At 45.9% G+C, this 72,089-nt stretch overlaps 1 protein-coding gene across 1 annotated transcript; it reads right to left on the bottom strand.

Annotated features, from left to right (window-relative positions):
• Positions 1-35,410: 35,410 nt before the first annotated feature.
• Positions 35,411-60,513, bottom strand: LOC144753120 (somatostatin-2-like). Its single transcript, XM_078640904.1, has 2 exons — positions 60,412-60,513; positions 35,411-35,808 (listed from the first exon to the last, which is right to left on the bottom strand). The coding sequence occupies exons 1-2, from the start codon at positions 60,511-60,513 to the stop codon at positions 35,584-35,586; spliced, it is 327 nt and encodes a 108-aa protein (XP_078497030.1). The 3' UTR covers positions 35,411-35,583.
• Between the last annotated feature and the right edge of the window lie 11,576 nt (positions 60,514-72,089).

Raw genomic sequence — 72,089 nt, 5'->3', positions numbered from 1 at the left:
TGTTACATGTATTTTTTCCTCCTCTCGGTTCACATTTACACCTTTCCTCTAATGATACTGTAGAGCACACATTTAGTGAACTACCCCCTCACGAGTTATCCTATCGACTTGCAATGCGCAACAATACTTTTATTCGTATGTTACACTATTCGCATCAGACCAGCAATGCCACTAATTGCTGGGTATGTGGCCGACTCCCCCCTTACCAGACAATGAAGGGAGCTCTGCCACTCTTTCCCTATCCGTTTTCACACAATGGTTCGTGTGGAGCATGGTTTACATTGACGTCATCTTTAGACGATAAGTCCACAGTTTCCCTTCTGAATACAGTTATGAATAAAACCTGTTTCCCAGACAAGGACGGTCTTCCCCAAAGGACAGGGATAGATCTAGAAAATGAAGTATATGATCTAGGTAATTTTTCCTTTAACCTCATGGTTTTGAATGTTCAGTCCGAGACTAATTCAGACTTGCCTTCTATAACAGTTCTACCAGTGAAAGGTGAATTATGTGTTAGAAAGAATGGTTCAGTACACCTAGGACACAGTGATTGTACTACTGTGGTCGAATACAGTGACAAAGGGAAGTCTACTTTCAAAGCTTCACGTCATTCCTATTTTATATGTGGTCAGACCGCTTATGTACGTTTGCCCCTAGATTGGGATGGAACATGTTACATTGCATTCCTACTGCCACCAGTTTTCCTAGCCCCATCCGATTATTACCGAAATACCCATCTAGTACACGTCAGACATAGGAGGGAGATTGAGTCCCCAATTACCGATCAGACTGAAACTACATTGGAACAGTATACGGATTTCAATAAAGGTTTCTTTTTCTTCATAGGTCCCGTCCAGAATAGTAAATTAATACGCAGGTTAACCAGAACCCTTGAAGCAGTAGTGAATGAGACTACTTCCGCCCTAGGTAACTTAACAGAAGAGCAGTCTGCTATGAGTTGTTGTCTCTGTTTACAATGTGGCCCAGCGATTTGCGGCTGTATTCCACGTCCACAATCCCATATCCAAATGAAAAAAGACGAGCAAATGATGCTGTATGAACAGATAGATGGCCTCATGAATATTAATGTTTCCTGAAGGGAACGTAGGGAACAAGGAGGGAATGAGGAAAATTGAATTTTGCCCTGCTATGTGTCCCCTACGTGTTCCCCATCATGTAGTATATGTGCATGATCTCCATGCATTTTCCCTCCATGGCCAAAAATAAAGACGCATTTGCAGTTGCGTCCAACGTTAGTATGTCAGTTATCCAGTCCTCCGTGAAAGCAACGTGAATTAGGCTTTTAGGCCTATGTTGCCAACGTCTTTACATGGTGCACGTTAAATCATCGAGATGCACCCGTTTCTAAGGCTCCACAGGGCCCGGACACCAGATCCAGGCCTCAAGCCTCCTGAAACGTTCCGAGAGATGCAGCCCCGCCTGCATCCCTGACCCTTCCCTTACTTCCTGCCAAACAACGCGGTGCCCGGCTCGGCCTGGCCTGCTTGCCAAGAATATATTATGCCCACAGTTATCTGTTCAGCTCCCCGGATTCACATTCCTAGCTAACGAACAGGATAAACATATCCGTCTACAGTCCAGTCTTTCTGTCTCCATGCAAGTAATTTACTGAATTAGTATCCATAGAAGATCCATAGCCCACGCAATACATAAAGAAATATATGCATACACTAGCCTTTAGTGACAAGCAGCTTTTGCCCTGATGGCTTTTAGAATCAAGCAACATGTACTCCAAACACAAGATATCAGATACGCTATAGGTACAGGTCGTTCTGACATCCCAGACTTCAGTCTCCTCTACTAGTGCTAGAAGTCAGCGCCCCCCAGCCCTCCCCAGTTACACGTCATGACTCGTTTTGCGCGCACCAGTAGGTTAAAGGTTCCAGCTGCCCATGAAACCCCCTCCATGTGTCCACCCACCTATGACACTTCTGTGACGTCTACATCACACACCTCCGTGCACGCCCTGTGCACGCCTTCTTTTACGCCCATATGTTCTTATCTTTCTTTTTTTTTCACTTGTTACGCCTACTGTATTAAATGCAACTGTACAGTTCTACTATATATATTGTATGATGTTGATGAAATGTTGAATATCCCTTCCTGAACCTTAGTAGGTGATGGAACACGATGTCCATTGGCTCGAGCCACTTAATTAAAGCCCGTATGACTCAGATACCACGGACTCTGCCTCTCATTTATTGAGCTGTTCTTATAATCATTTAATGCATAGAAAAATAGTCCCGGTAATTATTATTTACCACACAGCCAAGCCGAGGCCAGACATATTCTAAAGACGACCATAGAAATAAATATGAGTCCTTGCATCCCCTTCGGTCGAATGTCTCCATCTACTCCTAACATTATTTCTCCCGTTGAGATTTCAATTCTTGCTTTAAGAATTTCAGATAGGAAGGTGGAGATTTCCCTACGAATAGGACTTAGGGGGTCATTACGATGTCGGGCGGATTTCCTCCGCCAGGCTGGCGGTGGCCACCGCCACCCCGGCGGAGGAAATCCGCCCGACATCCACTGCCCAATTCCTCCCCGCCATATTTGGATGGCGGGGGGACCGCGGCGGTGTCAAACACAGCCCGCCTGTTTCCCGCCCCGGTCGCCTTGCGGCCGGGGCGGAAAATGAGTAACATGGTGGCGGTGTCTGTTAGACACCACCCGCCATATTACTATGGGCATTTACAAATGCTTTTCCGTGCCGCCACGGAAAGGCATGCGGAGACTCCCTGCGGGAGCCCCTTGCGGGCCCCCTGGGAGTCCGGGGCTTGGGGGGTGCACATGGGGGGTACCTATGGTACCCCCCCGCATTTCAAAGTGCAACATGGCAGGCACCGCGCTGTGCCTGTCATATTGTGCTTTGAAATGCATAACTTGCATTTTTAACATTGCGGCGGGTGGAGATTTCAGCTCCGCCCGCCGCAATGGTAAATATACAGGATGCGCCCGCCTGTGTGGCGGGCGCATCCTAATGCCAAAATCGGGACCCCCACCCTGTAGGCGGGCGGTCCACATTTCCGAAAGGGTGGCGGGCAGGCAAAGCCCGCCCGCCATCCTAATAAACCCCTAAGTGTGTCACAAGTAGCGAATATATGTACGATGTCGGCTTAATACAGCGAGCATCGCGGGCATTACGTGCCTTTGCCAGTGCCCAATTTAGCGATCTTATTTGGTGCATAATAAAGCTGGAAGTATGTTTTATAATATTGGGCTTGAAATCTAGCTGGCATTAGCAGTGATTGGGATAGTTCGTAAGATCTCTGGCTTGTCCCCTCGGTTATCTCTAGTTTGTCCTGCCTTTTTAAAATAAATGTATCCATGTCATCCGGGAGTGCGGAGGTCAGATCATCATAGATATCCCCAATCTTAACTGTCATGTTTTTATTAACTAGTTCAATTGTCTGAATTCTCTGAAATTTGGATCGTCCGCCCCCTTTTTTCATAAAAAAATCTCTAACTTGTAAGTACTTAAAAAAATCTTTATGGTCTTGCACAAATTCGTTTTTCAACTCTTCAAATGATTTGAACCCTGTTGAGGAGTAGAAGCAACCACATCATGTAATCCCCACCCTTAGCCATTTTTTCATGCATGTGTGGTTAAAAATCCCTGTGAGGTTATTATTTCTGGATAAAACAGTATAATAGGAGAACCTCCCAATACCCAGGAGTTTCCGCACATGATTCCATGCTATATAAATGCCCGCTAATGTTTTAAAGCGCACTTTTTTAAAGTAGCAGTTGTATGTGAGTCGCCAAAGATGTTCGCTAGCCTCATTACCCAGGATGAGTTCTTGCGGTGTTGGAACCACCCCCTCTTGTCTATTATTCTCATTTGGGCCAAGTAGTACATTACTATATTTCAATATCGTAGCCCACCAATAAACTTTAAGATTAGGCAGGGCAAGACCGCCTCTATCTTTTGAGAGAAAAATATATCTGAGTGCTCTGCGCGGTCATCTATATCCCCAGATGAATCGGGAAAATATAATGTCTATATCTTTAAATATCTGTAGGGTACAGTCTAGACATATGGTTCTAAAAAAATATAAAAATTTGTGGAAAAATAACATTTTTATAGCATTGCATCTACCCACTATGGTTAGATGCAGATTGTGAAGTCTATTGAGGCTCTTTTCCGTTTGTTTAATGAGTGGATCCATGTTGATCTTTACTAGTTTGTCTAGATTAGAGGTTATGTTAACTCCCAGATACATGGTGCTTTCCACTATCCGATCGTCCCTATAGGTGATTTTATTGTTGATGACTATCTGAGTTTTATCCTGATTTAGCTTATACCCGGAGATCTCCCCAAACTGTTTAGCCTCTTCTTCCATTGCTTTTACTGCTTCCCCGGGATAATTTGTGACTAGAGCGATGTCATCCGCGTTAGCTAAAGTCTTGGTGTCGCCATTAGGGGTTTTAATTGGTGGAATGGCCAGATTGTTTTCTAGTCTACGAGTAAAAGGGTCAAAAAAATTGCAAATAGTAGGGGAGAACAGGGGCACCCCTGTCTTGTCCCTCTAGTTACGCTGATTTTCCCTGACATTTCCCGTTTATCATGACAACCGCTTCAGGATTCGTATATAACATATGGGTGGCATTTATGAACTGCTTCCCGATTCCACTCTTTGAAATTGCCGTCCATAGATACTGCCCGGAGACCCTATCGAAGGCTTTCTCTGAGTCTAATAATATAAGTTCCATAGGGTCTCCTGCTACCTTCGCTATGTCAAAGAGTGTAATCACCCACTGAACATGATCAGTGGTGGATCTTCCCGGGATGAATCCATGTTGGCGAGTTGATACAATTTTATGTGTGATTGGTGCAAGACGGCTAGCTAATAATTTTGAGTACATTTTAGATTCACAGTTTATTAATGTGATCGGGCGGTAGGATTCCAATTCTGATGGATCTTTGTTTTTCTTTGGAAATACGACGATTTAGCATGAGACCACGATCCCAGTGGTTGCCCTCCTTGGAAGACATGAATTATTAAATCAGTTAAAATTCCTTTCAATGTTTTGTGGAATTTGGCATAGAACTCTACAGGTATTCCATCCACCCTGGCTGCCTTCCCGGAGGCTAAGCTGTTTATTGATAATAATACTTCTACCCACTGAGGTATTTCTCCTAAACTATCTTGATCTTCCTGTGGAAGCTGGGGTGCTATGGTCCGGTCTAGATATTCCTCGATCTCATCTTGTTTTTTATTAGTCTCTTTATATAGCTCTTGATAATAATTTTTAAATGCTACTCTTATCTAAGCATGGGCGTAAAATCCATTCCGCTTGCGGATTTTGCGGATTTTCGGTAAATTCGCAATCCGCGAACTCTCGCGAACTTACCGAAAATTCGTAAATCCGTGCGAAGCGGATTTTTTGCTTGATCGCACTTGCCAACTAGAATACTATACAATTTTGCGGGAGTAAACACTTGCGAACACGTAGATGCGGCGGGCAGCGACAATCTCGCAATTGCGAGATTGCAAAATTTGCAATTTCGCACAAGAAATGCACCAGCAGGCAGCATACACCTTGAAAATTATGATTTTTATCAGAATAACTCCTCAGGTTGACATTTGCCTGCTCTTTTTCTTTGCAAGGAGTCCATTTTGGGGGGGGGTGGGAGGAAGGAAGTGCCCCACAGTCTCCAACTTCCTGTTCCTGTCCAGCAGGCTCCTCCCAGTGCTTTCTTCATGTGCTGGTCACTTTGATTTGGATCTTGACCTGGAAGGATTACTTTTTGTGGATGCTGCTGGATATTTGGATTTTTGCAAAACTGAAAGCACTCAGCAAGTGCAAAAGTTCAATCTTATCATTAGTAACCATTCCCTGTAGTGCTTCCTGAGGGGCCACTTCAGAGTTCATTTGCCTACTTGCAACTATTCTATGACCCTGCTCTGACCCTCACAGCAGGCTCAGTGAATAGCTACAAGTATACAACAAAGGTCCTGTTAAAAAAATTACACTGCAACAGAAAGCAATTACAGACAAAACTGAAAGCACTCAACAGGTGCAAAAGTTCAATCTTATCATTAGTAACCATTCCCTGTAGTGCTTCCTGAGGGGCCCCTTCAGAGTTCAGTTGCCTACTTGCAACTATTCTATGACCCTGCTCTGACCCTCACAGCAGGCTCAGAGAATAGCTACAAGTAGGCCACAAAGGTCCTGTGAAAAAAAATTGCACTGCAACAGAAAGCAAATTACAGATAAGGAAGCAGGTGCCAGCCAGACTGGAAGTTTAAATTCAGTGACACATTAATCAACCCCAAATTAATTCATGTCAGTTGAAGCAGGGCAGGTGTGCTTGCTTTTTTTCACCCCCATAATCTACAGTGATAAACCAACCAGAGGGTGGCAGTGATGTTCCAGAGGGTGGCATGAGTGTACCAGAGGGTGGCAGTGGTGAAACAGAGGGTGCTGTGAACCTGTGATGATGAACCAGATGTAGAAACAACATAGTCGCGGCCGTTGCGAGCCGACAAGTAAGTTCGCAATTGCGAACTGGTACACAACCCTCGCGAACTGGCAGAAACCCTTGCTAACACAAAAAAAAAAATTGCAAGAGTTTGCGGATTTTGCGGATTGCGAATCCGTAAATACGCAAGTTCGCGGATTGCCAATTCGCAAAATCCGCCCATGCTTACTCTTATCTCTTTGGGATCTTATTTAACACATTGCATGCTCATGACGAGCTCAGCTAAGTTTCCTTTTAGCCTTTTAATTTAATTTAATAATGTGGGCAGGAGGCGGGAGGCGGGCGGCAGGCGGGAGGCAGGCGGATGGGAAGCGGGAGGCGGGCGGCCTCGCGAAACGGAAAAATCGCTGAGAGGCACAGAGATTGCTTCAATCTCCGTGCCTCTCCGCGATAGTCCTTTCCGTGACTTCCGCCCACCCCAAGACCGTTGCGCCGCACCCACGCGAGGATAATTCCCCTGCTGTGCTGGGCATTTTATTGGAACGGCGTGGTCATGAGCTGAGCTCGTCATGAGCACAGCGCCACTGTGCTGCATGACGAGCTGAGCTCGTCATGAGCACCGCGTCGCTGCGCGCCCCCCCCCGGGCCCCTGAGCACAGCAGGGGAATTAGCCCTGCAGGGAAGGGGTTGAGGCCATTTTTAGGATCTTTGATCTCTTTGATCATGTTCTCCATATTTTGTTGTCTCGTGGGAACTGCAAGATGATGCCCCACTTGCTCACTCAGTTCATACGTTTTCTCCCTGTTCGTTGTGGCCTTGCATATTGCTTTTTCTGTGAAGATGTCTGCAACTCTGTTTCTTGCGACAGCCACCACTCCTAGCGCCCCTTCAACATTCTGCCCACTGTGTACTGCCCTTAAAATTCCTTCCTCTGCTTCCGCCGTGTAGCATTTATATTTTCAGTTTTGCCTTTCGATTAGATTATAGCAAAAATCGGACGGTTTCTCCCCTAATTCCTGCCTAAAGGATGTCCCATACTGTTTCTATCGGTGCGCTGCCCAAGTAATCCTCCAGGAACTCGGGTATCCATTTATTTATAAGTTGGCAATGTTCTTCATTTAGGAGTAAGGCCCTCTCGAATGTCCAACTGTTGTGATCATGTTGTATCCCATCACTATCGATGCTTAAAATTAAGGGATTATGGTCTGATAGGACCCGAGGTAATCTATCTATTAAGCACTTTGATATCATAGTACAAGAGATAAACACATAATCTAGCCTGGCGAGTTTGGTGTGTGGGTTGGAAAAACACATAAATCCTGGGTTGTTAGGGTGTTTTGACTGCCAGCAGTCCCACAGCCCATGTGCGGTGCATAATTCTTGGAGCGCTCTGAATACCTTCGGTTTCTTTCATTTATATATAAAATCGGACTCCAATGACCAATCAGACGGTAAATTCAGGTTAAAATTGTCACAAACAATCAAAGGGAGTGACCAGTGTGCTAATTCGTTCGTAATAAATCCCAGTAAGTCTGGATCGTCTGTGATACTCCCATATATGGAGCAGATAGTTCGCTTTTTCCCATTACTATATTGACACTCCGTTATTGCCCACCGCCCCAACTTGTCGGCTGCTGATCTAGTGAATTGGAGCCTCCCTCCTGTTTTCAGAATGCCCACCCCCGTGTCTTAGTTGCCTGAGTTGTGGCTACAATCAATCTGTATCCTAGGGTTTTCAAAAGTTGTCTTTGGGACCCCTCCACGTGTGTCTCTTGGAGGCATATAATATTAGCCCCCGTTGATCTAAGACCTACTGCCACTCTCTGTCTTTTTTTCGGGTCGTTGAGGCCACAAATATTGATAGATAAAACTCTTAGCTTAGCCATTCAGAATTTTGGATCTGACCCATCCTTAATCTTGTCATCTTCCCATACCATTTGTCCTCTCCTAAATAGGTGAGCCACTTGCTGTGCCATCTTTGCTTTGACCTGACTATGGGTTCTTTCCCGACAGTATGCCTTTGTGCTCGCACCTCCCTCCACCCTACCCCCTTCTTGCGGCAGTCAGGCTCAATCCTGAGCCTGTGTGATAGCGTCTGGATTGTCCACTCTCCCTCCCCCTCCCCCCTCTGCGACCCGTCCTCCCATCCTGTGATCACCTCTCAAACTGTGGATCTCATATAAAACAATAACATGTGTTAAAGGAAATACAAGGCTAACATCCTTAAACACATTGAACATTCACATCCTCTTGTTACCTGTCAACATTTTAGCATCAATCATTAGTTATTAATCATTATTTAGTCACTTCAATCCCCAGCATACTTCCTGCCCCCAGATTTCTACTCTCTGAGTTGTTTGATTTGACTAGCCTAGATAGGTCTCTTCCCCCCAGCTATAATCTCATCAAGTAGTTTCTGGGCTTGTATTTCAGAGGTAAAATAAGAGTTCTGCCCCTTGATGGATGATTTTCAATTTTGCTGGATTTTGTTGGAAAGCTGAGGCCCCGGCCTTTTGAAAGGGGGTTATGAGCTGTCTGAGTCTCCATCTTCTTTCTACTGTGGCGTGTGCGAAGTCTGGTTTGGCAAAGTACATACAATTTTCCCCTGTCCTTTTCATATTCGGTCTAGCCAGATCGTAGACTGCCTGCCGGAGTAAAAAGTTCCCAAAATATATTAGGATCACCCGTGGGTACCCTTGTGCATTTGCTTGTCTTTTGGGCATCGACAGGGGGAAATCTATGTACCCGCTGAACTTGTTTGTCCCAATCCCAATGTGCCAACTCCGGTAGAGAATTTTTCAAGAGATTTATAGTGAATTCCCTTACATCGCTTCCTTCAGCATTTTCGGGGATTCCCAGCAGTCTTAGGTTATTCCTGCGTTGCCGATTTTCGGCCTCTTCCAGTTTCCACATGACATCCTTTAGCATGCAGTCTTGGGAGGATGCCTGCTCTTTTAATGTATCCACTGTGTTTTCTAAGTCCTCCGTGCGGTTTTCCCCCATGCCCAATCTATCTGCGATTTCTGTACATGTTTTTCCAATTTTGCGCATGGTGCCTTGAAGTTTTTTTGAAGCTAGTCGCGCCTGGCGGTTCTCACCCTTGATTTCATCCTGGAAGGTTCTTAAGGTTTGAAAAATCATTGATAGAGATGGCTCTGGGGTCTCGTCATGAAGTTTTTTTGACTCTCCCTGGCCTGGTTGATGACCTTTGGGTGTTCTTCCTTCCGTGTCTGGACTGCCGGGACCTATTAGCTGTGTAGTCGAGTAATCCCAACCCAGCTCATCTTCCTCATCTACATTTCTCTTAGATTTGCTTTTCTTCAAATCTGACCCCCGTTTCATTCTTTTCTGGGCTCTCTTTTCCTCCGATTGGCTGCAGTTACTTGCGGAGGTATCTCCGCCCTCCGTCTCTTTGCTGCTGCTAGAAAGCCCGGACACTGACTCAGATGATTGCTGAATTCAGTGAGTAGAAATTTCCCGTGGAGTCGGGGAGAGATACCCTGTATCGTGAGTTTTCTTTTTTTGGGGGGATTGCACCTTTGGCTCCTCTGCCTGACTGTGTGATTACACCCTTCTCTTTACCAAGTGTTTCAGAGGTTGCGGAGTTACTCTCTTCTAGCTTATTGTCCAAGTTGGCATATGCCTCATTTTGAGGGTCGGTAAGGGGTACCTCAGGGCTCCCAATCATGGTTCTCTCGGTACATGAACCCCGGAGGGCCTGCCTTCCACCATATGTTCTAGGGAGTGATCCAGGGGGGAGCTTTGGGGGCTCTCTGTAGAAGCGATCTCGTGATTGGCCTCAAATTCTTCCAGACGTTAGGCCCCCGGGGTCCCGAGTTCCTTGTTGCCCTCCATAGGGGAAAACATACTTGTTATTGCCACTTGTTTTTTTTTCTCCCCTTGTCCTCCGATCTGCCCTGCAACATACCTTTTAGTTTGTTTTTTTTGTTGCTTTTGGGGGGGTCCGGTTTCTCTCTTCCCTTCTCTACTTTGGCCCCTTTGCCAGCGCGACTATCCGTTTTCCTGGCTTCTGCCTTGGCCTCCGGATCCATCTTAGGGTCACTCTCCTTATGAGACCCACAGAGTGTGTTTGGCTGCGTTCTGCCGCAACCTCCTTGTGCAGCCATAATCTCCATTTGCTTTGCTCTCTGGATTTCCTTCTCTCTCGGAGTTGCTAGGCAACCCCAGCCTGCAGCCCGAGTGGATCCTTCTCCCAGCGGCTGCTAGCCGAAGGCGAGTGATGGATTGCCAGCGCATGAGGCTGGCTGTCCTGTATCAATCTCCGCGGACGCTGCTCAGTCTGTAAAGCTGCCAGATTCAGGAAAGGATTGCCGATTCTCTCATTTCTCTTGGTGGATTTCAATTGCTCCTTCCCGGTTCTTTCATGTTCGTCGGGCTGCTACGAAGATCTTGCCTCCGGATTTGCCGCACGGGTCTTCGTGGTACTGCCAGTCATCTCATCACTCCTCCGAGGATTCCCCCGAACAACCGTGATCCTTGTTCAAGATGGGTGCAGTGAGACGCGGTGTGGTGTGGAGGTGAGTGATTGTGGCTCTCACTCAGGGTTGTATGGCATTACAACGCGGGCTTTTACCGCACATGCCATTACAACGCGGGGATTACAACGACTTTCGCTGGAGGGTGCTGGATAGTGGAATAGTTTAATTTTCTATTCCAACTCCAGCCCACGTTGACAGTGGGGAAGGTTTGGATAGAAAATTAAACTATTCCCTATCCAACAGCGCCCTCCAGCGAAAGTCGTCGTTGTAATCCCCGCGTTGTAATGGCAGTGAGGGGTTATCCCCGCGTTGTCATGGCTGTTCCCCCTCACTCAGCTGCCATCTTGCCCGGCATTTGAGCCCTATTCTTTGTCTCAATGTACTAAAAAAAACTATAAATGTATAACGCTCTCCTACCTGGGTTTTTTCCTACTGACCCGGCTCATGGAGAAAAGCCTTCTGGCACATCAATATGTATAATATTGGCTATACAACCTTTGGTAACAACTATGCTCCTGTTTGAGCTTTATGACCTAGAAGACAAATTTGGCCATTTTACTTTTTAGATCACACTGAATGAAGTCAACTAGCATAAGATAGGAGGGGAGTCAACTAAACATAGAAAGACCCCCAAAAGAAGGTCTGTGTACTTTCTTGAAGCTTCTTTTTCCTTATCCTTGTTCATTTATATAATATTCTCGGGCCTCGTCTACAGGCTATTGTAGAGTGACGGGTGTTAAACATTGATTTTTTCCAGGCTTAATGGCTGGGTTTAACTGAAAGCTGTACAGGGAATGCTGTGCTCATGCTGGGTATATGAGTGTGCTGCACTAGCTGATTATCTTTGTATTCTGTGAGGCAATTTTCCGGCATTCACTGGTTTGATACATTTTACACCATTTTCTGCAGAAAGAACAAGGACAGTAAATCCAGCACAGTGGTATGTAGGTAACTTTAAGCTGAATCGAGGTGAGGTGAACGATGCTCTCAAAAATGTCAGGAGTAACGCAAAGTAGCTCTTTGTCCTACTTTGCGTCAAGGTGGCAAAACAAGGGGCATATTATCAACACGTAGCGATAATTATCGCTAAATGCGCTTAGCACACTTTTTGCTATCGCTGGATTTTATCGCCATGACAGCTCTGTATTAACAACACTTTGCGCATTGGCAATTTAAAATCCAGCGATAGCGGCAAAATGATTGAATATCGCTGGAAATCCAGCGATATAACCTCACCAATGGCGCAATCCTTGTTGATACTAGTGCAGCTTTTGTGATCGCCTGACCCGCCTCTAAAATAGGGCGATGTTGTGTTGTTGATGGAATCCATGCGGATTGGGTTTGGAACGCCTACTTTGCATGTCATTAGCAATGTATATCGATGACATGCAAAGTAGGGTTAAAAAGGCACTTGACTCAAGGAAACTCGCACAAAGCGTGATCGCGAGTCCTTGTAAATTGTGAGTTGTAAAAATTGCCACGGCGATTTTGCTCATGATAATATGCCCCCATGAGTGGTACATAGGCATTCCTATGTAACCACCCATCGTTTTTAACACATACCCTATCTTCTTATATTTTAGACATCCAAAAGAACAATATTTATACTTCTTCAAGGCAGGCGCAAGATTGAAGAAAAGTTGCACTTTCCAGCACACATACAAAATGGGATACGTTTTAACCTATGTCTTAGAATTGTATTTTGTTCTGTATGAGTATACTTACAGTACGAACCTTATGCTAAACATCAAGTAAACACCATTGCATGTGAGTGGCTCCAGGCAGAAAGAGAGTTCACTCGCACATGGGATGACGGCAGCAGTGCCATATTTTAGTAGATAAGGGACTGTCCTACTCTCACCCTTTAGCACAACTCAGCACAGCAACTTTGGCTCCACTGTATTGCAAGAGAAAATTGTACATTTGGCCCTACATGTGATCAGTTTACATTGCAGGAGATGCATTAATAATACTGTTAAAAAAGCATAAATAATCCGTTCTACTCACTATACCTTCTTTGACAACAGATCATGTTTCCTAGTTATAGTTTTAAAAAAATGTATCTATTGAAGCACTTCTAACAATATTAAGTGCAAAGTAGATCCCAGAGTGATCATTGAAAACACTTCTCCCCATGAATGAGACAGTTCCCTGCATCCTTATATTTGGGGCACGAATATCGTTTTTTAACTGCTGTGCTTCCCATCAGCAATCGCAGGTCTTATGTTAAGTTTTTAATTATGTTGTGGGATCTGTTTCTGGAGGTAAAGCAGAGCTGGGCTTACGAATGATTTGTAGTCAATGGAAAGGTGTTTAAAGTGTCTGTCTGGGGTCCAGGACTCGTCAGTAATGAACTTTAAAGTCACTTTCGCCGGGTACCATTTTGCTATGGGGCAGGCAGGTTTGCCGCTTTGTTGTTTACCAAAGTAACTTTATTTGTAGTTTCTGGTGGACTCCTAAAAGGACATGACAGCTGTGCAATCTGTGGATCAAGAGGAACCTACCGAGGAACAACTTGTGCTTAGATGAGGCCAAAAGAGTAAGAATGTCTTAACTTGAAGCAGATGGAACTGTGATGGTAGATTGAAATATAAAGCTGACACATGCGTTGCGCAATCGATATTTGTTTGGAGATTATTGTTTTTATAAGAAGAATCTCTCTTCGCTCTGCTTTGTTACATGGAGCCTTCTTAACCCCGAACTGTATGCGTGAGAAGAGGCCCTCTGAGATTTCTCATGGTCCATGCTTTTCACTGCTTTCCGATGTCCTTCATGTAGTTTGTCTGAGACTGTTTCCATGGGTTGGTATTGGTACACGTGTGTGTAGTGAAAATGTATTGCTAGTTAATTAAATTAAAACCATATAAATACATAGAAAAGAATAGGTGAAAATGGATAAAAGTGACACATCTGCCTTAGCACACATAGGATTTGACATTATTTCTCGTGCAAATAATTAATATCGGTACATTAAAACTTTCATAATTGTTTGAAAGCCCCCTTTTTAGTTGGCGGTCTGAGCTGATTAAACAATAATTAATTGTTCCCTTGGAATTATATATCCCTAACGGGCGAAGAAGATTATTATTGGTATTTCTGTGGCTGAGCACTTCTGTAGCTAGATAGAGCCAGACTGCTATGTCTCCTTTTCTCAAATTAGGCCATAAGATTTGCGTTTAAAACCGATCTAATATGTTTTTTAAACCCTGAGGGTCAAACCTTGCTCCCAGGCTGTCTTCAAGTTAAGCTGGGACAGAGATGAGTCGATGGTCAAATGCCTAGGCATTGAGCTTGCGTGTGAAGCAAATTCATGAGCATATATATATGTGCATGTTTTTTGTATTGGTTGCATTTTAGGTGCACGTGTATAGGTTAGAACTTAAGGATGTTAATGGTTTGTGCATGTTTATGTTTGTATACGTATGTGTGAGGGAGGTTTGGTATTTCGATTTTCTGGGATATTTACAAGAATTGTATCAGCTATAGATTGAATACAATTGCCTATTGCCCAAATCCATCCTGCATAGGGTAATATTCCTGTCTCTGAGATTTCTTTCACTAATTCAACATGTCAATTATCTACTCCAAGATTGAGAACGGCTTTCTTCGGTCCCTCAAATATGTTATTTGTCTTTGGCATCAACCACGGCTTACCCTTCTTTACTGTTTTTAAATGGATTCTATTTGTTTATGTATAAATTATTATTTGTCTTCCTTTCCGATTTCCGCTTCGCAATTTCCATGGGGTCCCACAATGTCAAGGGAAGTCCCAGCATTGCTGGTGAGGGCCCATTATCAGGTCTCCATGGCTCTTGTTTTAACAATCAAGCAGTGTTGCATGATTTGTACCTACTAGCGATCTTACCCAGGCCAGCCTCTAAGTCTGCCGAGCTGCGTGCACTGTGCCCTTCATGCAGCTGTGCCACCCCATTAGTAATTATACAGGCAGTGCTCGACCACTGTACTTGACAGCTGAGGACCACAGGCCCTAATATACGTAACTTCGTATTTCAGTGCGGTGATGCGGACGACCACACTGAAATGTGTTAGTCTAACGCCTGATGTGTGGTATTTAGCAGGGCTGCAGGAGGTCACCAGCTCTGGGAAATAAAACATTGACACTGAGACAGGCTTACACTAATACTGTGACAAGGACAAACTAACATTGAATCAAAGTCATAGACATAGACACTTGTCAGAAACACTGTGCCTCTGGGACAGGGCACACTGCTATTAGACTAAGGACATGATAACTACATGATAATGACAGAGACAGTATTGTGACTTTAAGATTGCTCTGTTTTCTCTGTGGTGACATTCATGGACTGGTAGTTAGATCTAAGCTAGCCCCCTGGACACACCACAGGGTTTACATTTGAATAAATCACCCAGCGGCATCACCCTGGCTGATATGTAAATCATTCTACAACAATTTGGTGACAAGAATTGGAAGAATTGATTGAGGCATTTGAAAACTATCTAGAAGCACTTGGTAGCATTAACTTTCCACCTGTCTGGAAGAAGTCATTGTTACTTAGCGCTTTTGGCAGTAATGGTCAACACATCTTCAAGTACTTGCCAATAGTTCTGGGAGGTCAATGTGTGGTTTTTGCTGATGTCTATAAGGAAGACAAGATGAGGCTAAATATAAGATATGCAAAATCAGTTAACTTTGCAATGACAAACTACACTTCCCCAAAAAGACAGAGGGAAAGTAATGATGTATTTGAAGCCAGACTATGAGAGTTAGTGATAAAATGTAAATTTGGTCCTATGGACAACGATTTGATTAACAATCAGTTAAACTTCCAATGTGCTAGCAAAAAGGGTGAAAGAATGTCCACGGGTTGCACATTATCACACCTTAAAGGAAGCTACTGCAATTGCCTAGATTGTAGAGGAATTGGAAACATGAAAGAAGGAGATGTGGTGGATGGAAGGGCACATAAAATTGGGATGTAAACATGATCAAGAAGAAAACACTTCCTCAGAGTAGAAATTCTACCATAAAAAGCAGAGAAGGAAGACCTCACTCCAGTATTATCACACACATCGGGAAGAAAAATTGTCCCAGGTGTGCAGCTTCTACCATGGTCCTGAATGAAAGAATGTTTTCCCCTTTAGCAAGGAGTGCGGTAGGGTGGGGAAAAGGGCAATTTGACCATGTCTGTCATGACAGTTACAAAGGAAAAGATGCCATGTTCAAGGGAGACGAAGAACTCTCACAAATGATCTTGAGTGTAAAAAGTGCTGAGGATGATTTGGACATGAAGAGCTCTCATGGTGGACTCCGGTTCATTGCACACTATAATTCCCAAAGACATATTTGATGTTACTTGACCTGCTGTTATATTGTAACCCAGAGGTAATAACCCAAAAGTATAGCACGCAGCAGCATAGATGTGAGAGGTTTTTTTGGACAGACGTCAAGTTCTTGAATCAAGTCATCAAGGGAAAAGTCTATATGGCCAAGTCTGCCCTGCCTATCTTAGGTTGGAGGCATCAATATGATCACATATATATACTTTTTAATCTGAAAGGAGTTGACTAAGTCATGGTAATCAGTGACACAAGTGTGGAGGAAATTGTGTCTGAAACTCAAGGAGTGTTTGTATCCAAGTTGGAAACAGTTGAAGTTACATGCACAAGATTATTCTTAAGAAAGATGCTACTCATGTTAGACATAAAAAAGGTGCATTTGATGGTGAGACAGGAGGTAAAAACAATGCTCAAATAAATGTTATCTTAATTGGTGAATTAACTGGTTTAAGCACTGCAGTGGTTGTCTCCTGTTGTGATTACTAATAAGGCTGATGAAGGATTATGGTTTTGTGTATACCTACGGTGGCTAACCCCAAATATTGTGATACTTTATTTTCCCTTTCCAAACATCAATGAGATGATGTTATTACTCAAGGATAGCTAGTACTTCTGAACGCTAGAATATAGAAATGTTTACCATCAGATCCATATTCATCCTGATTCCAAAGAATTCATAGCATTTATCACCTCACAAAGGGTATTTCAATTTGCTTGTTTGCCGTTTGGGCTGGCCTCTATTGCTAGTGTCTTCCAGTGTATAATGACATGGGTGCTGGGTGAGCAGGAGAAGTTGCCTTTTTCCAATAAGACATATATGTTTGCTGCATGATTGATTAACATAATATGCTGTTGAAGAGGGTTTCAAACAAACATTGGCTAGTGTGGGAATGATGTAATGCAGAGATAAGTGCTGGGTTTTAGAAGAAGGGGTGGAATATTTAGAATATTATATCTCCGCAGCAGAGGTGAGGCCTACGGTAGATTTAGTCAGTGCCATGGTCAATGGCAACCGCTGTTGACAAGAATCATCTCAGGTCCTTCATGGAATTGATCAAATACAACACAAAGTTTGTAGAAGACTTTGCATAGTAAACTGAAGATTTGTGTGTGTTGCTTAGAAAGAGTGTTCCATTCTCATGGGAAGTAGTAAGCAAAAATCTTTTGACACTAACAAAGGGAAGGAGACAGTGGCAGTGTCTCCGACCCGCTTTGCATTCTGACTTGTCCTGGGCAGTAAGTGCTTGCTAGCGCTTAGTAATTTACTGTTGTAGCATTTTAAAACGTGTAAACTGTGTTTTTTAAAAATTCACTTCCCCCTTGCACCACACGCCACTATTGATTACCGAAGCCGCCTCCCTGACACTCCTTGCAGGGATCTGCAGGCACTTCCGGTCGGACGGCACGAAGAGCGGGTAGCGCTCTAGTGTTTGACTTCCTGGGGGCTATTTAGGCGGAGCAGGAGCGCATTTCGCTGTGGGAAGGAGACAGTGGCAGTGTCTCCGACCCGCTTTGCATTCTGACTTGTCCTGGGCAGTAAGTGCTTGCTAGCGCTTAGTAATTTACTGTTGTAGCATTTTAAAACGTGTAAACTGTGTTTTTTAAAAATTCACTTCCCCCTTGCACCACACGCCACTATTGATTACCGAAGCCGCCTCCCTGACACTCCTTGCAGGGATCTGCAGGCACTTCCGGTCGGACGGCACGAAGAGCGGATAGCGCTCTAGTGTTTGACTTCCAGGGGGCTATTTAGGCGGAGCAGGAGCGCATTTCGCTGTGGGAAGGAGACAGTGGCAGTGTCTCCGACCCGCTTTGCATTCTGACTTGTCCTGGGCAGTAAGTGCTTGCTAGCGCTTAGTAATTTACTGTTGTAGCATTTTAAAACGTGTAAACTGTGTTTTTTAAAAATTCACTTCCCCCTTGCACCACACGCCACTATTGATTACCGAAGCCGTCTCCCTGACACTCCTTGCAGGGATCTGCAGGCACTTCCGGTCGGACGGCACGAAGAGCGGGTAGCGCTCTAGTGTTTGACTTCCTGGGGGCTATTTAGGCGGAGCAGGAGCACATTTCGCTGTGGGAAGGAGACAGTGGCAGTGTCTCCGACCCGCTTTGCATTCTGACTTGTCCTGGGCAGTAAGTGCTTGCTAGCGCTTAGTAATTTACTGTTGTAGCATTTTAAAACGTGTAAACTGTGTTTTTTAAAAATTCACTTCCCCCTTGCACCACACGCCACTATTGATTACCGAAGCCGCCTCCCTGACACTCCTTGCAGGGATCTGCAGGCACTTCCGGTCGGACGGCACGAAGAGGGGGTAGCGCTCTAGTGTTTGACTTCCTGGGGGCTATTTAGGCGGAGCAGGAGCGCATTTCGCTGTGGGAAGGAGACAGTGGCAGTGTCTCCGACCCGCTTTGCATTCTGACTTGTCCTGGGCAGTAAGTGCTTGCTAGCGCTTAGTAATTTACTGTTGTAGCATTTTAAAACGTGTAAACTGTGTTTTTTAAAAATTCACTTCCCCCTTGCACCACACGCCACTATTGATTACCGAAGCCGCCTCCCTGACACTCCTTGCAGGGATCTGCAGGCACTTCCGGTCGGACGGCACGAAGAGCGGGTAGCGCTCTAGTGTTTGACTTCCTGGGGGCTATTTAGGCGGAGCAGGAGCGCATTTCGCTGTGGGAAGGAGACAGTGGCAGTGTCTCCGACCCGCTTTGCATTCTGACTTGTCCTGGGCAGTAAGTGCTTGCTAGCGCTTAGTAATTTACTGTTGTAGCATTTTAAAACGTGTAAACTGTGTTTTTTAAAAATTCACTTCCCCCTTGCACCACACGCCACTATTGATTACCGAAGCCGCCTCCCTGACACTCCTTGCAGGGATCTGCAGGCACTTCCGGTCGGACGGCACGAAGAGCGGGTAGCGCTCTAGTGTTTGACTTCCTGGGGGCTATTTAGCCCTCGCAGGTTTACGAGCGCGCAGCGATCGCGCGCAGCCCCGCCGAAGACCCGCCAAAGAGCTGCCCGTCTGCGCCCGTCCGCGACAGGACGCGGCGTAGGGGCTAGGGTTCTTCGTGTTATGGATCCTGATACTGCAGGTACTCGATTTATTTCGTATTCTGCTACTTTCCTGCGCCAGCTCCAACCCACGCGCACCTGCGCGACACGATTACCCGGCGAGATACTTGAAGGTGGCTTTTTTTGTTGACAATGTCACTATCATTCTATGGTGCCAATTGACTGTTCCCATGCCAATGCGTCCATATCTGCTTCCCCCATAGAACTTAAGTGTCTTCTCCTTAATGTACGATCCCTTCCAAAACACCAACTCCAGATTTGGGATCTGATTTCTGCTCAGCAACCTGATATATGTTTCATCACTGAAACGTGGACGAAACCCCATACCACTACTGCTATTACACTAGGGGTCCCAGTGGGTTATAAAATTATACATGTGGATAGGCCTATCAAAACTGGTGGAGGATTAGCCATCATTTTTAAAGACTCCTTTAAAATAGTAATGATAGAACAGAGTATTACCCCCCTCCTGGAAATCATGATTTTCAAAATTACCCTGACTAGTAATATCTCATGGAAGGGCGCATTAATATATCGCCCACCGGGACAGAATCCAGATTTTCCTTTATCTCTTCTGGAACTACTGGCCCCCCATGTCAGAGCTAAGGAGAATTTTATTCTCCTTGGGGACTTTAATATACATATGGATAACCCCGAAGATCATGAAGCTATACAATTAACAGAAGATCTGTCCAATCTTGGATTAGAAATAAGAAACAGAGGGGCTACTCACACAGCTGGACATACCCTTGACTCTATTTTTACTAACTGTTCCAAAATAAGGTGCCTTCCAGCTACAGAAATCCATTGGACCGATCATTTTTTGATTGAATTCTATTTGGTAGGACCCACCAAACAATTACCCAGAACACCATCTCCTCCTATTTTCCGTCGCCAATGGCACAAAATATCAGTTGAGAATCTGAGTGAACACTGGCAACAACCCCAAATCACCGAAGGAGACTCAGCTGAAGAGGCACTGGAAAAATACAATAAGTCTCTTAAATCAGCTATTGATTCTCTTGCTCCATTAAAACTTCACAAACAGTACCCTCCTACTAAACAAGAGAAGTGGTACACTTTGGATCTTAGGAAGGAAAAACAGAAATGCAGGAGATTAGAAAAAACATGGAGGAAATCAAAAAATGAGCAAGAAAGGAAAATGTTTTTAGAAGCTCAGTCAAAATATTATAAAAACATAAAACTCGCAAGGAAAAATGATTTATCTTTACAACTAGAAGAGGCGGGTAACTGTCCGAGGGAATTATTTAAAATCTTGCTAAGTTTTGTTAAGCCATCAGCTAGTGAGAGCCCTGACGATGCCTCACAGACGCTGTGTGACGAAATCTCCATGTTCTTTGAGGACAAAATAAATCTGATTTATAATAAAATCTTGGCTTCACAAGGCGCAGTAACACGGCCCTCCCCTCCATGCGCACTTCCTGCACAGATTAAAAACACCTTTCTTACCATTCCTCCAGTTAGTGATTTAGATCTCCCACTCCTCATCAACCATATGAAAACTGGCTCCCCGAGCGATCACCTTCCTGCAAAAATGGTGGCCCCGTTAATTTCCATCTTGGGGCCCTCCATCCAGTCAGTTATGAACATCTCTCTGACGAAAGGACAAGTCCCGAGAGAATGGAAGATAGCGGTGGTAAACCCTATTAGGAAGAAGGCGGCTCTCCCCTGGACAGATTTGTCCAACCTTCGGCCCATTTCCCTCCTGCCCTACATCGGTAAGATGACGGAGAAGCACGTTAACACCCACCTATCGAATCACCTTGAAGCAGCAGAAGGCCTGGACCCCTCTCAATCTGGGTTCAGGCCAAACCACAGTACCGAATCGGCCCTACTGGAAGTGACCAATAACATCAGGTTGACACTTGATAGTGGGGGGTCTATGATTCTGGTGCTGCTGGATTTGTCTGCTGCTTTCGATACGGTGTCTCATGAAGTGCTTCTCGGTCGTCTGAGGGGTGTAGGGTTGGGAGGAACGGCCCTGTCTTGGGTAGAAAGCTTCCTTTCCTGCCGCTCTCAAGAAGTCAGGCTGGGCTCCCATAAATCCATCTCTAGGGAGCTCACCAGGGGTGTGCCACAAGGCTCATGTCTTAGCCCCACATTATTCAATGTGTATGTGGCCCCCCTGGCCGACTTAGTGAGGCCATTTGGGTTTACCCCGATATCCTACGCTGATGACACCCAGCTGCTGTTCCCCTTTAAAATCTTCTCACCTGCTCTGCAAAAATCTTTTGCAGAAGGCATGAGGGCTGTGTCATGTTGGATGGCTGAGAATTGCCTACAATGCAATGTGGGCAAAACAGAGGTTTTATTGTTCGGGGAGGCAGCAACACTATGGTCTGGGGAGTGGTGGCCCACAGAATTAGGACCAGTTCCTGTCCCAAAGCAGACTGTCAAAAACTTGGGGGTGCTATTCGATCAAGCCCTGACTTTTAAACATCATGTCAACCAAGTTGCAGGCACCTGCTTCAGAGCCATCGGACTTTTGAAAAGGGTGTTCCCCTATATACCCGATGGACACAGGAAAACTTTAGTCCAGGCACTAGTGATCAGTAGATTGGACTACTGTAATGGCCTTCTTTTGTCAACTAATGAAGGCCAATTAAACAAACTACAACTAGTCCAAAATACGGCGGCGAGGTTAGTTCTCAATGTACCATCTAGAACTTCCTCCCGCCCCCTACTAGCTAAACTTCACTGGTTACCAGTGCGGCAACGCACAAAGTTTAAAATTCTGTGTACTATCCATAGGTGTCTGATAGGAAAGGGCCCCAAATATTTGACTAAAGCTTTTTTACCCTATGTACCAGGCCGATCACTTCGATCAAGTAATCTTCATCTTTTACAGGTCCCAAAAATAAAAAAATCTCGCCAGGGAGGCCGTGCTTTGGCACATACAGGACCTGTCCTTTGGAACTCCCTTCCCATTCAACTGAAACTCATTACCAATCATTTATCCTTTCGCAAAAACCTTAAGACTCACCTTTTCTCTTTCAGCTAATCAGTTTATGATTTACTATTTCTGTTTATGATCAGGCGCAGGTCAAATGTAATTGTTCCATCATAAGCGCAGAGATATCCTTTCGGGGATCTAGTCAGGCGCTATATAAGCACATAAAATAAATAAACAAAAGAGCAATAGATGAAGCTAGGATTTTAACTACTTTTGACATCAGTAAGAAGACCGTAAGAGCAAGGGTCCCTAAGCATACCTAAAGGAGATTAATACTCTATGTACACAATAAAATGCCCAGGGAGAATTCAATCAATTTGTTAACCAGTGATTTTTTTGTATAGAAATTAAAATTGTTTAAAATGTGACTCTTCATTTCAATTTTTTCCCTTGTCAAGGTGTCACATTTACAAACAGCAGGCACACAGTGTCATATTAATAACTGAAAAATACAGTAATTTTCCTTTAAATGGGAGAAATTTAAAGTGAAGATTTTTTTTATATGAAACATAGTCTTAATATTTCTCTACTTTAAATTAAGCCAATTAAGTCCTAATGTTTATGAAGCAAGTTTCTTCACTTTAAATTCCTCACATTTAAACAAATTGCTTTATTTTCCTGTTATAAATATGGCACCATGGTTACAGGCTACTGGAAGTGTTATGGATTCTGTTTATAAATACACTTTGACATGAGAAAAATGTAAACTGATGAGTTTTATGTAATGCATATAAACATAAAGTTAACTCTTCAGTTGTATTTTCTCTCAGTTCACACTGTCGAATTTACACACAGCAGGCATCTTGCTCCCATTGGCTCGTAGACACACTGCCATATTTATAACTGAAAACTACAAAAAAATTCTAATAGGAGAATTTTAAAGTGCACAAAAATGTTCTATCAAGTGCAGAAAAATGTTCTTTATTATGAACATTTCTGCAAATTGTTCTGCATTTTTAATTTCTCACATTTAAAGAAAATGGTTGTATGTTTGTGTTGTACATGTAATAGTGCCACATATGGTGAAAGGTATGTCCTGTGCCACAAGTACATACTACAAAGGCTCTCAGTCACCCATACACATATGTCCCATACATCCCCACAGACCATGCACTCACTGAGGTACACAGCAGGAGAAACTGAAAGCCCACATACCTAACATTAATAATGCAGGTAGCAGCGAATTTACGCTTACAAGGAAGCCGGGACAAGGCCCAATATGCAACCTTCTTAATCCAAGTGCTCAATGACCTTGAGAGATGCCCAGTAATACCCAGCCCCTCACTCATCTCTTTTCCATCACTCATCTAGAGAAAATACCTCAGCTCCACCCCTCAGGTAGTTGTAGCCCACACCTCAGTGTGAGGAGGAATCCCATATGATGAAGCATGTCACCTAACGGTGAGTAAGGGTTCTCATCCTGAAAGGATTTCTCCCTCCAGCTTTCTCTGACATTACATCACTTTCTTTTCTCTTTCTCTTCCTCCTCCCTTTCCTTCCGCATTCAGCCTGGCTTACTTTAATGTGTTATTGACTTAAAGAAAGCTGCCATGGCGAGGGGTGGGGCATTGGGTTTTTTTATTTTTAGAAAAAACACTTTGAGATTTTCCTTTTGAAAATATATATTTTTTTACTTTGCTCTACGGCTCCTTCGTATTTGACGGAGCCATCCAGCAAAGTTACAATGCATTCACAGGAATCACCTTGACTGCAGTTAACGTCAATCCTTGAAATGTCTGCCGGGCCGACAGATACTTAAAAATTTGCTGGTCGGCACCTCCACCAGGATAACAGAGTAATTCACTCCATTGCCCTGGTGGAGGACAAGCCGACCTCTCAAATCTATATCGACCCCTAAGTCAGAAGGCAATGTTTTTGACCACGATGAACCTGGTTGGTATATCGGATCCGTGCTCCATCACGGAAAGCCTTAAATTGCACCTAGTCAGACCCTCCAGGATTTCGCGATTTCGTGGTTTGCTGCGAAATCGCCACTTTTGTAAAAATGCCGCAATTTTTACAAAAGTGCCTGCGAAATCGGCACTTTGTTCACTCGCAAAGGGCATGATTCTGGTGTGAATCACCCTAGGTTCTCAGAAGCAAACTGAGCTTGCGCTGGAGGCGCGCGCCGGTATTTACCAGTCACGGAGGGGGCGCACACTCCAATGATGCGATCTTCAGGGACCTAATGAGTGTTTGTCAAAAAGCTGAACAGCATAGGAAAGATTTGAACGCACATATTTAATTCTATAAAAAACTACAAGTTGGACATATGCTATCTTTCAACACTTTGCGTTTTTAAAGTCAAACGCACAGGTGCTGGCAAATAACAGCCACAATGGCGTCATCACTTCCCGCAGTGTGATTTGGAGGATGTGTCGGATGAGGATTCAAGCTCCCAGGTGCGGCGGAGCTGCTGGGCTGCAGTCCCAGCGCCTTGCAGAGCTGCTACTTGCTGCGAGGGGCACGTGCACAGCAGGGGCCAGCTAAACCCGGGTTAGAATACCACAGATGAGCCGAGTCCTGATGCAGGAACTCGCGCAGTGTGTCGAAAGATGTTTTGTTTGAGAGGACAAAGTGTAAAGTGTAGACTTGTTTAGCAGGTTTGGGGGTCGCGCATGTTCTTTGTAACATTTTGGGCCATATGTAGATAGCTAAATACCGGTCGGTAACGGCCTAAAAATCAGTAATTATCTTGTTACCGACCGGTATTTAACCTTTTCTAATGTAGGAGGCAGGTTTTAAGGATTCGGTAATTTACCAATTCCTTATTTTAAGGAATCGGTAAAATACCGAATCCTTATTTTAAGGAATCGGTAAATTACCGAATCCTTAAAAGCTATGTAGGTGACACTCAAGTGAGTGCATTTTTGCTATTAGGATTTGTTATTTACCACCAACTACAAGTTGGTGGTAAATAACGAATACCTTAAATAAAGCAATTTTTTGCTTTTTTCTCAGTGCCATGTGGCAGACATTCATGCCCTTAGGGCATGTATGTGCGCCACATGTGCACACATGCACGAATCGGTGGTGCAACAGGGTGTCAATGTGAGACCCTGCCACCCTTGAATATGCTCCCCCCTATTAACGATTCAGTATTTACCGAATCGGTAACAGTAAATGGCTTCCCATTCATTCCTATGGGCCTCCAGGCCCATAGGAATGAATGGGAAGGGGATTCCTTATTACCGAATCGGTATTACCGATTCGGTAATAACGAATATTACCGATTCAGTATTTTTTACCGAATTTTTAGCTACATATGAAATACCGATTCCTAAATACCGAATCGGTAAAATTCGGTATTTAGAAATCGGTATTTCATATTTACCTACATCGGGCCCTTTATTTCTTACTCTGTGAGTTGGGTCTGTGGCACTCGCTGATCCACGGGCCATGAGTGCTGGAGGGTTTTCACGGTCTGTATTTGCATGAGGACGAACTGCCGGGGCTAGTGAGGGTGGACTGGAGCACTCAAAAGTCAAAAGCACAGTTGCTGGCAATACCGGCTTTCTAGTCAAGGGTGTGTATCCAGTCCAGTATTTTGGGTCTGTCAGCTTGAGCTGTATCAGCAGCCTCCTGTATTATTTTTTCAGAGCATAATACAAATTCACAGATGTGCGCACAGGACTTCCAGTCTGTCCTCTCCATCAAGGGCTGATTAAGAGTTGGGCGGTTAATTCCTACCCGTGCAAACACGGAATTATGAGTTCTTGGGTACTTAACGCATCCGATGAACATCTGATGCAATAAATAACTAAAACTTAACTTGCGGCAGGAAACCCAGACCGTATTTGTCCACGCGTAACAAACCCAGCTCAATCCCCGTCTGGTTGATTCTGTAAAACTGCTGACAGCGTCAATTGGCAATTGTAAAGCATGACTACTTTGCCGTTAGGGTCTCAAGTTGCTGATTGGGTGGAGTGGATCTGCGGTTCAGTCGAAGAGCAAGGTCTTGAGATCCTTCCTAAATTGAGGCAGAGACGGTGATTGGCTGGGATGTAGAGTCAGGGAGTTCCAAGCCCTCGCAGCAAGGTAGCAGAAGGAGCTTCCTCCAGCTGTGGTATTGTGGACCCGTGGGGTGGGGGCCAGGGCCAGTTGGGTAGAGTGGAAATGCCTGGTGGGTGTGTGGAAAGGGAAATAGTGGTTAAGGAGCCTTCACCTGTGGACTGCTTCCTCTGTTCCATATCCCAGGTTGCTTATTCAAAGTGGAATACTCTGCTAAAACAGTTTCCATTGATTTAAGGCTGAAAATGAATGATTATGAGTAAAGTAAAGGGCTGCAAAAATGCCACTAAATTTCCATATTTGTGCCGCTAAATTTCCATATTTGTGCCGCTAAATTTGCTAATCCATGCCGCTATATCCTGAGGGGTCTGGCTAGTTCCTGGTATACTGCGAGTATTGATTACCATTGGCACTTTGTGCTTCTTGGCACTACTCCTACTTAAAACTTAAAATATTCATATCTCCAGTTCCCTTAATTGGATTTTTATCATTTCGGTGTCTTTTTGTTTCTTAGATTTTACTCTAGTTTTGTAATTAAGTTTAAGATTTCTATAGTTTTTTTATTACTGCTTTGGTACTACATAAATGCTTTGCACGTTGCCCTAGGCTAAGCATACTCTCCATAACCACGGATAGCACCATCAAGACTCTTAAATATATATTTTGTAGATTGTACATTGTTACTGATTCTGGCAGTCAACTTGTCTCAAGAGAAATGATAGAGTTTTCAGAGGGGTGTGCTGTCAAGCATGTTAGGACTTCTGGCTATAATATCAAAGCTAATGGTTAAGTGGAGCAGGCAACCAGAATGGTTAAAGGAGCAATGGAAGTGGCTTTGTGTAGTTGGCTGGCTATGGAGAGCGCACTAAGAGATTTAGCCTGAGACTATCACACTACCTTTAATCAACAAACTCAGTATACGGTTTTGTCACTTAACTTACTGCGGCACAACTGGTGTGGGCTCCGTGGGCTTTGCTGCAGCCCCCCTTATCTCGTGGGTTTCCCTCAGCCTTTCTGCTACTTCTTGTACACAGCCTCTTTTTCCTGGCGCCATCTTACCTCCTTCGCGGATCTCAACACTATCGAGCCCACAATATGCATTGTGGGACGACTTCCTTCCCACATGTTGGGCCCAGTAATGCTGTATGTGGGAAGGGTTATTTAAACCAGGGTATTTTATATTCAGCATTCCGCCACAATATATATATATATATTGTGTTTCATACCTATTGTGTCAAAGAATTACCCAATGTAATGTCATATCTGTGTTTATTTTGAATATTAATATATTTTCTTTTGCCAACCTGAGATGCCAGTGCTTCTCTTTTGAAAAAAGACATGTACTTTATTTTACCAACAAGCTCAATGCTACAATTAGATACTCGATGCTCGGGTGCGAGTACTATATGCTTCAAGGTCGGACTCTCCTAGGCTGTCTACTCCTCCTTTATGCCTCTCTCCACTCTAGGGCTCAGAGTTCCTATTGAGTAGTCTCTAGATGAGGTGCAGCACTTCCCCCTTCTCTTAGCAAACAGTCTCTTCTTGGGTCTAGGGAGCTCATATAGTTGCTCACCTATTCCTTTTCTGGTGGCGGCGGACCTCAGTACTGCTTCTTGGGGTGAACTGATCGGTTTTGCGTAGGGCCAAACATATGGTACATTGCAGTCCCACTTTAGTAGGGTGGCTGCAGGTCATGTATTGGCTCTTCGGAGGGCAGTAGTGGCTTCTGGCGGTAGCCCTCATGGGGCTACAGTGGTTTCCCAGCACAGATGGACCTTGCGTGCTCAGTTGGCTTGAATCCTCAGGTAAGTGCACAGTCACAATGGGGCCTTCCTGGATGAAGGTGGCTTGACAGTCCTTTTCACCAGAATCAGGGCTTCGGCAACGACAGAGTCCTAATGATGGAGTACTTCTAGGCACTGTTTGGGCTGCGATGGCAGCAGTACCATCTGGTTCTAGGATCTTCAATGTCTCAGTTGCCAGGTGCTAATTCAACAAGTAGTGCCTCGAGGCAATGACCTCATTCTTCAGAGCAGCATAGTGCACTCTGCAGCCTTGGGGTCAGTGCAGGGCTAGCACTAACCGTGTGGTACCCTGGGCACAGGTTTTGTAGTCTTCCCTTTCTGGGCTGCTAGGACCACAAGGCAAAGAGTCAGCAGTGCTGCGGTCACGCTGTTCAGGGTTCCAGGCATGCAGCAGGTGCAATGGGGCAGATGCTGATCCCAGGTTCAGTCGAGCCAAATGACCAGGTACACTTACTCAAGTGCAACGGTGATGCAGAGGCCGCCGGAGTATGCCTCAAAACTGCTGTGGTTACTCCGAGTATCTCTTGGACTGGTCTACAACTTCAATTATGCCAGTAACAAGCATTGAAGTTCTCTGATGGATGGACCCCTGCATCAGGGGCGACTGCTTCTGGCCTTATGGCTCTCCTTCTAGAGGGTTGGCTCACTCATGCAAGACTCCTTTAGTTCCCAGGACAAGTCAGGCAATTCTTCCTCTAGATCCAACTCGAGGTGATGTCTCCTCACCTCTGGGAAACTGGCTGTCAGGCAGACAACAGTCCTGGTTGCGAAGTAGTCCTCTGGTCCCTCTGTATAGCATGCCCTTCTTAGTCAGAGAGAATTTGGAACTGGGAGAAGAACTAGTCAGCAGCTCCCTCTTTTATATAGGGTTGGCTAACAGGGGGTATGAATTCGCTATCTGTCTTTGCGGAACCTGTTTGCATCTGTTCTGATTACATGTACAGTTCTCAGGCTGTCTTCCAGCCTCCAGCTTTGTCTAGATTGATGTTCTTCTCAACAGGGAAATCTCCAGGTCAGAGCACCCACAACAGAGGTACACACAGGTGTGAGCCGCCTTCACCTCACTATCACCAGCAACACATGATACTGATCCGGAGGAGAGACAAAGTGTTGATGCCCTTCCGGTGTCATATGACACCGGTAAAAAGGCCTATATTCACTACAAAACATGGTACGCTGCTACCGCCACTCTACAAATGTGAGCTCCTGAAAAGGTGCAGTATAACTCTTGTCACAACAGAGGGACTGCTTGGTGCGTCCCTCAAGTTCAACGATAGGTTCAAGACCAGTTGTAAGTGCATTGTTGACCTAGGGCTTCCCACGGATGCTCGATTAGAGTGAGACTGGGGCTAAAACTTGAAAACCAGGATCCCAGATACTCGCAGTCGGGCACACAGGGCACAAACATTACTTCCAGTGTCTACTTAGTTAAAAGAAAAAGTCCAGGGGCACAATATTTTGCTTGGGTGCCAAACACCTCCTGCACTGCCACATGACCGGGTTAGGGAACATCCTGAACAACGGCTCTGGAACGACGAGTTAAGGAGTCACACAAGCCGAATAATGACTTACACCGCTTAGCCTAATCCACGCGTGTGCGTGTTTCAGGCGAAGACGGTCTAGTGTTCGGGATGGGCAGTTCTGAAGACCGTCGGAGGAACAGCAGAGGTAAGAGGGGTTATGGGTTGGGGAGGGGGAGTTGGGTGTTAGTTTTTAGGGGGTGGGAGGGGTTCAGGGTATAATTTAAGGGGTGGGGGATTCGTGCTAGTTTTTAGGGGTTGGGGGTTTGTATTAGTTTTTAGGGGTTGGGGGAGTTTGTGATCGTTTTTAGGGGTGGGAGGGATTAGTGTAAGTTTTTAAGGGGTGATAGGTGGGGGGGTACGGGTAGATTTTAGGGAGAGGGAGGGGCTAGATATAGATTTTAGGGGGTGGTTTACCATGCCTTGCTTTATCACGAAAATTTGTGTTAAAAGAATGCATGGTAAAAAAGTTGTTGAGACGCGGTCGTAGTACAGACCGAGTGGTTTATGGATTCGTTGTTGAGGAACTTGTTGTTCCAACATACAACCATCAGGGTTGCTGAATGTCAAGGCTGACTAGTTTTAATTCCATCAATGTGTTTTTCCTTCCACCACCGTACACTTCCTGTCTCTTTATCTCACTCTTGTCAGGTTCTATTCTTTCCCAGCTTTCTCTATTCACCATATTGTTTCTTTTTCTTGCTCCTACCGGCACCCTTAGCAGCCTTTCTCTCTCCTGCTCTAGGTCAAAGTCTGATGATGACAAATAAATCTTGGTCCCCAAAAATGAATGGCAGTGCGCATCACCTGAAACCACCGGCACAAATGAAGCACCGCCTTCTCGCACTCAAATGTATAACTGCAAAATAGGCAATCCACTGCTTTCACTTCCACAGCCCCATAGGGAATCCAGCAGCTAGCAGCTGTTACTCTGATAGGTGGAGAAGGCTGAGAGCTCCAAGCGGCCCTGTAAATGAAAGACATTGACTTATCCAAGAGCCGCATAACATAGCTATATTCGTAAAATATTAAGTGCTCTGATTGAATAGCTGTGACTGGCAGATATTGGGAAACAACGGTTGCCATGGCTACCAGCCTCGGTACCCAAATGATTTGGAGTTAGGACATTTCATTTCTGAGAGCTCGGAATGGCTGGAGGTGTGAAGTGGGAATCAGACACTTCAGAGGGGTGTAAAGACATGCAGTTAGGGAACTGTCACTCTCCATCAGTTCAGCCCTGTGGTGATGCCCAGTCAAGCATATGAGGCACCAGCTGCGCTTGATCTGCAGACAGGTTTGTAGGACCAGGAACGGAGAGACTTACCAGTTTCAGCTGTCGACACATAGGGACCTCTAGTGAGTGACCTTTGAGAGGGGAAGGAAATGGAAGTGGATGGTGCACCACCGTGTGCCAAGTTGAGCCTCCTGGCCAATTACTTCCGGAATTTTAAACATAGGAACTAATTTACAGTTTGCTTCGGGCCTGTCAATCTCGTGGTGTCCCACCCTATTTAGGGTATGGTGACTGTCAACAGATACCCATGCCCAGAGTCAGAGTAGTGGGCAGGGATACCAAACACTACTTAGGGAGTTTGGTTCAGTAAAATAAAAAGTTTGCCTAACCGGTCAAAAAACTTGGCAAAAGACTTGGCAAACTTCTCTACTTTCAGTGTATACGCAACTCGTTCACTGGAGGCACAGAGGTCCCTCTTTCCCAGGCCGGGGGTGGTAATCTCTAAACAAAACATGGCAGACACTCCTGGGCATGGGAGTCACGCGCCAAAGTTTAACTGAACTCGTTAGTTACTGATGGACAAGGACCAGTTGGTACCCATTCAATGATTTGCCAGCACGTGGCACATGGTATTGCGAGTTGCAATGAAAAGGGGACCATCCCATTTGCCTTGTGATTTGTTCGGATTTGCAAATATGGGCCCTGCGAGTTGAAATGACAATTGTACCCTGCAATTCGCTTCGCCCCTTTGCATTTTCAATTTCGCCGTAGAAAAGCCCGCCACTTTGCCCTAGAAGACGCCAGTGCTGCATAGAAACAATTTGATCATGCCCCAGGTTACCTTCCAGGAGGGTAGGTAGCCGGTCCTTGGACCTGGGTTTCACAGAGTGGATCCTTCCTAATTCCTGCACGATGTCCTGCTTGGGTCTGGAGATATGAGTACCTTGAAGCTGAAGAGATACAGGTCTGAAAGCTGGCGCATGAGAGATACAGATGTGAGTGTAGAAATCCCTTAATCCATGGTATATCCAGGGGCCTAACTTTAAGGGGGTGTTTGGGGTGTTACAACCCCCCCCATAAATATATGTTCTGATAAAAAAATTGGGTACAGGTGCTTTCAGTAGGGTATTGTGAGAGGTCAGTCGGATTTTACCAGGAATTTGTACATACACACAGACAGAAAAGCACACACGCCCACTCCCTCTTTGTTTTGAAAGTCCTAAAAAAATATTAGTCAACTTACAAACTATTGTGTTTTCTCTCTTGGTACTCCTACCAATGTGCATCTCTCTCCCTTCCTACTGCCCCATGGGCCCTTAGGCCCCTCTCATTCACCCTGTCTTGTCATATAAAATATTTAAACATTATGGGGGAGATTTACTAAGATTTTGTACTGTGTTTGTGTCACAAAAGTGCCACAAATCAGCGCATAATCTTTTTTTCCCAATTTACTTTCCAGTGCTAACTTGTTTAGTCCTGAAAATAACAGAAAAGTAACGCATAGCAGCGCGTAGATCTGCTTTGCATTACTTAGTGCCATGGGGCGTACCAAGGGTGGAGCATGTGTGTTCCCATGCAACCACCCAAGGTTTCTCACGCTAAACCCAATTTACTAAATAAAGCAGATTGGGTTTAGCGTGAAAACGACGCCCTTTTCAAGTAGGCGCAAGTAAGGAGACTTCCTTTTCCGACTTGGCACTGTGCAGCACACATGCAAAGTGGCAAAATGATTAAAGTGAGTCTGTTCAAAGTATTTTGTACTGGAAGGGTTCCTTCCAGTACAAAACCTATGCTAGACTCACGGAGACGCCCTTGCACCATGGCGCAAAGGTGTCTCTGTGACGCACAGCAGCTGATTTTAGTGCTGGCGCTAGTGAGAGGGGATGAGAGTGCCTTATTTTAGTAAATAGACCGCTCTCATCCCCTCTCCTTTTCACATAGAGCAGCATTTGTGGCTGCTGCAGTAAAATATTACTGACCAACCTATGCCCCTGGGTATATCTTCTTAATATTTGGCATATGCAGATGTGAGAGTAGAACCCCCTTACTCCATGGCATTTCCAAAGTGTGCGTGGAACCCTTACTGGGTTCCAGATGCGGATGTTGGAGTTTCAGCTCTTGGTAGGAGGCAGATCTAGGTGTGAGCATTGAACCCTCTACTGAGAGAGGAATCCGAATGCCGTTGTTGATTCCCTTAGGTTTAGATATGAGATGATCCTGCTCACAGATAGAGAAGACTGAGATGTGAAGGTAACCATGTGCTAAATTCACAGTTCACTATTGGATTTTCAAGAAAAAAGTTTGTTTGTGTGTGTTCAGGGAACAAACGAGATCCTATTGTGAGAGTTTGGCCTATGGAAGAATGTTAAAGACAATGGAGGAGGGTCTTAGATACATGTAAAAGTCACACTGGGCAGAATGAATGCGAATCTTAGACTCAGTGATGAAGCCCAAAGGGGGCATATGTATGTTAGACTTGTCCTGGGCAATGAGAAGTCAGACTCCTCAATGGCGCAGAAAGCGAATTTCAGCAATGGCTCGCGAGGCTATTGGCTATCTTCAAATTGGAAATTGCTATTTATAAAGGGAAGGGCAAGAAAAGACGTAAACAGGGGATGAGAATTTGGCCCCCGCTTATGGATTGATGCCAAACCCAAAGTAATAATTTATGATTTATGAGGAACATTATCTCACTGTATACATTGTTTTGGTAAATTTGAACAGTAAATGTGTAAATTGCTTCTGACAATACTTTTTGAAATTATGAATTGTGGACTCTATGACTATGTATAAAAATGTTATGTATGTCCACTTGTTTGACCAGGAGGGAGGGGGGTGCTTATTTTGACAAAGCCAAATAAATATATTTAAATTTAAAAAAAAGAAAGCGAATGTGAATATTATACCCAGTCATGGAGGTCCTCAATGTGTCGGACTGTGGTGGAGGCTCAGGGTGAGTGTGAATGTGAGAGATGGTCATTGTATGTGGCTGTGAGGCTCAGCGATGGAGGCCATAGCTGAATGTGAATGTAAAGATTATCCAAAAGGCATGTGTGAAATGTTAAATGTTGGGCTAACCAGCGGCTGTTGTGAACAAGTGTAAATGTTAACTTCACCGGTGGAGGTGCTAGGTGACTATAAATATTTTGCTCACCTTCGGAGGCTGTGGCTAATGGGAACAATTTCCAAGTGTAGGCTTTGGGTGAATGTGGATGTTAAACTCAGCAGTGGACGTTGTGGGTGAATGTCAGTGTTAGACTCACCAGTGGAGGATGTGGATGACTGATAGACTCACAAGCAGGGGCTGTGTGTGTATAGGAAGGTTAGACAAACCAGTGGAGGCTGTGTATGAACTGTGAATAGTAGACTCACCAGCGGAGTTTGTGGGTGAAATATGAATATTAGAGTCATGAGTGCAGGCTTTGGGTGAACATTAAAGTGTGCCTCCCACTGGAGGCTCCAGCAGATGTGACTGACTCCCAATTGGATTTTCTGGTTGAATAAGGATGTTAGACTCAGCAGTAGAGGCTCTGGGTGAATGGGGATGTTAGACTCTGCAATGGAGACTCTGGGTGAATGCGGATGATACACTCATCAGTCAAGGTTGTGAGTGAATGTTAGACTCAAGTGGAGGCTGCATGTGAATATGAAGGTTAGATTAATTAGTGGAGGCTGTGGGTGAATGTGTAGGTTAGACTCACTGGAGAAAGCTGTGGGTGTATTGAGAATGTTGGACTCCCCCATGAAGACTCAGGGTTATCTTAATGTTGGACTCACCAGCAGGGGCTGAGGGTTTATTGAGAGCGTTGGACTCCGCAGCGAAGACTTCAAGTGAATGTTAATATGAGACTCACCAGTTGAGGCTGTGGGTGAATGGAGAAATCAGACTCGCCAAATGGACGCTGTGGGTGATTGTGAATGTTAGACTCAGCAGTGGAGGCTCTGGGTGAATTGAGGCTGTTGGACTCAGTGCTAAATACTCTGGGTGAATGTTGAATTCAACAGTAGAGGCTGTGGGTGTATTGCAAATGTTAGACTCCACAGTGAAGACTCTGGGTGAATGTTTAGTATACACATCGACAGCGGACGCTGTTTGGTGAACTGTGAATGTTGGACTCCACTGTGAAGATTGTGGGTGAATGTTAATGTTAGACACACCAGTGGAGGCTGTGCGTGAATTGAAAATGTTAGATTTCACAGTGAAGACTCTGGGTGAATGCAAGTGGCAGACTCTCCAGTGGAGGCTGTGGGTGACTGTAAATGTTAACCCCTCCAGCGGAGGCTGTAGGTTAATTGAGAATATTGGATTCAATAGTGACCACTCTGGATGAATGTTAGTGTTATACTCAACAGTTGAGTCTATTGGTGAACTGTGAATGTTGGACTCCACAGTGAAGACTTTGGATGAATGTAAGTGTCAGACTGGCCAGTGCAGGCTCAGTGTGAACTGAGAATGTTGGACTCGCCAATGGTGCCCTGGGTGTTTTAGAGTCAGTGACAGGCAGACACAGCTTGGGCGCCTCTTATGCATGCTTTATTCTTCAGTGTACAGCAATAAATTCACAGACGCCATCTAGTCTTTAATGTGGGAAACCCATGGGTTGTTGGTTTATTTACAGATCGGTCAGGGGTTGGTAGGCTTGTTGAAGATCATTGCGGCCTGGGTCTAGGGCTCACAAGGAGGGAATGCAGGGCCATCAGCATGGGGTGTAGGTTTTCCAATAGAAGTGCCTGCAGGGAACTTTGCGATCACGGGGTGGTAAATGCAAAGACTTCCTATATTCTAGCCTCGTCTGGTCCTCCTTGGGCTCTTCGGAGTCGGCAGAAAGAGAAGAGTCTCCACCAATGAGGTTGTTCTCCCTGCCATCCAACAAGCCCGTCAGCACCTTCAGGAGGACATCCTTTTGCACCCGGGAGAGGACCTGCCAGAAAACACACCAGCATCAGGACAGAGGTAGCTTCAACCTTTGCACACAGCACTCATATGGAGGCACTCAGACCCGTGGCATTCTACTACAGACTGTGGCATTCCATGCACATACACGAGATTCTAAAGCGTTCCAAGAGAGTACATGGCATTCCAATGGATTGTGTGGCACCCCTTGACATTCCTGAAAAAAACATGGGATTCTGTGAAAAAAGATTCATGACATTCCCCCCCCCAAAAAAAACATTCTGCCATTTCTCGACAGTTTGTCAAACACCTTGTCGTTTCATGAAAGCTACTCATATTTTCTGGCAACGGTGAAAATCCCACCTCAGTAGCTATATTTACTTAATAAAAAATAACAATGAAGAGCAAAGCGGCCCTAAAGGTTGTCCTGGTACTATGAAGAAGAAAGATGCAGAACTACAGCCGCTAAGGAAAACAATTATAACCAAGAATTATTCATGTAAAGCACAGTTTTTTACATCTTCCTAAACTTTGCAGGATTACCATGCTTCTGAGACAATGAGGCAACTGATTCCATGCCTTGGTTGCACCATCAAAAGGTTGGCATAAGGAGAGCTTAACATTCCATTAAGGTTTCGTGGTTACCAGTGGCTTGTTCATTCCGATGGGCCCGCTAATGGTAATTTCAGGGTACTCGTTACAGAGACCTAAGAATGTGCTTTAAGAAGTGCTGTTGAAGTAGGATAGGGTCTCGATTAAAGAGTGCCTTATTGACAATGCTAAAGCATTTAAACCATATTTGCTTTGCTATGGGCTGTCAATAGCAAGATGACATGTTGAATCATTCCTACTTTATCCAAGAATCATTCTTGTGCAGTGTTTCGAATAACCTGCAACTTTCTGTGCACATATGGGTTACACCTACATGCAATCGGTTGTCATAGTCCAAGCGGGACTAAATAGCTGCTTGCAGTTTGGTTTTACACGCTAAATAGAGTTTTTCTAAGGATTCTTCCTTGACAAAATTGAATTGAGGAGAGATTATTAGTGTAAGGTTTAAGATTCAGATTGTGATCAGAAAGGAAGCCTAGATTTTACATAGTTCCTAAGGGGGGTTGGTGGTCACCAGCAATGAGACCACACCTCTCTCTGGTTCTTTATTACTATAACTTCTATTCTAGCCATGCTTACTCACAGCTCAATGTCATTCACACAACCATCTGCTGAAACCAAACATTCCTCGAGCCACTGTTGGATACTTTCCATATTGTCCTCCATGCAGACAATTAGTTGCGTATCTTCAGCGCGGCCATAAAACAGAAAGCCAAATGAACGCATAGATGTCTTCAGAGTTCTAATCTAAATATTGTAAAGACTGACGAGGAAGCCCTTAGAGACAACACAAGGGTTGTTTATAAAAAATTGTGGGCAATACATTATCGCCGCTTTTATCGGCAGGAAACTGCCGCTAAAGCGGCGATAATGGGCTTGATAATATGCCCTTGTGAATTCCCATAGAAGCCCATGTTAACACATTTTGTGATCATTTCTGATAATTTAGCACAAAATCCACTATTGGAGGTTCCAACGACACTGTCCCAGAGGTAGCTGAGGAAAGCTAGCTAGCTATACACACATATATATATAGAAAAAAAACAAAGGTTATAGATTAGATATAGTTAGGAAAACGTGTTTTATTATTTATATACAAAACAAAACTACACTACAGAAACATTAGAAATTTCAAAGTTATAGTTTTAATTTAAAGTTATAATTTACACCTGGGCCAAAACTTCCTATACATTGCACACTTCCATACACAGTGTTGTGAACTCACTAGGCAGACTACATTCATTATATTTCCCCCCTCTACAGAGTGATCTAAAAATGATGCAATCTCAGATGTCATAAGTGTTGCTAGGAATACGATGATTTAACATGGTGCAAGTGATGTAGTTTGAATGGGTAGAAGCTGTGCATGGTAGCTACTGATATATATAAATAATTAAATAAAGAAACAAATAAATAAATATATATGGCATATATATATATATATATATATATATATATATATATATATATATATATATTACCTACTGGCGGTCGCCAGTAGGTATATATAGTTAGGATTTTTTCTCTATGGGATTTTTGAAAATTCTATGTCTAATAACTTTGGCGTTTGTGGACGGAATTGGCTGAAATTTTCAGGAAAATGGAACATTTTGTTTCTGAGCAGCCCCTGAAAATTGGGGGGGGGGGGTTCGTCAAGGGGGGGCCGAGAAAAAAGGGGGGTCCCAAAACGCGTTTTTCCCATGTTAATTTCCATAGGGCGGTTGGACTCACTTTTAGCTCGAACGGCTGAATGGATTTGCACGAAACTTGGCAAAATTGTAGGGACTGGTAGCCCGATGTGCCTTTGCTAGGTCTCAATATATGTGCTCCAGTGGATTTTGAGAAATTAACATTCAAAAAAAGATATATATCTGTGACAGCGCTCCGGGCAGCGCTCCGCTTCGCGTACTTTTCGCGTTACGGAGCTTTGCGAAGCGAAGCTGATTGGTTCTCCGGCGTCTGTAAACATTCCAAACAGTCCGTAGCGGCCGCCATCTTGTCTCTCGGTAGGATCGAGAGACAAGAGGAGGCCAAAGCGAAGGGGCAAATGACCATAAGGGGGCATAGTAGATCCTCCCTGACCCCCTAGGTTTGATGTGGAGGTTTTAAAAGGGCCCCGCGGGGCAAAAAAAAATCAACAAAAAAAAAATCGAACGGGTGAATGGATTTGCATGAAACTTGGCAAAATTGTAGGGACCGGTAGCCCAATGTGCCTTTGCTGGGTCTCAATATATGTGCTGCAGTGGATTTTGAGAAATTAACGTTTAAAAAAAGATATATATCTGTGACAGCGTCCCGGGTAGCGCTCCGTTTCGCGTACTTTTCGCGTTACGGAGCTTTGCGAAGCGAAGCTGATTGGCTCTCCGGTGTCTGTAAACATTCCAAACAGTACGGAGCGGCCGCCATCTTGTCTCTCGGTAGGATCGAGAGACAAGAGGAGGCCAAAGCGAAGGGGCAAATGACCATAAGGGGGCATAGTAGATCCTCCCTGACCCCATAGGTTTGATGTGGAGGCTTTAAAAGGGCTCCGCGGGGCAAAAAAGAAAAAAAACGTTTTTTTGGGTGGGGTGCGCCCGGTTAGCGTAACGGGAAGCGGACTGGGGAGCGTACTACAAGGAAACAAGAATGATTGACTTTTAACTTATTGTATGTTTATAGACTTTTTTTTACTTTTTTTTCTGCTGAGTGACGTCTCGGCCTATCTCCACGGGATGCAGTCCCTACCATCTCGGCGTTTAAGCCCAGGGGGACCGGTAGTGTGGGAGAGATAACGTCTGTTAACGTTCGATTCGAAGGAAATCAGGAAGTGTTGAAAAACATTGTCTGCGCCAGCTTGCCTTTTTTCAAATGCCACAATTTTGTCGTGCACGGCAGCCATTTTAGATGCCTTGACCAGACCCACTCTCTGCACGCTGTCGATCCTTAGCATGGCTCCCCACCCTTGCAAGCATCTCCCCCAGGCACTGGTCACCCCCGCTCTCTGTCTTATGCATGGGCAATAAACCTCCCCCCATCTGCGCTGCTCTTCCCTGAGAATCACACTCTGTGCCCGCCCGACACCTCCCTTTCGCCCTATTCACTACCGCACCCTCTGACACTCCTCTTCCTCTGTGTCCGATTGTCCAGGCCGGTCCCAGGCTATCAGGTAGCCCTGCTGATGTACTTTATGGCCCCAGCTGTAAAGAATCACCCCTCTTCAAAGGAGTTACAGTAGATCAAGGCCCCCACCCGATGAGATCCGTCACACCACACGCGTTCCTACTATCTGAAAACCATCCTGTATTGTGATTGGGGAGGGGACCGAGCCTGAAGCGGAAGATTGCAGGGATGCCTCTTTGTACATCAAAGTTTTTACACTTATGTGTCACATTAAAAATATATAGCACTCCAACAAAGTAGTAGGATTATAAAACTTTAATAACTTATAAATATAAACAACGCAACAAAAACAGTAAAAACATTTAAACATTTTTAGGAAAAAAGAAGGAACAATGGTCAGTAGCGGTCGGTTGTGCGAATAGTCCCAAGGCAGCACAACGTCCTGAGTTCTGGACGGCACCCAGGTGATGTTGCCTGGGTGCCGCACTGGTTTTGGGTATCCTACAATGCTGCTCCGAATAACGGCGTGGGGCGTCCCGGGGGGTGGCTCGTCAGTAGCGGTCTGTTGTGCGAATAGTCCCAAGGCAGCAGAACGCGCTCAGATGTGGATGGCACCCAGGTGATGTCAAGTAAGTTGCCGCACTGGTTTTGGTATCCCACAATGCTGCTCCGAATAACGGCGTGGGGCGCCCCGGGGGGGGGGGTGAGGCGGCGTGAACGGGCCTCCCCAGGTGGAGGCTCGTCTGCTGTAGTGGGGCGTCCCTTTACCGTTTCAGTTGCCATTCCGCCCGCTTTTGGTACACTGTGTCAAAATCCGCCATTCAGCTGAGTTGCGCCCACTCTTGCGGTGCAGCGATAGGCGGCTGCCACAGGACTCTCAAAATGGCGGCAGGCTCTTTCCTTTTTGGGCCTGGTCCACTGAAATGGCCCTGGGACACCTTGGAAATCGGACGCTTGTCTGCTAGGTCTTGGACCCCATTCTCGAAAGCGTCCCCTCAGCCTTGAGGATTCTACAAAAGTCTTGGGGGCCCCCGACTCCTGCAGGTTTCCGGTGGGGAGCGGCTGCCATGATTGCTCGCGGAATGACCACGACGGAGCCACGAGATGGTGGTGCTCTCATGCTGACGCCAGCTTCAGTCTGAAACATCCAGAAACAAGGTGGGGCTTTCATCGTTTGGGAAAAAAAAAAAGTTTTCATCCAATGAAAAGTGTTATTTTTAGGTCATATGATCAAGCCTTCCATCATTAGGAAACCAAAAGTAAAATGAAACAATGAAAAGTTTTATAAACAAGTCACATGACCTGTTATGCGGCATAGGGTATAAAAAGCGTAGAAAATCCGTTGGCACGTGAGGCGGCGTCAGTAGCGGACCGATGTGCGAATAGGCCGAAGGCAGCACAACGCGCCAAGATCCGGATGGCACCGAGGTGGTGTCTAGCAAGTTGCCGCACTGGTGTGGCCATCCTACAATGCTGAAAGTCGGCGTGGGGCGCCCCGTTGGCCTGTGAGTTCGCGTCAGTAGCGGACCGATGTGCGAATAGGCCGAAGGCAGCACAACGCGCCAAGATCCGGATGGCACCGAGGTGGTGTCTAGCAAGTTGCCGCACTGGTGTGGCCATCCTACAATGCTGAAAGTCGGCGTGGGGCGCCCCGTTGGCCTGTGAGATGGCGTCAGTAGCGGACCGATGTGCGAATAGGGCCAAAGGCAGCGCAACGCGCCAAGATCCGGATGGCAACGAGGTGGTGTCTAGCAAGTTGCCGCACTAGTGTGGCCATCCTACAATGCTGCGCCGAAAGTCGGCGTGGGGCGCTCCGTTGGCCTGTGAGTTCGCGTCAGTCAGTGGGGGTTGTTTGAGGATCTGACTGCATTGGAAAGCAATGTGATGCTGTGCGTCGCCCCCAAGATGAAGGTTCCTCGGCTGCAGTGGGGCGCCCCTTGGTGTTTCACTCGCTATGCAGCTGAGTTGCGTGCGCACTTGCGGCGAATAGGCCGAAGGCAGCACAACAATGTTTTCTGAATAGAAGACACCACAAGGCGCTGAGATTCGGTTGGCACCGAGGTGGTGTCTAGCAAATTGCCGCACTGGTGTGGCCATCCTACAATCCTGCTCCGAATAACGGCGTGGGGTGCCCGAAGGGGGGGGGGGGGGGGGAGCGTGAACGGGCCTTCCCAGGTGGAGGCTCGTCTGCTGTAGTGGGGCGCCCCTTTACCGTTTCAGTTGCCATTCAGCTGAGTTTCGGCCGCTCTTGATGCTACAGCGACAGGCGGCTGCAACAGGACTCTCAAAATGGCGGCCTGTTCTTTGGATTTGGGCCTGGTCCACTAAAATGGCCCTGGGACACCTTAGAACTCGGACGCTCGAATTTTTTTTCCTTTCCTCTACATGCAAAAAAGGTAAATGCCCGGTACGTTACCTGCCTCATCTGCCACGATGTACTCTCCAGAGGAACCGAAAAAAAATATAGTTATGGTATCTATACCATGCATCGTCATATGGAGAGGTGGCACCGATTAATTATAGTGCTGCACAAAAGAGAGATTTGGAGGAGAACCCCCGACCTGCCAGTACATTCACCAAAGAAGTGGCACTGACAGCATCAGAGGCAAGGGAAACGGTCCCAAATATTTAGAAGAACTTTGGAAAGATTAAAATGACATGTTTAGATTGTGGCAAATTAATTTCATGTGGACAGATGAGTGTTACTCTAATAAATACAGCATATGAACATCATCATAGTCGATGGTTGGTAGAGACATTTTGACTATATCTTGGACCTGCCCGTCCTCGCCCAAAATGGCGCCGGAATAAATGGGACTCGTAACTCCTTGTTGTGTACTGGTTGCTGAACCTTGAAATCACGAGATACGTATGCAGTTTTGAAGCACATGGCGGGCGGGGACGAGAATTGATTGAATATTTCGACATCCCTATTGATATTAAGTTCTGATGTGTTATTGATTACTGTACTATTGAAAGTTCGAATTAACGTCACCCATGGTACTTGCCCGCAAATGTATATCTAGATAATTTTATTGTAACTGGCTCTGTCGTATTTTAATTATAAAATGTACGTCCACCGATTCCGCAACTGTTAGACACCTTAGTTCTTGCAACCTAATGGCCCGCCCGTTACGTTCCTCTACAGTGTAAATGTCTACTCATCATATATGATTACAGTTTGCTCCGTGGCCGGCCCACGTGGTTATAGGCCCGTATTTGTATACTGACATTTTCACAATAAAGGTTTTTAAAAGAAAACATGGTAGTAGTATTTACATTGGTAAAGTTTTTAATAATAGTCACTGTTTTAGAATCAGTAAAAGGCAAGTGAAATAAAGCAGTCCAAGTACATGAAGGGTAAAAGGTATAATACGCAGGAACGCAGTAAAGATAAATGGTCAAGGGCTGTTGTGTTTCTACTTCTGCAACATAAAGTGATCGATAAGAATCTGATATTCAGGCGTATCGGCGACTAAGACAGAAGGCCGAGCCTCTTTTGCTCAACGGCTCCGTCATGGGACGAAGAAACGCCCTTTTTCTCGAAAAAGGAATATATTTTACTTGCAGGACAGTTGTAAATTTTCCGGGAAAGTACATTAGCCTGGAACATTATAACATATGTTTAAGAAAAAATAATGTTCGAAAGTAATAAAAAGCGTAATTTTTAGGTCATATGACCAAGCCTTTCATCATTAGAATAAGAAAAGTAAAATGAACCAATGAAAAGTTTTATTAACAAGTCACATGACCTGTTATGCTTACGTTACGCGCTGCGCGCCGCGCCCCAGATCGCTTCCGGGAAGCTGCGCTTCGCGCACCGGAGCACTTCCGGATGCGCTAACGCGACGCGTCATATGACGCATTACGCGACAACGCAGGTCCAGAATATAGTCAAAATGTCTCCACCAACCAGCGGTCGGAACACAACCCCTTTCAGCAGGCTAAATAGTTCTGTTAAATGACAACAGAAGGGACAGGCAACAAGAACCATCAGTCAAAGAGGGGAGGGCAAGTTCTTCTCTACCGGGTCACGTTGGGGCGCAACCGGAACTGATCGAATTGGTAGTCTACAGTGTTTCTGGATGTTTCAGACTGAAGCTGGCGTCAGCATGAGAGCACCACCATCTCGTAGCTCTGTCGTGGCCATTCCACGAGCAATCATGGCAGCCGCTCCCCACCAGAAGCCTGCGGGAGTCGGGGGCCCCCAAGACTTTTGTAGAATCTTCAAGGCTGAGGGGACGCTTTCGAGAATGGAGCCCAAGCCCTAGCAGACAAGCGTCCGAGTTCCAAGGTGTCGCAGGGCCATTTTAGTGGACCACGCCCAAATCTGAAGAGCCGGCCGCCATTTTGAGAGTCCTGTGGCAGCCGCCTATCGCTGCACACGCAAGAGCGGGAGCAACTCAACTACATGGTGAGCGAGACGCTGTAGTCGAAAGAGCGGGCGGTAAACAGCTGAATAGCGGAAGAGGCACAGTGTAGCAAAAGCGGGCGGAATGTCAACTGAAACGGTAAAGGGGCGCCCCACTACAGCGTGTCTTTAGGTGAAACGGATTGTGGGACAAGGTCAAGAATGGAAGAGTCACCAAAAGGCAAAAAGTTCCGCTTGACCCCGGGAGCCGGCCACCTATGTCGGGGGCGATCTCAGGCCACACCAGGGCAACACGACTTGGGGAGGGGGCCGGAGCCAAGCGCCCCCTCCGAGTCCGCGCCATCACACCGTCTCTCGGGGGCCTCCGTCAAGCGGTTCTGGGTGGCACCGCATCACATTGTTTTCAAATGCAGTCACGTCCTCAAACAGCCCCCACTTACATTGAGAATAGTGAAGCTGTAGCAAGTGCAAATAAGCTTCAGACAGTGTTACAAGCACTCCTCAAAACTTTGAACTATCAGAGTGCATGAGTTTCATGCTCGATCGATTGAGCTAGCCGGATCGGGCACCAAAAAGTATAAAATAGTTATGTAAATAGTTATTTAATAAAATGTTTTACCCTGTTACTTTGCTGGTGTGTTGTATATATTTATAATATTTGCATAGAGTTTATCGTTATTTTGGGCGGGGTGGGTGGCGGAGCCGAGCTGTCTTGCAGCCATCATGGTGTGGAGCTCTGTTCATCTCACTAGTTTCGTATTTCTCATGAGGGGTTGTTCCTAATGTTTCTATTTTAGCGAGGTCAAAAAGAGATCCCATTAGTGGCCTACTGATTTTGCTCGATTCCTTTTGTTTTTTTACACGATTTTTCACTATCTGCAAAGACTAAACAGAGTATTGCGACTCTGTGCTTGTTTGTAAATAGAGAATGAACCAAAGAGAACCAATTCTAAAGCAGTAAATGCTTGGATAACAATCAATCAAATGGAGAGAGAAGCAGGCACGACGGATTACAACGGGGGCAAAGGCCTGCGTTAACTACCCTTCACTATCTGCAAAGAGAGAGTACTCCTAATAGAAATGAGGGGGAGGGGGGGGGCAGCATTCAAAGCAGATCAGTGTGCATAAACACGAAAATGTTTTTACTTACCATGTACTTGACATTCGACAGCTTATGATATTTGCTATTAAAAAACCATTGAAATTCACTGAAAAAACCATAGGTTAGAGACCATATATAGTTAGGAATTAGCATTTAAAAAACCTTGAAAATTCACTGAAAAAACCATAGGTTATAGACCATATATAGTTAGGAATTAGCATTTAAAAAACCTTATTTTACTCACACAAAACCATTGATATTCCATATATAGTTAGTTGCACTAACTATATATCGCGCACCCGCAATTCACTGCTGATGATGTCACATATTACATCATTCATGACATGGTCAGTGACATCACTGATGACATCACTGATGACATCTCAAATGACATCACTGATGACATCACTGATGACAACATCCAGTGACTGTATGTTTCTGTAAAGTTAAAATATGTCTTACATATTGAAGAATGAGTAGATGTATAAGTGTCTGGACGAAGGATTTAGTAGGTGCATGACTGAATGTATGAGTGAGTGATTAAATGTGTCTCACTGAGTGCATGTGTTAGTGACTAAACTGTCTTAATTTGTGCATCATTATGTCTTTTGTTCTGTAAACTGCTGCATGTGTTGATCAGTAGCTATATGAGTAACTATATGGGTTATTGATTGATTGCCCAAGTATTTGTATGGGAGACTGAGTGTGTGTGTGGCTGGCTGGGAGGTGTGTGACTCTGTGCAGATCAATGTGTACTTGTATCAATGATTGTATAAGAGACTAAGTATGTGTTAGTATATGTTTGAAAATGTAAGGTGCTCTATGTTTAACTGTGTAGATTAGAAAATGGAAGTGTGATTGATTCTTTACAGGACTGACTAGGTGTGTGAGTAACTCCATGGATGAGTGGCAGAGTGTGAGTGTCTGTATAGGTGTATGAGTGCATATGATAGTGTTGTAAAGATGAGTGATTGTATGTATGAATGATTGTATGGGTGAATGAGTGAGTGTTTGTGTAAACAAAGGAATCAGTGAGTGCGTATGTAGTAACTAGTATTGGTGTGTCAATGGTTTAAAAAATTATACTCTGTATTTAACACTGGGTGTAACAGAGGTTATATGAAAGTGTGAGGAGATGCATTGTATTGTCACATGAATGATATCATCAGTGATGTGACCAATGATGTCAAATGAGATGTCATCAGTGATGTCATCAGTGATGTCATTTGAGATGTCATCAGTGATGTCATTTGAGATGTTATCAGTGATGTCATTTGAGATGTCATCAGTGATGTAATCAGTGATGTCATTTGAGATGTCATCAGTGATGTCATCAGTGATGTCATTTGAGATGTCATCAGTGATGTCATCAGTGATGTCACTGACCATGTCATGAATGATGTAATATGTGACATCATCAGCAGTGAATTGCGGGTGCGCGATATATAGTTAGTGCAACTAACTATATATGGAATTTCAATGGTTTTGTGTGAGTAAAATAAGGTTTTTTAAATGCTAATTCCTAACTATATATGGTCTATAACCTATGGTTTTTTCAGTGAATTTTCAAGGTTTTTTAAATGCTAATTCCTAACTATATATGGTCTCTAACCTATGGTTTTTTCAGTGATATATATATATATGATATATATATATATATATATATATATATATATATATATATATATATATATATATATGTATATATATTCACTGAATGGGAGGGTATAGTTAGGTGGAGATTTTACACACACAAAACCATACCTCTCAATCGTTTCAGTTTTTAATGACCGTGAGTTAAGGGGTTTGGGGGATGAATCCATTGAAGTAATTGAAGGATCATCTTTGAAGGGTGAAGTAGGCTTTCAGGGCCAGTGACCAATGAGGGTGACAACCTACAAATAAGAATGTGTTGAGACTTATATGTGTATGAATGTATTATATCTTGATCTCAGTTCCTGTGATCAGCATGCTTGCCTCTTCTTGGCCTGGGAAAAAAAACAGATACCGTGTTAGGGGCATATTATCAAGAACGGCGTTAAAATTATCACCGCTTTAGCGGCAGGAAACTGCATCTAAAGAGGCGATAATGGGCTTGATATTATGCCCTTTTGAGAACTTGGGCTTCTATGGGAATTCACAAGGGCATATTATCAAGCCCATTATAGCCGCTTTAGCAGCATTTTTCTGCCGCTAAAAAGGCGATAATTTTATCGCCATTCTTAATAATATGCCCTTTAATTTTTAAGGACCATTCATCCCTCCTGAAAGTTTGTGTGCAATGAAACAAGTTTGACGCTTTTAATTAACTCCCTCCAGAGAAGGATCCTTCGGGATCCCTGCTTATGCTCGAATACCGATGCAGGATATTGCGGGGGTAGCTGAGCGGAAGTTTGGGAGAATGCTGCACAGCGTGGATCTTCGGGTACCACGTATTTAGTGCAGAGAGATGCAGGGAGATGGGTTTTTATCTCACTCATATCTAGGTCACAGGCTAAACGCTAACTTTTCTGATGTTGATCCCGTTTCTTGACACATAGCATGTGATGTCCGTGACAAAAATCATATGATAGCATTTCTTGTGATGTAATTAGTTTGCTATTGATTAGTAGTTTTGAAATCGGCCGAATCCTACTTTTGGTCGGAGAATGTCGGAAAGGAAGGCATGGCGCTGGCCAGTGCTAGATTAAAGCCTGTGGAGGCCCCAAGGCAGTCGAAAATTTCGGCCCCCCCCTCCCCCGCGAAATCATCACCTAATATCCAATGCGCCGGATGTATTTACAACCTCACAACTTCCAGAAGATGAACTTTTAAGAGACATAGGGGCATATTATCAAGGACAGGCGATACATTATCGCCGCTTTTATCGGCAGGAAACTGCCGATAAAGCGGCGATAATGTCCTTGATAATATGCTCTATGAATTCCAATCGAAGCCCATGTTAGATGTGAACACATCTAGGCCATTATCGCTGCTTTATCGGCAGTTTCCTGCTCATAAAAGCGGTGATAATGTATCGCCTGTCCTTGATAATATGCCCCACAATCTTATGTGAATCTGATGTCTCTGGTTTATGTAATTTAGTTTGTATTTTGATTCGTTGTCACAGGCCTATAAAAGGAGTGGGGCCCATAGGCCGGTGCCTACTGTGCCTATTTGTTAGTCCGGAACTGATGCTCGCGGGGAAGGTTGCAGGGGTGATAGGGGAGGGTAGGGGAACATAGGGCATTTTGGTGGAAAAATTCTTAAATCCAGAGGGAAGCAACCCTCAATCTCAATGGTCTGTGCATTCTAACAAAAGGACTGTGGATGTTTAAGCACACCAGGAGCACCTCAACTCTGATGGGTGGCTTGGGTGTTCAAGCGGAAGCAGTTAAGAGTCTGCTGTTATGTGTGCAGTTTATGGGCTCTTCCAGATCACCTGCAGCAGACTGGCTGGCATTGCAGAACATGAAGAAATCTCACACAGGAAGAGACAGGAGTGGTCTCACATTGATCATCGCAAAGAAGAAGAAGGAGATCGTAGGGAGTATGGTTGGAGAGTCAGTTGGGGACCTGAGAACCACAGGAGTTCTTGTGAACCACAGAATGACCCATGTCTCCCATCCTGCACCACAGACATTCCTTGTTTCCTAACTCACTCTCCTGCTGCATTGGATGGCTGCACAGATCGACTTTTCAAATCCTGGCAGGGACAACTTAACATTCCATACCCCCCTGGGCAAGGACAACTCAGCATTGCATTCTCCCCAGGGCAAGGACAACTCAGCCTTCCAATCTTTTGAGGCAGCTAACTCAAGGTTGGTCAACAGAGAATCATTATATTAGATTTTTTTTTTTAGAGTTTTATATAGTGCAAACTAGCACCAGTTTTGTTACAGATGGACACATTCATTTTTAGGTCTCGCACCTGGCGATGCTGCGCGAAGCGCTGTCGCCAGCTAGATCTATTGTTAATGACTTGCCTCGGAAGGGAGGCAGGAGATGGGCATGCGCAGGGGCGATTTGAGCTCGTGAACACCCACGTACAGACATGCGGTGTGCACATCTCCTGTCCCCCTTCCGTCCTCGCAAGCCATGCAATTTCACTCCGTGGCACCCTTTGTCTGCTGCATGCCTCCCGTTCAACCCCACCCACCGGCTCTTGTGGGAACTCTGCGCTGCTCCCCGGCTGGCTTCCCATGTCTCCCCTGGTCACTGGCTCAGCAACACACGGGGCTCCGTCATGCTCACAGGAGCCCCGTCTGAAATCCTGAAGCGCCATTAATGAAGGCGGGGTGGGCTCCCGCTGGCCTTTTTCTACTGATTTTTTTTGCGTTGGGCCCTTTGACAGCCCCCTCCCTAGGCTGCACGAGCCGCTCAGCACTCATGAAAGTACAGCGGCTCTTGAAGTCCACACGCGCCACCACTGGGCACGAGCCGCAGAACAAGCAAAAGTTGTAGGTACCGCACATGGGCGGGCAGCCTTCGCCCTCCCAGGTCTCCCCGGATGTGCAGCTGCTTTCTGTTTTGCTTTTTAGCTGCAGACCAGCAATATAGCTGCTTGACTTCTAATAATTAATTTCCTTCCTTTAAGGTTGGTTTAATAAAAGCTGTTCGTGTGCAGGCTCTGCTCCGGTGTGTTGCAGTAGCTTTGTCTCTGGTGAATTCACGACCCTGGTTTCCAGTTTTATTTTAATATTGTGTATTCTAGGTTTCAGTTCAATGTACCTCTACATAAAGTGTTCTGAGGCTCAGTTCAAGTAGTTAGAAATTTAAGAAAATGTAAATAAAACTGATGTCCATTTTCTAAGATCCATAGACAGTTCAGTTTGTCTTGTGTTGATGGATGTTAATGCTGTACTTAAGATAGGAAACAAATATAGCGGCGCAGACTTCTGGGGCCATGACTAGGCGTCTTTCGTACCTATGTGGAGGTGTGCGTGCAGCCTGTTTTAATAGATTATGTGAACTCTGCATTGTTTCATGAAATGTGTGTTGTCTTTGGCAGCCACTGCCTGTGTGCCTTGTTACCTGTTACACCTGACTTGTGACTTGCTAAACCCCTTTTCAAGGGCGGGGTCCATCCCGCAGCTGCTGCGCTAATTAGCCGGCACATAGAAGGGTCTTTGGGAGCAGAGTCTGGCTGCCCTTAAATCACTGGGTCTTGTCATCTCGCATGGACGCAAAACGGCGACTACTCACAACGGAGGTTGCGGGGTTGATTGCCATGCAGGGAGTGGCCCCTCCGCAGCCCCACCAGACCTGCAGACAGACAGGGCTTTAAGTGGGCCGTTCTCTGTGGTTGGAACGATGCCTCTAGGTACATTGGAGCACAGTGCATGTGACTTAAAGAAGATGTTATAATAAGATGAAATAGGTCTCACAGTCGTGAGAGTTTGAGCTCTTGGCATTTAAAATGATAGTGGAACAGCTTTTGAAACCACAGTGCTTAGAAATTGAAAGGTATGATAAGGAGTGACAAAAAATACAAAGAGTGGAAAAACAGGTCACTGTCAGTTTTGATATCAGGGGAAGAGTCAGATATGCTTGACACCATGTTCTCATCAGATGGGCGGAATATGAAAGTGTCACTCTCATTAGAGAGGCTGAAAAGGGCCGAGGTCCCCTAGGCGCTGCAAGGGCTTGGGAGGAATGATGGGAAAATATGAGAGAGGAAGATAGCTGGTCAGAGAGCAGAGCGCCTCCGCAATAGGATATAGTCACGCCTGGATACTGATTCTGTTGCTGGAACATTTGGGATAGCAGCCAAAAATGCTACCAGGCCTTGAAGCTCACCTGGAATACACTCCTCTGTGTCTGGCTGGACAGCTGCGACCATCCTAGGTCTATTTACACGCACGTAGTGGATGATGGCCCTGTGAGATTATCAGTCATAAGATGAAGCTGAGCGCCTTGTTGGACTGAGGACGGAAGGGTGGGGACAAGTTAGGGACTGTTGATTTCTTCAGTATTGTTGTGTGCTTCAAAGATTGAAAACAGAGCGAGCGACAGTAGCACTAGCCATGTCAGTGAAATATTAAGTGAAGTTTTGTCAGAATGACTTGTATTACTGAGGTCTTGCAGCATCTTACACAACTCTGTTGATCAAGACACATGATGATATCTTTGTGTAGAGTGGTGCAGGCTTTCCCTTCAGATACTTGATTGGGGTGGTTAGTGACACGACCAGTGGTGGAAGTTTGCTTGTGAGAGAAATGGTCTGTTAAAAAACACTATGCAGGTAAACCTAAAGGTGTGCAGCATCCTTGGCTTCCTTGGCAACAGCGGACGTTTCCCAATAAGCCCACATAAGTGGCACTGAAATCAGCCAGGTGGAATGTCTGGGAGCATGAGACTGCCTGTTGTTTGAGACAGGAGCCATGGGGTCCGAACACCACTGGTGCAGATCGATGTCACACCACTCCTTCCTCCTGCAAAGGACAGAGGGGGCTACCAGCAGCCCCTGGCTGACATTTGGCAGAGAATGGCTGCCATGGAAGCTGCCAAAGCAACAGTGCTGCGCCCAAATCAGGAAAACATCAAACCCCTCTTCGGAATAAGGGACTCCCTAAGGAAACCGGTGATTGTGTAAAGGCAGGGGATGAGATCTGGTGTGGGCATCTCACCCAGCAGAACCAAGGGAGGGACTGGGGGCTAGTTTAACGAGGTCCAGTGTACATGCCCCAGGAGGCTATGTTGCAAGATCGGTACGGAGTTCCTCTGTGTGATGGGTTCAAGAGATATTGGGCATGAGCCAGTCCAGGGGTCACTAGAGGACCACTGTTGTGTGATAGCAGGAGAGGGAATTCTCCTTTTGAAACTGGGCTCTCACACACCCAGCAAGCTAGGTGTCATGCTTCATTATTTGAGCCTGCCCCTCGTCAGGTCGGCGCTGCAATACCTGACGGGCACCCGAAACCGGGGCTCTTTGACGGGGATCTTTTGTTCCTGCCGGTGGGTGCAGTGGGGGTGAGGGGCCTAGTGTGTGTAGATGTCGGAGGAATATGTGTTAAAATAGGTCAGTTAGTCCTATCCAAACTTTATTCTGAAGGTAAACAGCCTAATTAAAAGGTGGAGAGGGGCCCAACCTAGTCGTAAGGAGTCTAGTGGTGAGTGCCCTACTCTCAAATGATCAACATGTTTTGTGTCTTAATTGTCAAACTGATCAGGACACTTCTTCAGGATCAACGTCATACTATCTACACTACAAGGTAAATTAAAGCTACATACCCCGTATTTTCATAGTAGACCTGGATATGGGGAAAACATTGTAAGGGAATATTTTAGAATCACACAAAAAATAAAATTAAAAATAAAAACATTTTCTACAAGACCGTCTTGTAGAAAATGTTTTTATTTTTATTTTTATTTTTTGTGTGATTCTAAAATATTCCCTTACAATTTTTCCCCATATCCAGGTCTACTATGAAAATACTGTAGATAGTATGACATTGATCCTGAAGAAGTGTCCTGATCAGTTTCACAATTAAGACACGAAACATGTTGATCATTTGGAGTAGGGCACTCACCACTAGACACCAATACCTCTTGAACCCATCACACAGAGGAACTCCGTACCGATCTTGTAACATCTCACCCAGCAGCCATGGGACACCAGGGTAGTACAACGCCATCCAGTGGTGAGACTGGAGTCCAGACAGGTACAGCACCAGGGACAATGGAGAATAAGCAGTGCTTTCAACAACATGGCATTCCAAATGGCCCTTGGACAAATGGTCGAACTACAGGATTTGAAAAAGATGATTTAGAGAGCTCAAAGGGAGCAGATATCTGCCAAACACCTAAAGCCCGGGACAAGGATGTCAATAAAACAGGCATTCTACCTGCCCACCCACCTCATCCCAACAGGTGTCACTGTGATCCTTGCAGGAGCTCGCGCTGTGCATCTCACCTCTGTAGCAAGCTACTTCCCTGAGAAGAAGGCACACTAGACACCCTTTTATACATTAGTTTCGAAATAGGGGTTAAGCATACATTCCATTGTTGTTGGGAGCGGGGGTAGTGTTAGTATTGTGAGTGGTGGGTTAGTTAAGGCTAGGGTGGGGGTGGGATTGTGCTGTTCGCACATAGGGATAGGTGGGGCTAGGGTGGTAGGTAGGATAGGACAGCTAGGAGTAAGTAGGGTATAGTGTAAACTTAAGTGTGAGTGGTGGGTTAGTTGAGGGCCAGTGGGATTGCGCTGCTGGAAAGTAGGGATATGTGTAGTTAGGGCCAGATGTAGGTAGGCTTTTACCGGTCGGTAACGGCCGATTTCGGCCGTTACCGACCGGTAAATGGATTTTGAGATGTAGGGGGCAGAATCGGTAAATTTACCGATCGGTAAATTTACCGATTCTGTAAATTACCGAATCAGTATTTTTACCGATTCGGTAATTTTGAGATGTAGGTGGGACTCTTCTGAGTCCCACAAGCCTTTCCGAATCGGTATTTTACCATCAAATTCAATTTGATGGTAAAATACCGATTCCGGTGTGCATGCACATGTGTGCATGCACACCTCTGCCATGTGACAGGCAGACCTGCCCTTGGGGCATGTATGCCTGCCACATGGCACCCGAGCCTGTTTTGGGGGGCCCAGAGGGTGTCAAAGTGACACCCCCTGCACCCTTGTGAAATTCGGTATTTACCGAATCGGTATTTACCGATTCGGTAATGCCCATTCATTCCTATGGGCTTCAAAGCCCATAGGAATGAATGGGCATTACCGGTCGGTATTTACAGAATCGGTAAATACCGAATATTACCGATTCGGTAAATGCACATCTGTATTTACCTACATATCAGTACTTCTATTTTACCGATTCATAAATACCGAATCGGTAAAATTCGGTATTTATGAGTCGGTAAAATAGATTTACCTACATCTGGCCCCTAATGTGGTAGGTAGAATAGGGCAGCTAGGAGTAGGGCTAGAGTAGTGTGAGCATTATTTGTGAGTTGTGGGTTAGTTGAGGGTAGGGTGGGGGTGGGATTGTGCTGCTGGAGAGTAGGTATAGGTGGGTTAGTGTGGTTGATAGGAGAGGACACGTAGGAGTAATACTAGTGTAGTATGAGCATTATGTGTGAGTGGTGGGTTAGTTGAAGGTAGGGTGGGGCTGGAATTGGGCTGATGGAGAGCAGGGATATATGGGGTTAGGGTGGTAGGTAGGATAGGGCAGCTCGGAGTAAGGAGGGTGTTGTGTAAACTTAAGTGTGATCGGTGGGTTAGTTGAGGATGGGGTGGGGATTGGGATGGTGTTGCTTGGGAGTAGGGGCAGGTGGGTTTGGGTGGTAGATAGGATAGGGCAGCTAGGAGTAGGGCTAGTGTCGTGTGAGCAGTATCTGTGAGTGGTGGTTTAGTTGAGGGTGGGGGTGGGGTGGGATTGTGCTGATGGAGTGCAGGGATATGTGGGGTTAGGGTGGCTGGTAGGATAGGGCAGCTAAGAGTTGGGGTAATGTGAGTATAGTACTTTGGTGTTAGGGCTGCATTGGTTATGGATCTAGTGGGTTTGGGATAATGCTGCCACAGAAGAGGGATGGTTGAGGGTAGGGTGGAAAGCAGGATCGTGCAACCAGGTGCTGTTGGAGTTTATTCTAATAAATACTGGGAAACGTATTCTGCATGTTTTACTGCGCTGCTCCTGTTTTCAGTGGAAATTATGTGTACATTCCCCCCTGATGCCTGCAGTATTGGCATTCAAATAGCCAGTCCTCGCTGCCACCTGAGTCCTGGCTGACCTCATCTCCCTCGCCTGCTGAGGTGCGTGCAGTAGAGGAGTCTGTGCCAAATCTTCACAGTGAGGGTGGGGAGTCCACTGGCTACGTCTCTTCAGTGGTCAATAGGCCACTTGGTGGCATCACTTCTCCAGGTGTCTGCTTGTCTGCAGGCTCGTGCATATGCTGATTCATGTACAGGTGTGAGCAGTAACATCTGGGTGACGGCCAGACATTACAAGAAGGTGTGTGCATGAAAGTGTTTTTAGTGAACCTGTCCACATACATAGTACAACCACTTCTACCTGGTCACGTCAATGGACTGCATTCAGGTTAAGACACATCCTGTTTCCCGAAGCATCTGGGCAATCCTACATAACCTATTGGTTTAGATTCACGTATGCATGCATGTCCGTGTGCCCATCAACAACCCCTTCCCTCCTCTTCTCAGCTCTTTGGTTGGAATTGACAGTTCATACATCAATAGTGCACTCATGTATTTTTTCCTTAGCAGTTTCTCTTTGGTACTACTTGCGTCACTTCTCAACATTTGATACCTTTAGAAATAGGTTAATATTCAGGGACATTTCAATAATCAGAATTTGGAAGCATTATTATTGCATCCTGTCTTTATTGACATACCTTGTCGATCTACAAAACAGAGACATAATATCCAATGACAAATCATTTGCAGGTAATGATTTATGTCTCAATGCAACAGACTTTTGATTTAGAGAATCATTGTGAATATTAATTCATGCACAAAGTACAAAGGCAGATGTATAATATCTCATAATTCACCGTCCCAGGTTTGTTCTACTGCATATAAAACGTTCCCGAGGAATCAAACCCTCAGGGGCAAATGTATCAACTTTTATTGTGCTAGAAAGTAACATTAAAAGTACTGCAAAGAGTACTTTGCACTACTTTGTGTTACTTTGCATCAAGGGGACCGCCCATAGGTGGTAGTTAAGCGTTCCCCAATATCACCTGTGGTGTTTGATGCAAATCCCTATCTTCTAACAATGGCTCAAGATGATAACAGTGGCGTAGCTAGACCTTTAGCCGCCCATGATGGTCGGGGCGTTGGCCGCCCCGTGACAGGCGCAGGTGAGAGGGTGGGGGGGAGTTATGACTGTCCCTGAGTCTGCCACCCTGCGATGGTCGCAAGTAGGAGCTGGTGGGTGACGCCACCCTCAAAACTGGTGCCACCACCCTCAAAACTGGTGCTGCCTGGGCACACCGAACCCCTTGCAATTCCACTGGATGATAACAAGGAGAAATGTTTTCATTTCTCCTAACTTTTCATATCTTGTATGTATGCCGAACTGTAGAGTGGGAAATGTTTTAAAGTATACCCAAGCATAGGGGCAGATTTATGAAGGCCTTGCGCCGCCGGTGAGTCATTTTTAACATGGGAAAAAGTGACGCACTGGCGGCGCAAGGCCTTCATAAATCTGCCCCATAGTATTTTGTACTCGAAGGGTATCCTATCAGTATAAAGCCTATGCTATCCATCAGTAAGACACCTTCACGCTATGGTGCAAAGGTGTGTGTGTGGCGCTAGATCTATATTCATATATGCCTAAAATCATTCTTACAGATTTAGAAGGGCAATGAGAGGGTCGTTAGTGGTCAACATAGACATTGTTTAGGTGCTGAAATAATCGAACCTTTTCACTACCATTCTTCTCAGATCTGAGGGTGTGGTTTGGTGGTAATTCTCCGTCTCGTGCAGGTTCTTGTGCAACTTGTTAAGGGTTCTATTTGTGCACCTCGTATTTCCGCAACTAGTAACACAGGGGGTGAGGGAGGTTCCATGCCGATTTCACTTGTGATCTTGCATGGGTTGTAGCTGCCTAAAACCATGGTAATGCCAGTGCCACTCAACTCATATTGAAGGCGTAAGTATTCCAATGCCTTAAAGTTGGACTCCCTGTTGAAAGAATTATTTTACTCATGTTGCATCCTTGCTTTTTTTGCATGCATTCGTCTTACAATACTGAACTCCTCTCTGCCCTTCCTCGTGCGGCTCTTTCATGTTGTTTCTTTCTGCTTTTTATTTCACCTCCCTATTGTCGCCCTTCCCCCCCCTTAGTTCCGCCTCTCTCTGTTACTCCTCCTTTCTTTTATCTCGCCTTTATCCCTTGGCTTATTCGGAATTGCGGCCCTCGAGCCTCGTTTCCTTCCCTCCCCGCTCATTCCCTCAGTTCACCCCGGCTCACTGATCACATCTCTGCACTCCTTTTATTGAAGGCGAGGGAGCAGAATTATAAACTCCTTGCGCCACTTTTGCGTCACTTTTTCCATGTTAAAAGTGATGCAAAAGTGTCGCAAGGGGCTTGTAAATCTGCCTCGAGGTGTTTAGTTCAGCGGATTTGCTGTGCCCCCTGCTCTGCCTAGCTGTCTCCCAAATGTAGTACTCGCCCCACTCCTTACTCAGGTGTGATGCTCAGCCTGGGCCCCGCTCTGTGCCCTCCGAGTGTGGTACCCATCATCTGTATCCTTTCGGGTCTGGTAGCCCGGCTCCGTGTCCCTCCTCTTGTGGAAGTCACGCCCTGTGCCAGTCCTTGATGCGGTAGTCACCCTGCTGTCTCTGTTTCCGGTGTGGGACCAGCCATGCTCTGCCCAGCCCTGGTGCGTTACTCGCCCTTCTATGCCCCTTCCAGGTATGTGCTCTATCTCTATCAGGTGCCCCCGTATCTCCCTCGGCTGTTGATACTCCCTGCCCCTGTGACTCTCTCGGGTGCGGAAATTGCCCCTCCCTTTGATGTGAGGTACTCTCTGTGTGCTCTAACCCACTGCTCCTGTGTCCTTCTCAGGGGCGGCACACACTCTGCTGTGGCCCTGACTGGTGTGATGCTCACTGTCCCTGTGTCCCCCTCTCGTATGGTGTCTACACCGCTGCCTCTCTTCAGACAGTCTCTGACACTCTCTGCCCGCTCGCTCTTCTCTTGTGTGGCCTGCACTGCTCCCATTCCCCTTTCAGGGGTGGTACTCGCTGAACCTGTCTTTCCTTGTCCCTCAGGAGTGATACTCACTGCCTCTGTGTTTCTCACATGAGTGGCACTCACTGTCCTCGTGTCTCTCTCAAGCATGGTGCTCAGTGGCCCCGTATCTATCTCAGGTTTTGACACTCACTGCCCCTGTGACTCTCTCGGGTGCGGTAACTTACTCAATTGCATCCTTTGGTGCGAGGTACTCACTCGGGCATGTAACTCGGTGCCCCTCTGCCTCTCACGGGACTGGTATTCGCTGCCCTCCCGTCTCTTCCTGGTGTGCTCATCCCGTTGCATCCTCTGGTGTGTGGTACTGACTGTCTCTCTTTCCCTCACGGGTATGGTGGTTGTCCCTGTGTTCCTCTCCGGCGCGGCACTCACTGCCGCGCGCCTCTCTCGTGTGGAAATCACTGTGTCTGGGCTCACCTCTAGTCTGGTACCGCCCATGCCGGGTCCCTTCAGGCGTGGCACTCATGGATGCTGTGTCTCCCTCTGGCGTGGTACACAAACGCCAGCTTCTCTTCAGATGTGAAACCCACTGCCCGCGCGCCCTACTCTTGTGTGGTCCTCACAGCTGCCATGTCTCTTTCAGTGGTGGTACTCACTGCCCTGACTCTCTCTCGTGAGTGGTACTCACTGCTCGGTCTCTCTCCCCTGAGTGGTACTCACTGCTCTGTCTCTCTCTTGTGAGTGGTACTCACTGCCCTGACTCTCTCTCGTGAGTGGTACTCACTGCCCTGACTCTCTCTCGTGAGTGGTACTCACTGGCCTGACTCTCTCTCGTGAGTGGTACTCACTGCCCTGACTCTCTCTCGTGAGTGGTACTCACTGCCCTGACTCTCTCTCGTGAGTGGTACTCACTGGCCTGACTCTCTCTCGTGAGTGGTACTCACTGCCCTGTCTTTCTCTCGTGAGTGTCATTCACTACACCTGTCTCTCTCAAAAGTGATGGTCACTGGCTATTTCTCTCAGGAGTGGTGCTCACTGTTCCTGTCTCAGGAGTCGTGCTCACTGCCCCTGTCTCGGGAGTGGTACTCACTGCCCCTGTCTCGGGAGTGGTACTCACTGCCCCTGTCTCGGGAGTGGTGCTCACTGTCCCTGTCTCGGGAGTGGTGCTCACTGCCCCTGTCTCAGGAGTGGTGCTCACTGTCCCTGTATCGGGAGTGGTACTCACTGCCCCTGTCTCAGGAGTGGTACTCACTGTCCCTGTCTCGGGAGTGGTACTCACTGCCCCTGTCTTAGGAGTGGTACTCACTGCCCCTATCTCAGGAGTGGTGCTCAGTGCCCCTGTCTCAGGAGTGGCGCTCAGTGCCCCTGTCTGAGGAGTGGTGCTCACTGTCCCTGTGTCTCGGGAGTGGTGCTCACTGTCCCTGTCTCGGGAGTGGTGCTCACTGCCCCTGTCTCAGGAGTGGTGCTCACTGCCCCTATCTCATGAGTGGTGCTCACTGCCCCTGTCTCAGGAGTGGTACTCACTGTCCCTGTGTCTCAGGAGTGGTGCTCACTGTCCCTGTCACGGGAGTTGTACTCACTGCCCCTGTCTCCGGAGTGGTACTCACTGCCCCTGTCTCAGGAGTGGTGCTAAGTGCCCCTGTCTCAGGAGTGGTGCTCACTGTCCCTGTGTCGGGAGTGGTGCTCACTGTCCCTGTGTCGGGAGTGGTACTCACTGTCCCTGTCACGGGAGTGGTACTCACTGTCCCTATCTCAGGAGTGGTGCTCAGTGCCCCTGTGTCGGGAGTGGTACTCACTGTCCCTGTCACGGGAGTGGTGCTCACTGTCCCTGTCATGGGAGTGGTACTCACTGTCCCTGTCTCGGGAGTGGTACTCACTGTCCCTGTCTCGGGAGTTGTACTCACTGCCCCTGTCTCCGGAGTGGTACTCACTGCCCCTGTCTCAGGAGTGGTACTCACTGCCCCTATCTCAGGAGTGGTGCTCAGTGCCCCTGTGTCGGGAGTGGTACTCACTGTCCCTGTCACGGGAGTGGTGCTCACTGTCCCTGTCATGGGAGTGGTACTCACTGTCCCTGTCTCGGGAGTGGTACTCACTGTCCCTGTCTCGGGAGTTGTACTCACTGTCCCTGTCTCGGGAGTTGTACTCACTGCCCCTGTCTCCGGAGTGGTACTCACTGCCCCTGTCTCAGGAGTGGTGCTAAGTGCCCCTGTCTCAGGAGTGGTGCTCACTGTCCCTGTGTCGGGAGTGGTACTCACTGTCCCTGTCTCGGGAGTGGTACTCACTGTCCTGTGTCTCGGGAGTGGTGCTCACTGTCCCTGTCTCGGGAGTGGTACTCACTGTCCCTGTCACGGGAGTGGTACTCACTTCCCCTGTCTCCGGAGTGGTACTCACTGCCCCTGTCTCCGGAGTGGTACTCACTGTCCCTGTGTTTCAGGAGTGGTACTCACTGTCCCTGTGTTTCAGGAGTGGTGCTCCTACATCTGTCATGAGTAGTACTCACTGTCCCTGTGTCTGTCAAGTGTGGTACTCATCGCCTCTGTGTGCTTAAAGTGTAGGTGTCCCCCACCATGTCCCTCTCAGGTGTGGTACTCGTGCCCCTCTTCTGTTTTGGAACTCACTGCCCCTGCGTCTCCGCGGAGGTGCACTCACTGCCCCTGCGTCTCTCGAATTTTTCTCTCTCCGTCTCCATGTCCCGTTCAGGTGCAGCGTTCCCTGCTCGTCATTCTAGAGACACCCCACCTGCCGCGTACCTCTCCCCCGTGGTACTCACCGCCCTGTATCCCTCCGCGGTACGGTACTCACCTCGTCGGGTTCTGGGCTCACCCTCTGCTCCCCGGGCAGGACGAAGCCCCTCACACTCCAGGCCAGCAGCAGCGCCGACAGCAGGCTCGGCAGCACCCGCATGACGGCAGTCAGAGCCGGGGAGGAGTGGTGACGGGAGCCGGTGCTGGTGACGGGAGCCGGGGCAGGTGACGGGAGCCGGGGCAGGTGATGGGAGTCAGCGCTGGTGATGAGTGGCAGTGCTGGTGACGGGAGTCAGCGCTGGTGATGAGTGGCAGTGCTGGTGACGGGAGCCGGGGCAGGTGATGGGAGTCAGCGCTGGTGATGAGTGGCAGTGCTGGTGATGGGAGACGGTCTTGTGGTTGGGGTTCGCCTGGCAGAGAGGGGCAGTCGGTGGGAGCTTCGGTTGATGTGAGTTCTTGAGGGTGGACGGGGGTCGTGCCGCGGGTGAGGGGAGTCGTGAGGGTGGACGGGGGTCGTGCCGCGGGTGAGGGGAGTCGGCTAAAGTTGTCTCGCGGATGATGCGCGCGCGTCGGTGAGAGACTGACAGTGACTCCTGAAGGGACGGGGGATGCCTCGTGTAGAGCCCTGCACTCGCCCGTGTCGCGGGTTGCAGCTCGTTTTATACCACACCTGATGCAGCCGAGGCGGCCCCCGCTCAGAGAGGCTCAGGACTCAGAGCCTCCCACCCCCAAAAAAAAAAAAAAAAAAAAAAACACACACACACACACACACACACACACACACACACACACACACACACACACACACACACACACACACACACACACACACACACACACACACACACACACACACACACACACACACACACACACACACACACACACACACACACACACACACACACACACACACACACACACACACACACACACACACACACACACACACACACACACACACACACACACACACACACACACACACACACACACACACACACACACACACACACACACACACACACACACACACACACACACACACACACACACACACACACACACACACACACACACACACACACACACACACACACACACACACACACACACACACACACACACACACACACACACACACACACACACACACACACACACACACACACACACACACACACACACACACACACACACACACACACACACACACACACACACACACACACACACACACACACACACACACACACACACACACACACACACACACACACACACACACACACACACACACACACGTGTTACCATCCTTGTGGGGACTATGTGTGAATACCAGCCTTGTGGGGACTAACCTTTCCCAATGTTTCTAAAATACACTAATAACAGAAAAATGTTAAGAAAAAATTCATGATACAGGATCCTGCTTCAAATTTGCAAATATATTGTTATTTAATCGTGTGCACAGCACCATCCTTGTGGGGACTTGAACACGTGCTACCATCCTTGTGGGGACCTAGTCCGTAACACTATTTGTGATTGAATTTAGTCAAAGCCACATGGCTAAATGTTTATTTATCAACAATTTACACAACAACATTATAAACTATTCATATATAACTTGCTACATATATACTAGGGGTATACATTAAAGACAGATTGTGTTAATGTGCAAGAAAATCTCATATCATGCTTAAAGAAAGACACTTAAAGCTGTATTTAACCTATTTATTAGTGCTCAAAATCTTAGGAGATAAGGTAACTAACACATAAAGAAATTAATATATGGTACCAAGGAATATGGTCAAGTGAAATCCAGAGCTTGATTGCCAAATTACATGTTTAAGTCCCCACAGAGATAGTGGGTGAAGATCATTGTGTTTAAGTCTCTAGAAATAGTGTGTACATTCAAACCTTAAATCCCATTATAAAGATTGTGAAGCTAATGATGTTCAAGTCCACACAGAGGTTGTGTGTAAATATAGGAATGCTCAAGTCCCCACAGAGATGGTACATTATTATAGCGATGTTTAAGTCCCCACAAAGATAGTGTGTTATTACAGTGTTGTTCAAGTCCCCACAAATATAGTGTGTTATCATAGAGATGTTCAAGTCCCCACAGAGATGGTGTGTTATTATAGTGATGTTCAAGTCCCCACAAAGATAGTGTGTTATTATAGCAATGTTTAAGTCCCCACAGAGATAGTGCATGAAGGTGATTGTGTTTAAGTCCTCATTAAAATAGGGCCTAGTGCACAAGGGTAAACTTAGACAAAATGTCTAACTTTACTACTCTTCAATATTCACAAAACCCCACACAGAGAATGTGAAGCTGATGTTATTCACGTTGAAGTAAACATGAGATGATGTACGGAGTGCTGAAACCTTTCAGTCACTCACCCCGAGTCACAGATCTGGGTTGAATCCATCATCGTTCTTTAGCTCACTTTGCCACCCCAGCTCAGACCCAGCAATATGCAAATCAGTCTTCACCCTTTGCCTCATCGGACCAGTCCAGCCCGAATTGCTAAGCCAGGTATTCCCTGGACCGGAAACAAGCAACCTGGGACCAGTTTCGGGGTAACACCCACTCATCAGCCAGGCTAGCTTGAATCCAGTGGCAAAGTGAGCAAGGGATCCACGCCTGGGCATTCCCTGCCAACTTAGGGAGAACAAAGCAAACACAGGAGATGATGGACGGAGCGCTGAAACTTTTCAGTCGCTCACCCCCAGTCACAGATCTATGTTGAATCCATCATCGTTCTTCAGTTCACTTCACCACCCAGTTCAGACACAGCTATATGCAAATCAGCTTACTGGTGCTTCAAGTGGAACAGAGCTTGCTTTTAATTACACGAATGCTCAAGTCCCCACAGAGATGGTATGTTTTTATAGTAATGTTTAAGTCAACACTTATAGGTTTTTCAAGCCCTCACAAAGATAGTGTGTTATCATAGTTTTGTTTAGGTCCTCACAGAGAAAGCGCACAAAGGTGATTGTGTGTAAGTCCTCATTGTAATAGGGCCTGATTAACAAAGGTAAACTTAGACAAAAAAATCTAACTTTTCTACTTTTCAGTTTCACAAATGTAAACTTAGACCAAAAGTCAAACTTTACTACTTTTCTGTATTCACAAAGCCCCATACAGAGAATGCAAAGCTAATGATGCTCAAGCCAAAACAGAGCTTGTGTGTAATTACAGTAATGCTCAAGTCCCCACAGAGATGGTTTGTGACTAGTATTACCAGGGTTGTCAAAGAAAATGTGTGTGATTATCGACGTGCCCAGGTCCCCACAGAGATAGTGTGTGATTATAAACATGTCCAGGTCTCCACAGAGATAGTGTGTGATTATAGAGATTTCAAAGTCCCCACAGAGATAGTGTGTGATTATAAACATGCCCAGGTCCCCACAAAGATAGTGTGTGATTAAAGAGATTTCAAAGTCCCCACAAAGATAGTGTGTGATTATAGAGATGTTGAGGTCCCCACAGAGATGGTGTGTGATTATAAACATGCCCAGGTCCCCACAAAGATAGTGTGTGATTATAGAGATTTCAAAGTCCCCACAGAGATAGCGTGTGATTATTGACATGCCAAGGTCACCACATAGCTAGTTTGTGAATATAGAGATGTTCATGTCCCCACATAGATAGTGTGTGATTATAGTCATGCCTAGGTCCCCACAGAGATAGTGTGTGATTATAGAGATGTTCAGGTCCCCACAGAGATAGTGTGTGATTATAGACATGCACAGGTCCTCACAGAGATAGTGTGTGATTATAGACATGCCCAGGTCCCCACAGAGATAGTGTGTGATTATAGATATGCCAAGATCCCCACAGAGACAGTGTGTGATTATAGACATGCCCAGGTCCCCACAGAGATAGTGTAAGACTATAGAGATGTGGAAGTCCCAATAAAGATGGTGTGTGACTATAGACATGTTCAGGTCCCCACAGAGATAGTGTGTGATTATAGAGATGTCGAGGTCCCCACAGAGACAGTGTGTGATTATAGACATGCCCAGGTCACCACATAGATAGACTGTGATTAATGGGATGCACAGGGATAGCAAACAGTGAAAGTGCATGATTACAGCCATGTACAAGTCCTCAAAGAGAGAATATGCGATTACAGTGATGTTTAAGTCCTCACAGTGATAATGTGTGATTGTAGTCATGTTGACGTCTCCACAGTGATGTGTGTAATGATAGGTATGGTGAAGAACCCATACCGATCGTATTAGTCTGGTGGCTTATTAAATGAATGAATCCACTGAGGGATATGTGTTTGACCACTCTCTCACTTGTTTGAATCCTGGTGCTACCACTAAGCCTTTATTCCTTCCAAACAAGGTGAAGCATGGGAAACTTTCACAAAGTTGAAACATCTATTTGTCCAGCATTTCATATTTGGAGTGTAAAATAGAAATTCTTAAACCAGGCTTAAACAATCTCAAAAGTGCCCATGGCAGCTACAAAACACTTCTCAGTGTTGATGGTCTTGTTATTTGAAGGGCAAAGCATATACAAGAGTCTAACAAATTGTATTCCTGAACTGAACTGGTATGCTCATAATGTAAGAGTAGAGAAAGTCACTTTGGCTGACATACAGCTGTCTTTTTCATGGGAATAAAAACCTCTGAATGTGCCTACTTTAATTATAGGAATCTTTCACAATGTTAACACAAACATATTTGAGGAGTGAGCCCAAATGTTTTACTTCGGTGTGTGGGGTATAAAACTAGGCTTCCTAAAAGGAGTCGGTGAATTCTTTGTTCAGGAATAGAGAAGGACAAAATTTGATAGTTATGCGCTAGCTATTTTTGTGTGAAAAGAAACCTTAAAATGTGGCAATGTTAAAGATAGGAGTCCTTCAAAAAGTTAAAAAACGTGTTATTGGCAGTGGGCATTTTGTACATACAGTCTTAAACACTGAAAGCCTCCTTTATGAAAAGTGTTGCATCGCTGCGTGAAAGCAGTGATGCAATACTTTTCATTGCGCCTTCCTTGCGACATGATGGATGTGCCGCATTTAGTATACGGCGCACCATGTCGCAAGGAATAACAGATACATCAGGAATTCGGACGTATCAAAATGGGTATATATTAAATATGGTGAATGAAACAAATATTGATTCCAAAATATCATGTGACATAAATATGTTGTTAAAAATATCACCACTGCAAAAATATAGTGGAACAGAATATCAAAATTAAGAATGCAAGTTTTATAGTATACAATATGGTAATGAAGACAAGTGTTGTAATTAATATTGTGTACTTTAGTATATTTGTAATAAACATTGTTTTTAATTAAATATATATATATATATATATATATATATATACTTATAATATTAGAAAAAAAAATCTTTTTTTAGATATAGTCTGCAATTTTAAACATGGAATTGAATTTTCAAAAGGTAATTAGATGGGTCTGGTGGCTCAGTGGACGAATATGTCCACTGCAGGGCCCTGTGTTCAATCTCACGGTCATAAGTTCAAATCCCAAATAGTATTTGGGTGGGAAGGGATTTTGGGGGGGTTTATGGTGAGGATAGGTTTTTGTGTGGTAAGAGCTTTTTTTAGGGTTTAGGATGAGAATGATTTTTGGGTGGCAAGTGAATTTTTAGGGTTTATGGGCGGGTGTAGGTTTTTGTGTGGTAAGGGTTTTTTTAGGGTTTAGGGTGGGTATGGGTTTTTTTGGGTGGCAAGGGAAATTTTATCATTTAAGATGGGTGTGGAATTTTTGGTGGCAAGGGATTTTGTAGGATTAACGGTGGGTTTGGGTTTTTGGGCGGCAAGGGGATTTTTAAGGTTTTGGGTGGGTGTGGGTTTTTGGGTGGCAATAGAACCTTTAGGATTTAGGTTGGGTATGGGTTTTATTGCGATAATGATTTTATTAGGGTTTAGCATTTGTATGGGTTTTTGGGTGGCAATGGATTTTTTAGGGTTTAGCATTTGTATGGGTTTTTGGGTGGCAAGGGATTTTTTAGGGTTTAGCATTTGTATAGGCTTGTAGGTGGCAGGAGAATTTTTAGGGTTTGGGGATATGGGTTTGAGTGGTAAGGTTTATTATTAGGGTTTAGGGTGTGTATGGGTATTTGAATGATAAGGTTTTTTTTTAGAGTTTTGGTTGGCAAGGGAAACTTTAGGGTTTCGGATGGGTATGGGGTTTTGGGTGGTAATTAATCTTGTAGGGTTTAGTGTTTGTGTGGGTTTTTGAGTGGTAAGAAGTTTTCTAGGGTTTAGGATGGCTATGGGTTTTTTGGGTGGCAAGGGTATTTTTAGTGTTTAGGATGGGTGTGGGATTTTTGGCAGGAAGGTATTTTGTAAGGTTTGCTGTGTGTATGGGTAATTTGGTGGCAAGAGATTTGTTAAGGTGTGGGGTGGGTGTGGGTTTTTGGGGACAAGGGCCATTTTATGGTTTAGGGTGGGTGTGGGTTTTTGGTGATAAGGAATTTTTAGTCTGGTTATGAGTTTTTGGTTGTGAGGTTTGTCTTAGGGTTTATGATGGGTATGTGTTTTTGGGTGGTAAGGGAATTTCTGAGGTTTCAGGTGGGTATGGGTTTTTAGTGGTAAGGTATTCCTTAGGGTTTAGGGTGAGTATAGGTTTTTAGGTGATAAGGGCTTTTTAGGGTTTAAGGTGGGTATGGGTTTTTGGTCAGCACAGGAATATTTAGGGTTATGGGTGGGTATGGGTTTTTGGGTGGTAAGGGAATTTCTAGGGTTTAGGGTGGGTATGGGTTTTTGGGTGGTAAGGTCTTTTTCAGGGTTTACGGTGAGTATGGGGTTTGAGGTGATACGGGCTTTCTTAGGGTTTATGGTGGGTATGGGTTTTTGGGTGACAAGGTACTTTTTTAGGGTTTTTGGGAGGCAAGAGACTTGTTAAGGTTTAGAGTGGTTGTGGGTTTTTGGGGGCAAGGGGAATTTTATGGTTTAGGTTGGATATGGGGTTTTCCGTGCTAAGGATTTTTTAGGGTTTAGGATGGTTATGGATTTTTGGGTTGTGATGTTTGTCTAAGGGTTTAGGGTAGGGATGGTTTTTGGGTGGCAAGGGAAGTTCTAGGGTTCAGAGTGGGTATGGGTTTTTGGTGGTAAGGTAATTTTTAGGGTTTAGGGTGAGTATCGTTTTTTAGGTGATAAGGGCTTCTTTAGGGTTAAGGGTGGGTACGGGTTTTTGGGTGACACAGGAATTTTTGGGGTTTAGGGTGGGTATGGTTTTTTGGGTGGCTGGTGAGTTTTTATGGAGTTAGGGTGGGTGTGGGTTTTTTGTGTGGCAAGGGACTTTTAAGGTTCAGGTGGGTACAGGTTTTTGGGTTCTTAGGGGTTTTTTGTTTTAGGGTGGCAAATAGATTTTTTGGGTTTTGGGTGGGTATGTGTTTTTGGGTGGTAATTCATCTTGTAGGGTGTAGGATTTATTTAGGGTTTACGATGTGTATGGGTATTTGGGTGGTAAAGGATTTTTTAGAGTTTAGGGTGGGAATAGGTTTACAAAGAGAGAGAACAGAGTTGGAGCCAAAACACAGCCCTGGCGAACCCCCCTATTCACTGCCACCCTTTCCGTTAACTGTCCTTGGTTGCCCCACCTGATTCTGGCGTAATTTCCCTCGTGGAGACTCTTGGTGAAATCAAGAATCATAGGTGGGATCCCCAAATCAGACAGCACTTGCCAGAGCTTGGTTCGTGGGACCTAGTCGAATGCGGTCTTGAGGTCTATAAAGGCCAGGTATAGACTGCCTTTCCCGATGGTCACTACTTTCCAGTGCAGCATACAAAACCTAAACACTTGGTCCATCGTACCAACTTTCTTTCTAAACCCTGCCTGGAAATGCGAAAGGATGTTGTGTTCATCCATCCATGACCTTATCCTTGTTAGGAGGACCCTGCCAACCACTTTTTGTGGTGCGTCGATTAAACTAATCGGCCTGTAGTTGGCAGGATCCTCCCTATTGCCCTTTTTATTTATTGCAACTACCTCTGCACCCTTGCAAGAGTCCGGGACGGGATGGCCTCTAGCTATCAGGTTCATTATACGCAAAATAAACTCAGCCCACACTTTTACTTCGTGCAGCAGTAGGTCACCGGGAAGGCCATCGGGACCAGCCGCCTTTCCTGCAGCTAGCCCAGCTATAGCAGATGAAACCTCATTGAACTCAAATGGTTCAGCTAGTCTAGAGCCCTCTAGCGAGTCGTCTGGTATAAGCCCCCTGGCTGTTAATGGGATATTTTAGCTGTGACCTAGGGGGGTGGTTCCAGTGTCACAATATAAGCCAAGAAAATTGGCATGCCATTCGTGCTCTGTGATATGGTTAGGAATCGGATCAGAACCCTTCCGAATACCTTTATTAAGTATTTCCCAGAACACAGCGGTGTCTTTTAGTCAGGAGGCAGCTTTAAGTTCCTGCCAGTGGTGTTCTTCCCAATTACGCTTGGCTAGCTCTACAGCCCTTGCATACTCTTTCCTAGCTATTCTGACCAGAGGGGGATTGTTACTTTTTAGAGCCATAGAAAGGCTGCGCCTCTTTTCCCTGCAAACGTCTGAGTACCACAGGTTAGATGTGTAGGAAGGTAGATACCTGACTACGGTTACCCCCACCTTTTTCGCATAGTGTTTAGCTGGTTTTCGACTTAGTTGGCCTGGGATCCTGCTATTCAGGACCCCAGGCTATCTGCTCTCTCTGTAAAATGGACTCCATGTACTGTAGGTAGATACCAAATTGGATATTGGGTCACCTTTGTGAGTCCCTGTATAGTGTACCATAGGTACCCAGGGCATAGGTGCACCCAAGGCCTACCAGGGGCTGCAGCATATATTATGCCACCCCTGGCTGGCCACCTGAATTGACACAACTGGCTGATCACTCAGCTGGGGCAAGGTCGTGTAATCACCCCTTGCTTAGGTATAGTATCCCTAAACCTACCTTATATATAGACACATAGTAACCTATAAGTCACTCCTATGGCAGGCCTTAACAATCCAGGAGGCAGAGTGCTTGGTTATGTGTGAGATGGTGCTCTAGCATGAGCTGAGCCTGTCTGCAGCTTTCGGAACCATGTCCTTATAGCTGTTCTATGATATTGCCATACCATATACTCTTAAGTGCATTATGAACCTCGCGGTTAAATGCTAACTTTGGTTTGGCTTTATCCAAACATGTCGTGTAAGGTGTCATACGCTTTGGAATACTACTCCTCGCCAATTCTGGCGACGGGGGTAGCATTCCACCCTTCTAGAGGGAGAAGACATGTTGAAACTACTGTACCCGGTTAAAGTTAACCAGAGCCCCAGCATCACAAAATGAGGCTGCTGCCACAGACACAAGTCTGTCCTCCTGCTGCTGGGAGTCCTTCCAGTCACGGAGGTTTGGACAATAGGTTTCCTGCCTGGAGAGGTGCGAGCACCACCCCAGACAGGGCTTTGTGTATTGGGACAGGGAGGGCTGGATAGATTGAGACACTGCCTGGGGCACACTAGGTGCTCCATGCATAGTCCAGTTCAAACCGGTGCTGGGGCTCTCCAGCCCCAGCTCTAGCGCGAAACTGGACAAAGGAAAGGGGGTGTAACCACCCCCCTTCCTGGTCCCAACAATAGGAGGGACCTAGAAAGTAATCCAGCCCCTTTTAGTTGTATAAAGGTAGGAGCTGAACCCCAGGAATTTAGATTTGATCCTGAACTGAAACTTGAAATGAAACTCTGGACCTTCGACGTTCTGCTGAAGCTGAAGACTGAAAAATATCCCTTGTGGCCAAGTAGTGACCACCCTGGGCAACCAGGCACCATCCAGCAAATCAACGGCTTGCTTTGTCGACGCTCCCGCGGGACCCGAGCACAGAGCCTGACAAGACCCAGACTTCCAGACCTCTCTGACCCTCTCTTCACGTCTGCAGCATAGCTGAGATCCGTGGAGGCGACGAGACACGTGGGACCGGACATCTTGAAAAGTCCACGACTTGCTAACTGTGCAGTTCCTGAGGTATCCTCGCAGCTGTGCACTGGGGATTGAGAAGCCCCGAATCCGAGCTCCACCTGCACCGAAGATCAGCCCTCCACACTTCACGAGTTCTGCGTGGGGCCCTTCTGCTTGTGTTCTGCTCAACGCGTTGTCCGGTTGGTGGCCCGTTGGCTAGTAGCCTCTGTGACGACAATCCTTTTGAACCAACTCGCTGGTCTGGTTGCTCCAGACTGGCCCTTGCCTCCCTGCAAAGGTGAGGCACCTCAGACCTTGCTGATCTGCATTGGAAGCCTTCTTTGAATCCTGCATGGGTTGCCTTTGCCAAGGCTTGTTGACTCTTATCCGGCAGTCAACCCCTCCATCTGCGAGAACCTTCGTGGGACAGCTCCTCTCCAGCATCTGGTCATCCTCAACGCCTCCTGGTCCGCGTGGCTGAAGAGACAAGCTTCACGACAGCACCTGATTGCGCCTCGATGTCGTCTGGTTCCTTCCTGGTTCCACCCGGTCACTGGCTAGTGACCCAGACTCTGTCCCCTCTGCTTTCAGGTCTTCTTCATCCTCGATCCACCCTTGGATCCACCCGGACATTTTTCTCCTGGTCGCCTGCAGCATCTTTCCTTCAGGTCTCCATAGGCTTCAACGGCGAAACCCGACACATCTTCACACCTATGCACCCGCTTCCTGTGGGTGAGGTAACGCGAGTACTTCAGTGCTCCCAAGGGTATTGACTATCCAAGTGTCTAGGTTTTTAGTTGTTTTCTTTTGAGATTAGAGCTTGCTGTTGTTTTACCACTTGTAATCTTGAGATATCATTTGAAAGATCACATAGGTACCTATAGGTACATATAAAAACAAGTCTTAGTATACTTAAGTTCTACTGAACTTAGCTGTTGTAGAGCCTGGGCCTAGCACACCCTGACTACAACTCCTAGAAAGGTTCTGTAGGAAAACAAATAGTATGGGTAGGTGCAACACCCCACCTCACTAGAACCCATGTCTCATCCAGAGAACCCCAGTGGTTCTTTGCCTGCAGAGGTAGATCCCTTGAGGACTGCATTGAGATATGAAGCCTTAGCCTTCCAAGAATTGAGACAATTGTGTACTTCTAGAAGGCTAAAACATGGTTCTAACCCTACCCTCAAGTTCCTGGTTGAGATCTTATAAGAGTATGATGCTCAACAGCCACCTAACACAGGTGACACAGGTTGTGCAGATGAAGTCTTTCCCTCCTCAGATGATAATACTGATACTCCAGTACCAGATGAGGAAAAAAAAGGGGTAGAAGAAGATGATTCTGATCTTGAAACAAACAGTCAGTTCCCAGTCAGAAGACGTAGCCAGGCTAACTTAAGCATACATGGGAGTCAGTACGGGCAGGCCCCATACAGACCCCCAAGTGGGCTTATCCAGAGGCAGAGGAGAGGAAGATCCCACTCCAGGGAATCTCTCCAATCTCATGCTTCAAATAGCTCTCATGGCCTTGCTCAGAGAAGGATGACGTCCCCTCAGAGAAGGGAACATGAGGCAAAAATGAGAGAGGATGCTCTTAGGATTGAGAGGCAGGAACTTGAAGTTGCCTTGGCCAAAGAGAAGCTTGCTCGTGCTAGAGAGCATAGAGAGAGTGGGTTAGAACCCACTGGTGGCAGCAATATCCCTAAGGATAAAGATAGGTCCTATGAGAATAGACACCTAAGCAAGATTGTGCCCCCTACAAAGAAGGGGATGACATCCACAAATGAATAACTGCTTTGGAGAGAGCCTGCAAAGTACAGC

Source organism: Lissotriton helveticus, chromosome 5_1 (genome assembly GCF_964261635.1).
Source record: "Lissotriton helveticus chromosome 5_1, aLisHel1.1, whole genome shotgun sequence".
NCBI lineage: Eukaryota > Metazoa > Chordata > Amphibia > Caudata > Salamandridae > Lissotriton > Lissotriton helveticus.
The sequence above is the reverse complement of the archived record's forward strand: the minus strand, read 5'-3'. Positions and strand labels throughout refer to the sequence as shown.

Coding starts and splice junctions, on each gene's coding strand:
- LOC144753120 (XM_078640904.1), bottom strand. CDS start 60,513: ATGCGGGTGCTGCCGAGCCTGCTGTCGGCGCTGCTGCTGGCCTGGAGT. Junction 35,809..60,411: donor TGAGCCCAGAACCCGACGAG/GTGAGTACCGTA, acceptor GTTTTCTGGCAG/GTCCTCTCCCGGGTGCAAAA.